The 72,089-nt window shown below is 38.6% G+C and overlaps 1 protein-coding gene and 2 non-coding genes across 3 annotated transcripts; 1 reads left to right on the top strand and 2 right to left on the bottom strand.

Annotated features, from left to right (window-relative positions):
• Positions 1-40,114: 40,114 nt before the first annotated feature.
• Positions 40,115-43,100, top strand: LOC140831441 (uncharacterized). The gene is made up of 3 exons (XM_073195191.1): positions 40,115-40,135; positions 41,485-42,609; positions 42,726-43,100. The coding sequence occupies exons 1-3, from the start codon at positions 40,115-40,117 to the stop codon at positions 43,098-43,100; spliced, it is 1,521 nt and encodes a 506-aa protein (XP_073051292.1).
• LOC140833222 (small nucleolar RNA R71) lies at positions 41,992-42,098 on the bottom strand. The gene has a single exon (XR_012118354.1). It is a non-coding gene; the product is annotated as a small nucleolar RNA R71 (small nucleolar RNA).
• An 11,400-nt stretch (positions 43,101-54,500) lies between the features above and the next one.
• On the bottom strand, positions 54,501-54,607 carry LOC140833212 (small nucleolar RNA R71). Its single transcript, XR_012118345.1, has one exon. It is a non-coding gene; the product is annotated as a small nucleolar RNA R71 (small nucleolar RNA).
• Positions 54,608-72,089: the final 17,482 nt, after the last annotated feature.

Consider the following 72,089-nt stretch of genomic DNA (forward strand, 5'->3'; position numbering starts at 1 on the left):
GACCCAACCTGACCCTAACCAACCCTGGACCACGACCAGCCCCTACCCAGACAAGCCCAATGCCTAGAACCCAGCAGCAAAGCCTCTGAATCCAAGGAAACAACCTGCGCGTCTTCATGAATCCCTCACGTTTTCTGGTTTTTCTCGTGCCCTCCCTGAACCAAACCATACCAGCACCTTCTCAGACCCTTTTACACCCTCCTAGGACTCTAAGGACTGAGCCCAAACCATCCCCAAAGCCCCTGGCCGAGCCACAAAGTCTGCACAAATTTGCTGCCCACCTGCGCAGCTCTCTCTTTGAAGCTCACGGGTGGATAAGACTCCTCCCCAGCCCTCTTGACTCGATTCCTAGCGTGGCCACGACTCTAGCCCAGCCTTAGATGCAACCGAGCCAAGCTATGCACCATACATCATGAAATCCTATCACCTATGACTCAATCGTTCGAATTCGGTTCCAGCGTAATCGGTTCGTGTTTGCAGCGTGTGTGTGTGTTCTTAGGACTCTTGAAATCGTGTAAAAAAAATCCTTGATCCTACCCTAATCATGGAAGCCCCTTTTTACATGAAAATAACAACTTTTGGATCACAAATCATGCCTTAAAATTTCATGTTCATGCAAAAACGAAAATAGTTAAAAACGTCACTTGTTTTCATACAAAACGTGATTAAATAAATAATATGATGCGATAGATGATTGAAGAAAACAATATGACGTGTCTTTGCGTTTTATACGCACGAATTAATATAGGCAACGAAGAACGGGCAAGAGACTTGGCTTTGAATCCCCTTGTGAAACGTCTGCTCTTTTTATTGCTTTAAAAGTATTAGTATTTTTTTAAAACACTCGATTTTCGGCCATGCACATTTACTATATGAAAATATTTTTATAAAATATTTTACCCTATAAAATACCAACTATCTAACATTTTAAAATCAAGTGCAATAGTCATTAAAATAAGTCGTCGCTTGTTTTACCAAACCTAAAAAGCAGTAAGTTTGAAATGTATAGCCCATACTAAACCTCTCAAAAATCTCTCAAAAACATAAATAAATAGTCTTAAAATTTTTAACATAAATCATGAGTCATAAATCGTAAATGCGGAAAAAGTAGAAGCGCTGGTCCTCAGGTTGTGTGCGCCTTCAGTCCAGTCAAATCATTTGTCAAGACCTCCCTCAACCTCACCTGCATCTATCACACCTAGTGAGTCTAATGACTCAAAACACCATAATCTTGGTAACAAGTAATACGTAATACAGTCAACATATAACATTGAAAAATACTTGTACTTAAAATATCGTTTTCATGGGGATGCATAAACTTCAAACATGAACATTTTCGTAAACCTTTTTATGATGCATGAACTTTAAACATAACATTTTCATGACATGCATAACATTAATCTTAACATTTTTCATTTTTCCTCAACATGACATGACATAAAACATTTTCATGATCATAAACATTTTTCCTTTTTCCTTTTTCCTTTTGTTGAATTCAGATCGTTAATTGTGACTTTCCTGATCATGACATAAACCTCAAGAGTCGATGGATCCATCTACATGTAACCACAGTACTGGGCGGCGGGGGACACCAGCAACACTCTCACCGGTCAACTGGGCCCTGACCTATCATTTTTCGAATAGAAATACGATCGTCAAGGTTCCCTCCGGGCCTTTTCCCATAAATGAGCTCCCTCTGGGGCCTTTTCCCCTGAAGATATTCTCATTCTTACCGTTACCTCAAAACCGTTACCACATAACCGTTACCACATATTCGCAATGATGGAAACAAGATCGTCGGGCTCCCACTGGGACCATCACCCTCACGATATCCCCATCATTAACGAATTAGTCACAATTACTTCACTTCCTTCAAAGTTTTACATTCACATCACTTTATAAAATCATGAATAACATAACAATTTTGTTTTTGAAACTAAGCATGCAACGTGTCTTTTAAATGTCTTCCTTAAATCATAAAAATCCCTTAGACATTTAAAAATCATAATTTAATCACGAACATTTCAAAAAAAAAACATTTAAAAATAGTCATGCTATCATAAAAATAGCATTTAGGGTACTGTCATAATGTTTACTAATTTTATGTGTAAAAAGACCGTTTTACCTTAGACGTAAAACTCCTCGATTTTGAATTTTTCTTGAATTCATTGACTCTAACATGTCCTAAATAATTTTAAGCTTACATGAATTTTTTCATATTTTTATCTGGCTTAAATCGAGAACTTCTAAATTAATCTTTAAATGTGACGTATTAATGCGTTTTAATCTCGAATTAAACCAAACCTTAATATAAAATTCCCAAATTAAAAACTTAGACTTTTAATAATTATTTAAGCTTAAATATAATTTTTCATAATTTTATTAATCATAAAATTATGCGTTTCAATTAACTCGTTAATTAGCGTTTCGTGCGGCGATTAAATCACGAATAAATACAAAACTCATTATTTTGATCCCAAATTTTTAACATAACATTTTTAAGATTTATTATACCCTTCCAAGTAATGAGCCACACCCGTGGACCCATGGCTCAATTTTTCCTTCTTTAATTTTCGTTTTTGACACAGTAACGAACCTACCGAGCTATCTCCCAATTTACTCGAGCCACGCCCAAGCCACCTTGAACCAAAACCTAGCCAACTCACCTAGGGACCAACTGACCAAGCCTAGCCCGAAAAACAAGCCCCTAGCTCGCTCAAACTCCCTGGAACTGATACCCAAAATTCTGCATGCTGTGTGTGTGTTCCTTGATGCAATAGGACTCCTAACCCAACTAGGACTCTCCCAGCCGAGCCACCACTGAGCCCACACGACCCTAACCTTCCCTGGACCAAGCCCAAACCCTGCCCAGACCAGCCCTGCCACTTGAACTCACGCACAACCCACCTGAAGTACACAGAAGCTAAAGGCACTCATGTTATCACTCACGCTACAAGACTCCCAGCCCCCTTAGGACTCCTCTAGCCCCTGAACCAGTGATCACCTTGGACCCTCACCGACCCTGGACCATGCCCAGACCCAGCCCAACCCTAGCCCAGCCCCTTAACTCAAGCAGTGAACTCCTTGATTCAGGAACAAGATTCGCTCCCCTTCCTCGTATGCGGCTGCTGTCAAACATCGCGTGGAGGCTTCTACCCAGGCAACCACTAAGCCCAGCCATTCCTAATCCTCACTGGACCATCCTTGGCCACCGTCCAGACCACTTAGCCCAGCCCCTACCAAGCCGCAGCCCCATGCAAACAATCAAGCCCCCTCAAGCACCACATGCACACAAGACTCCACAAACTCACGGCTCTTGTTCTAGCTTTTCTCCTTCGGTTCCAGCTTGATATCTCCTTTTTATTTATCATGTTTTTTGGCTATAAACCATTCTATATTAATACCCTATCCATGGCAGCCTCTTAAACAAAATAAAAACATGAATTTGGAACAAAACCCAAGCTTCAAAAAATCCATGATCATGAAAAAACGAAAATAAATAACATGTCACTTGTTTTTCATGCAAAACACATTTAAATAAATACTATGGTGAGATGGATGAGTAAAAGGAGAATATGGCATGCCTGTGCGTTTTAAACGCACGAAAAACCGTTGACGACGAAGAACGGCGACGAAGAGACGAGGGCTAGAAATCCTTGAACCTTCGAAAATTTCCTCTACGATTATTGAATGTGTGTGCCGTGGGGTCTTAGGATTGAGGGGGAGAGTTTTTCAGAAATAAAGAGTGTGGCCGATTACTTGGATGCAAAAAAAAAATGTGAAGGGTTTTGTTTATTAACACTTTAAATACTAATTAATTAACATCAAGGCTTTTAGCCTATTAGGCCTCTAAATTAATCCCATTAGTTTTAATTAGGATTTAATAAAATATTAACAAAGTTTTTGTTTAAATAAATTTGTGAATTTATTAGCCGGATTGCCAAAAAGCTCGTATTTTAGTTGAAAAACCAACACCGATAAAATTTACGTCCCGACGTATAAAATCACCTCAAAACCTCTTATTTTCAAAAATATGAAAACCATCAACCATATTTTAAATAATTAAAAACAATTATTTACTAAAAACATTTTCTATTTTTCAGCCCCCGTTCTCCATTCCTCAATCGCAACTCGAATAACCTTTTAAAAATATATTTTAATGCAATCATGTAGAAGAAAACATATCAATATGCACCACGTAATTAATTAATACAATTAAAACATTTAATTAAAATACAGGATAATTTAATAATTGCGTGCATGTGGTTTGCGTAGACCTTTAAATTTTCGGGGCGTTACACCTTGAACCTCACGCAAATCCTTCAAGTTTGTGGTGTGTATGTGTGTATCGTGTAAGGGGTGGTGGAGAGAGTTTGATATTGTATGGAGTGTGTGGCCGTGAGTTTAAGTTGCAAAGTGTAGGGTTTTAACATATTAAATACTAATTAACTTACTAACTAGGCTTAGGTCTATTAAGCCAACAAATTAGACTCATTAGTCTTAATTAGAATTTAATTAAATCATTAAAATGGTTTTGATAAAATAAGTTTGTGAATTTATTAGCTGGGTTACTAAAAAAGTTCGTATTTTTGTTGAAAAACCAACACCGATAAAATTTACGTCCTGGCGTATAAAATCACTCAAAACCCCTTATTTTCAAAAATAAGAAAAAACATCACCCTTAATTTAAATAATTAAAAACAATTATTTAATAAAAATATTTTCTATTTTTCAGCCATCGGTCTCCGTTCCTCGATCGCAACTCGAATAACATTTTAAAAAAAATACATTTAAATCAACCATGTAGAAAAATATATTTTAAACATGTCAATATGCACCACATAATTAATTTATGTAATTAAAATAATTAATTGAAATATAAAAGGAATTTAATAAATTGTATGCATGTGGTTCGCGTGGATCCTTAAATTTTCGGGACGTATAGTTTATTTGATTTAGTAAATATAGTTTATTTTTCTACCATTAGATTTTCAAATTTAAATCATATATACAAGGGAGATTTTGTTATTATGTGTTTAAATTTAAATATTATTTTTGTTTTGAATTTTATTTAATTTTCTTTAAAAAAAAAGTTTAAAAAAATTCAAAATTGGGTTATACTAGCTGATCGGTTTGATTCGGGTTCGGGTTGGCTCGGGTTTGGGTTGGGTTCGGGTTGAGCAATTTTTGAATAGTACTATTGCTCAGCCCAACCCGACCCACCCGATTTGACACCCACATCCTTGCACAAGGGCTTGTGCTCTCAACTAACTGATTTCTTCATGCTAAATGCTCAGGTTTTGAATCTTCTTCAAAAGCTCTTCTTTGATCTTGTTGCGTATTTTCACTACCGCAAGTATACGGTGTCAAGTTTTAGTAGTGGTTTGAGTACAGATATCGATCCTACGAAGAGTAAATATTTAAAACTTTATATTAAGTACCATAACTGACATAGCTCGACTTTATTTAGACAAGTCAAATAGTTGGTTCAAAATCACTTCAAATAAAATAACAATTCCTGTAATTCTAGCACGCAGTAGAAAATTCACTGAGGAGATAAATCTAGAGATATGATTTCGTCTGGCTTCCCCTATGCTAAATAAAAATTAACTAACAAGTTATTAAAGTGCATCGTATCTACTAACCAAGAACTCGCAATTTGTTTTCTATTCTCTCTGTCGAGTGATAAATAGAACTGTATTACCTATTACCGATTTTAATATGTCTATTCAAAATCAAGCAACACGTAATAAATGCAACCAAGGTCCTCTTTTGGATTCGTCAGAGTTATACGTATAAAGTGTAGGGTTTTAACATATTAAATACTAATTAAATTACTAACTAGGCTTAGGTCTATTAAGCCAACAAATTAGACTCATTAGTCTTAATTAGAATTTAATTAAATCATTAAAATGGTTTTGATAAAATAAGTTTGTGAATTTAGTAGCTAGGTTACTAAAAGGTTCGTATTTTTGTTGAAAAACCAACACCGATAAAATTTACGTCCTGGCGTATAATATCACTCAAAACCCCTTATTTTCAAAAATAAGAAAAAGCATCACCCTTAATTTAAATAATTAAAAACAATTATTTAATAAAAATATTTTCTATTTTTCAGCCATCGGTTTCCGTTCCTCGATCGCAACTCGAATAACATTTAAAAAAAAATACATTTAAAGCAACCATGTAGAAAAATATATTTTAAACATGTCAATATGCACCACATAATTAATTTATGTAATTAAAATAATTAATTGAAATATAAAAGGAATTTAATAACTTGTATGCATGTGGTTCGCGTGGATCCTTAAATTTTCGTGACGTATAGTTTATTTGATTTAGTAAATATAGTTTATTTTTCTACCATTAGATTTTCAAATTTAAATCATATATACAAGGGAGATTTTGTTATTATGTGTTTAAATTTAAATATTATTTTTGTTTTGAATTTTATTTAATTTTCTTTAAAAAAAGTTTAAAAAAATTCAAAATTGGGTTATACTTAGCTGATCGGGTTGATTCGGGTTCGGGTTGGCTCGGGTTTGGGTTGGGTTCGGGTTGAGCAATTTTTGAATAGTACTATTGCTCAGCCCGACCCGACCCACCCGATTTGACACCCATATCCTTGCACAAGGGCTTGTGCTCTCAACTAACTGATTTCTTCATGCTAAATGCTCAGGTTTTGAATCTTCTTCAAAAGCTCTTCTTTGATCTTGTTGCGTATTTTTATTACCGCAAGTATACGGTGTCAAGTTTTAGTACTGGTTTGAGTACAGATATCGATCCCACGAAAAGTAAATATTTAAAACTGTATATTAAGTACCATAACTGACATAGCTCGACTTTATTTAGACAAGTCAAATAGTTGGTTCAAAATCACTTCAAATAAAATAACAATTCCTGTAATTCTAGCACGCAGTATAAAATTCACTGAGGAAATAAATCTAGAGATATGATTTCGTCTGGCTTCCCCTATGCTAAATCAAATTAACTAACAAGTTATTAAAGTGCATCGTATCTACTAACCAAGAACTCGCAATTTGTTTTCTATTCTCTCTGTCGAGTGATAAATAGAACTGTATTACCTATTATCGATTTTAATATGTCTATTCAAAATCAAGCAACACGTAATAAATGCAACCAAGGTCCTCTTTTGGATTCGTCAGAGTTATATGTCTAAAGTGTAGGGTTTTAACATATTAAATACTAATTAAATTACTAACTAGGCTTATGTCTGTTAAGCCAACAAATTAGACTCATTAGTCTTAATTAGAATTTAATTAAATCATTAAAATGGTTTTGATAAAATAAGTTTTTGAATTTAGTAGCTGGGTTACTAAAAAAGTTCGTATTTTTGTTGAAAAACCAACACCGATAAAATTTACGTCCTGGCGTATAAAATCACTCAAAACCCCTTATTTTCAAAAATAAGAAAAAACATCACCCTTATTTAAATAATTAAAAACAATTATTTAATAAAAATATTTTCTATTTTTCAGTCATCAGTCTCCGTTCCTCGATCGCAACTCGAATAACATTTTAAAAAAAAAAATACATTTAAAGCAACCATGTAGAAAAATATATTTTAAACATGTCAATATGCACCACATAATTAATTTATGTAATTAAAATAATTAATTGAAATATAAAAGGAATTTAATAACTTGTATGCATGTGGTTCGCGTGGATCCTTAAATTTTCGGGACATATAGTTTATTTGATTTAGTAAATATAGTTTATTTTTCTACCATTAGATTTTCAAATTTAAATCATATATACAAGGGATATTTTGTTATTATGTGTTTAAATTTAAATATTATTTTTGTTTTGAATTTTATTTAATTTTCTTTAAAAAAAAGTTCAAAAAAATTCAAAATTGGGTTATACTAGCTGATCGGCTTGATTCGGGTTCGGGTTGGCTCGGGTTTGGGTTGGGTTCGGGTTGAGCAATTTTTGAATAGTACTATTGCTCAGCCAGACCCGACCCACCCGATTTGACACCCATATCCTTGCACAAGGGCTTGTGCTCTCAACTAACTGATTTCTTCATGCTAAATGCTCAGGTTTTGAATCTTCTTCAAAAGCTCTTCTTTGATCTTGTTGCGTATTTTCACTACCGCAAGTATACGGTGTCAAGTTTTAGTACTGGTTTGAGTACAGATATCGATCCCACGAAGAGTAAATATTTAAAACTGTATATTAAGTACCATAATTGACATAGCTCGACTTTATTTAGACAAGTCAAATAGTTGGTTCAAAATCACTTTAAATAAAATAACAATTCCTGTAATTCTAGCACGCAGTAGAAAATTCACTGAGGAGATAAATATAGAGATATGATTTCGTCTGGCTTCCCCTATGCTAAATCAAAATTAACTAACAAGTTATTAAAGTGCATCGTATCTACTAACCAAGAACTGACAATTTGTTTTCTATTCTCTCTGTCGAGCGATAAATAGAACTGTATTACCTATTAACGATTTTAATATGTCTATTCAAAATCAAGCAACACGTAATAAATGCAACCAAGGTCCTCTTTTGGATTCGTCAGAGTTATACGTCTTTTGCACGTTATAAATATCAAACGATGTGATTTCCTCTGTCCTAATTTCGATCACCTCTCTCGAGTGTTAGATCTCAATTATTAAATCAGTCGAATTATGGCCAGTAATCCAAAAGCATTATTCACGAGAAATCACAAATAAACACGACGAATTAATTCATGAAAATTCAAAATGTCACTAACATAGGTTCAACCAAGACTACATCAATCTCTAGAATATAAAATTAGTTCATGCTTGAATTTAAATCAATACAAAACCTATTTGTAATCATTAAAAACGTAAAAGTAAGAAACCGAATTAAGAACGTGTTGGCGAGAGATGAAAGTGCGTCCGTGTCCGGATTCAACGTCTTCTATCTCCGTTCTTCACGTCTAGTGCTCCGTGGTCTGACTTTTTTATCTCCATTTTTTCGAGTGGTATGGCGGCTGCGTGTAAAAAATGCGGAACCCCTAAAAAGAACACGCCGAAGCCTTTTTATTTCTGAAAGCTCGCGCCGCGCGCATATGCGCGCCATGAGCGGCGCATATGCCGCTGCTCTCTGGATGTCGCCTGTTGTCTCTCGCGCATATGCGCGGCTTGAGTGGCTCATATGCGCGAGACTTAATGTATGGGTCACGCATGTGCGCGGCTTTGGGGGCGCATGTGCGCCGATATTTCTGCTAGTCGCGTGCATGTGCGCGGGAATAAGTCGCGCATATGCGCGGGGCTGCATTCCACCCTTCGGGGCATTGCTCACACTTCTTCTCCTAGGCCCCATTTTAGCTCGTTTTCACGCACGTGATGTATCCGCGCCTAGATTCCTGCAATTACACCAAAAAACAACAAAAGCGCGTAATTCCGCCCAAAAAGACTAACAATCTATATGAAGTATAAGAATAATTTAAGTGCATAAAATGCACTTATCAAATCTCCCCAAACTTAAACTTTTTCTAGTCCCGAGCAAAATAAAAATAACTAAAACATTAACTAGACTCGACTAAAAATATCCTAAAAAATAAATAACTAAACGAACAAGAATTGTGGAATAAAAGGATAACCACTAGCCTCAGAGATTACAGTTTCCATGATATTTTATCGAACACATGCCAAATTACTCACAGTTCACGTGCGTGTGAGTTCTGCTATTCTCGTTAACCCACTCCAAATGCCAGGATGAGTTCATAGCTGTTCATCTCATAAAACTTTGGACTCCTCGACACACATGCAATTAGCAAATTCATTGAGGCACACATTTGCCTTCACAAATCAACAGGACTTATAGGGTAACATTTGGCTAAACAAAGTGGTATTATGAAGACAACAATTAACCAAATAAAATCCAATATCATGAGATGGGCACATGTACACAATCAAATTCTGTGTCTATCGACGGCATTTTTCAAGTGTCCATAGGCTTAACTTTGACAACTCTTCTCCACTAGTATATTGGGTACGTGTGACTCGGTTAATAGGTCTTTTAAGCTTATAACGTTAGGCTATGGCTAATGGCTTCAAATGAAGGTAGGGAGTCAAAAGTGAGAGAAAACAAACCAATTTATTTTTCAACACGCGTCTCCTTCCTTTTGTTTCACTTCCACTTGCCTTGTCACAACATTTTCACCATTTTGTCCTCCTTTTCACATCACATGTCATACTCTTTCCCTCTTTATTCAACTTTTTCTTTCTGTTTTTTTTATATATATATAGACATTTCTTTCTTTATTTTCACCTTTTCATGATATTCTTATATGCACACAAGGGAGAAGAACTTTTGTAGAGATACACATGTTCGTTTTCTCTCAGTTTTCGGTAGGTACTAGTGTATATGCTCAAAAGTTGGAGTTGACGTAGGAGTTTAGAATTGATACGAATGGGGGCTTTTGTGTGCCTTGGCACACTCCATTCGATTTTCATTAAGCTCAAACATGGGACACTAGGGTGTATATGATGTTATGGGTAGGCTTGAAAGGCTCAAACGTTCCAAAAATCGCCTAAATCATCCCTAAGTCACACAATACCTGTATCTCGCCTCGAAGAGTGCCAAACTAAGTTCTAGACTACTTTCAATTTACCAATCAACAAACACTGACAGATCATGTTTTCGGGTATTCAAACAGAACAAATCACATCTCATTCTCATTTAGGCTCAAAGGGCTAACAATTGACACTTTATTCAAGGAAAAACAGGCCCAACATAAATCAAAGACTACCTGAATCATTTTTGTGTTAGTGAACATGTAACTCAACAACAAGTAATCAACATGCAGGTTTTGGAGTCCATTCATTCATTTCAACTCACAAACCACATGAACACTCTCTCGACATCGGGTGTATCAACAATCATAGCAATCGTGAATTAATGTGTAAACGGTTAAGTAAGGATGGCATGCATTCAGATCCGTAATCAAGGAACAACATGAATTTCGGGTCAACTCTCATCATTGTTTGGTTATTACCTTAATTCCATAATTCTAAAAAAAACAATTAACGACTACGAAAATAAAAATAAAGACTGAATTAAATATTTTTTTTTCTTTTTTGTCCTTTTTTTTTAAATAAACATAAAAAAAATAACGTCAAAGCAAATAACATCAAAGGAACAAATCAACTCAGATCAAATTCAGCTCAGATCAAATAATCAAATCACCCCCCCCCCCCCCCCCCCCCAAAACTTGAAATATGCATTGTCCTCAATGTATAAACAAGAAAGAAATGGGATATGCATACCTCACACGACGAGCGTCAGTGCTCGCCGTCATCATCATCGACATCCTCATCCATGTGCTGGGGTGGGGCTTGCGGAGGTGGTCCTGGATACTGTGGTGGTGGTCCTGGAGACTGCGGTGGCCATGCAGGCGGCTGGGGAAACATGGGATCTTCTGGACCTATAGGCGGGAACTTCTGAGCAAGCACGGAGGTGAAATCCATCATGAATCCCATAAAATGGTCCGTGCGGTATTGAAGTGAATCTAGCACCTGGCGCTGCTCGACTAGTAACTGCCTCTGATCCTGCATCTCATTCTCTAGTCGTCTCAATCTGTCTCCCCTGCGCTGTCGGGCTCCCTCAGGTGGTGGTGGTGGTGGAAGCTGTGCCTGTGGCAGGTCCTCGTCATATGAATCCACGGGAGGCATATAGGGAGCAACGATGGGAGCCTTCGGCTTAAGCACTTGCTCATCAGGCGACCAGGAGACGCCGGCCTGTCTGCAGAGTTCGGTAACAATGTGAGGGCATGGAGGGCGAGCAGGGGCTAATCCTATGCCGGCTCTCATGATCGATCCATATATTATTCTTCCCAAGTTAACAGATTTGCCCATCAAAATAGCAAAGACAAGCTCAACTTTGTCTTTGGTTACATCGTGGTAATGAGAGGATGGGAGAACCCGAGCCAACACGAATGACGTCCACGCACTTGCATTAGGATTCATCTCGGATTTCTTCAGTGAGATTGGACCAAACGCGCTCATTTTCCATACGGCGCCTTCCTGACACATAGTCCGAATGACCTCTGAATAATCAACCCCATCGTCTAAGAATGCACTGTACTCGTCTTCTTCGAGGCTTGGCAAATGATATATCATAGTTATCGTCTGAGAGTCAAAAGATACCAATTTACCTCACACCAGTACATTTGACTCATCATGCCGTATCCGCAGATTGGCATAGAAATCTCGCACGACAGAAATCACAGCGTCTAGAGGCGGTTGAGCAAATTTAACCCATTGTCTTCTTTCCAGTTCATGCTTAATAAAACCACGTAATGTTGATAAATTAAATCCCCTCTCTGGGATAATCGACCGAGTCATCGAGTTCTCATACACCTGTTGGGCTTTTTCATTCCAAAATCGGTGCGAATCAAAGCTCGAAGAGGAAGAGGCACCCTTCTTTGACTTCTTCTTTGGTGCCATCAACTCAATAAACAAATATCACAATGGATGAGAAACCAAAAATCGAAGCTAATCGGACCCCCAAATTTAAACACGATAATCGCACCACACCAATAATCCAATAAGCAATTCAACGTACATCCAATTACAGAAGATTTATACCAAACGACGTACTCACTTCACAATATCGCAAATCCCTTACTAGATTGACACCAACTTCAACTAATCTCAAGATTTGAGAAAAATTTCGAAATAAAACCTTTGACTTCACGAGAGAGTTACCAGAAATCGGAGTGTTGGTGGAAAAATTGTTGTTGTGTAGGCGGTGGTCGGCTTTCGGTAGAGCGGCGACGGCGTCGTGGGTAGCTGAGGAAGAGCGGCGGCACCGTGGTGGAGTGTGGAAGGAGGGAGGTTTCTGAATTCTGTAGTCGCGATCTCTATTTTTTTTCTTATACTGAGTCGCGCGCATATGCGCGCCTTGAAGTGGCGCATATGCACCGAGGCTACTGGCCGGATTGGCGCATATGCGCCGACCTCTCTGTAAATATCGCGCATGTGCGCACTCGGAGTGGCGCAGATGCGCTGAGCCCTCGGCCAATGTTGCGCATGTGCACGGAAATTCGTTGCGCATGTGCGCCGAGCATACTGTCGATCTCTTCTTCTTTTTTTTAAATACCTGCAAAAATAACAAAATGCAAATTAATACTTGAATCGAGAAAATTAAAATTAATAAACTAAGGAATCAAAATGAAATAAAATAACTAAAATGAATGCAAAAATAAATAAATGTGGGTTGCCTCCCACACAGCGCTTGGTTTAACGTCATCAGCCTGACTTTCTTCAGTCTACTTTGGTTCTCCCGAGTGGGATGTTGTCCATGTGTCGCACTTCATTTCCAAATTAATGCTTGACCCTCTGACCATTGACTTTAAATGTCTGACCATTGTTGCACTTTAACTCAATTGCACCGTGTGGGTACACTGTTTCCACTGTGAATGGTCCAGACCATCGTGATTTTAACTTACCAGGGAACAACCTTAGTCGAGAATTGAATAATAACACATGTTGCCCTGGTTCGAAGTCTCGTCGAAGAATATGCTTGTCGTGCCATTTCTTGGTCTTTTCCTTGTATATCTTGGCATTCTCGTATGCATCATTCCTGAATTCTTCCATCTCATTCAACTGCAACAGTCGTTGCTCTCCCGATGCTCCCATATTAAAATTGAGCTTTTTCACAGCCCAATATGCTTTGTGCTCCAGTTCCACAGGGAGATGACAAGCTTTTCCAAAGACCAACCTATAAGGAGACATCCCGATAGGTGTCTTGTATGCAGTCTTGTACGCCCATAACGCGTCATCTAGCTTGATCGCCCAATCCTTCCGGTTTGTCTTCACTGTCTTTTCTAATATTTGTTTGATCTCCCGGTTGGATATCTCTGCTTTCCCATTAGCTTGCGGGTGGTATGCCAGTGTCACCCTGTGCTTCACATCATACTTAACCAACAGTGAGTTAAAAATCTTGTTACAAAACTGCGTACCTTCATCACTGATAAATGCTCTAGGCGTTCCAAATCTTGTGAAGATGTTCCTTTGGACAAACTTAACAACAACTCGAGCATCATTAGTATTGGTGGCAATTTCTTCCACCCATTTTGACACATAATCAAGAGCAAGTAGAATGTAAGATTGACCAAAAGAAGATGGGAAGGGACCCATAAAATCAATACCCCCGACATCAAAGAGTTCCACCTCCAAAATATTTGTTAGTGGTAATTCATGTCGTCTAGAAATATTTCCAACTCTTTGGCATTTATCACATGACTTGACTAAAGTATAACTGTCTTTAAATAAATTAGGTCAATAGAAACCTGACTGTAATACCTTAGCTGTTGTTCTAGATGCTCCAAAGTGTCCACCGTAGGGTGAGGAATGACACTGCTCTAGAATCGTACCCGCTTCTTCCTCTGCTACACATCGTCTGATTATCTGATCAGCGCATCTCTTGAACAATGAAAGGATCGTCCCATAGATAAAACTTGGCATCATGAAGAAATTTCGTCTTTTGATGGTAAGTTAAATCTAGTGGTAATTCTCCTGCAGCAAGAAAATTAGCTATATCTGCGAACCAAGGATGTGTAACATTTACCTTGAAGAGTTGTTCGCCTGGGAACGACTCATTAATCATTCCACCTTCAGTTCTTTCTTCCAACTCTAGGGGTGACAAGTGATCTGCCACCTGGTTCTCACAACCTTTCTTGTCTTTGACTTCAAAGTCAAATTCTTGAAGTAGAAGGATCCATCGTATCAACCTGGGCTTTGCATCCTTTTTGGCAAACAAGTAACGAAGAGCTGCATGGTCAGTGAAAACAATTACCTTGGTGCCAATGAGATATGTTCTGAACTTGTCGAATGCAAACACCACTGCTAGCATCTCTTTCTCAGTGGTTGTGTAATTTTGTTGGGCTACATCGAGTGTACGACTTGCATAGTAGATGGATTTGAACATCTTGTCTCGTCTTTGTCCTAATGCTGCTCCCACAGCATAGTCGCTAGCATCGCACATGAGCTCAAAAGGATCCTTCCAATCAGGCACTATCATGATGGGTGCAGAAATCAGTGCTGCCTTGATCCTGTTAAACGCCTGCAGACAATCGTCGTCAAAAATAAATGTTGAATCCTTTTCTAAAAAATTACATAAAGGTCTAGTAATTTTAGAGAAATCTTTAATATAACGACGATAGAACCCAGCATGTCCCAAGAAGCTTCTGATTCCCTTCACATTTTTCGGCGGTGGGAGATTTTCAATTGCGACAACTTTGGCTCTGTCCACTTCTATCCCTCTAGCCGAAATTTTATGCCCAAGCACAATACCTTCTGAGACCATGAAGTGACATTTTTCCCAATTCAGCACTAGATTCTTTGCTTGACATCTCTGCAAAACAAGCGTTAGATTCTGCAAACAATGATCAAAAGATGAACCAAACACAGAGATATCATCCATAAAAACTTCCATTATTTCCTCGACCATGTCAGAAAATATGGACATCATACACCTCTGAAAAGTAGCAGGTGCATTGCAAAGATCAAATGGCATTCTACTGAAAGCAAATGTACCGTAGGGACAAGTGAAGGTAGTCTTCTCTTGATCCTCCGGTGCTATGACAATCTGGTTGTAACCTGAATAACCATCTAGAAAGCAATAATAAGGATAACCACCTACTCTATCAAGCATCTGGTCAATAAAGGAAGGGGGAAGTGATCTTTCCTAGTCGCATCATTCAATTTCCTATAGTCTATACACACTCGCCAACCAGTCACTGGACGAGTTGAAATCAATTCGTTATTCTCATTTCTTACTACAGTTATACCCCCTTTCTTAGGCACTACTTGTACTGGTGAAACCCAAGAACTGTCAGATATAGCATAAATAACACCAGCATTTAACAATTTTAATACCTCAGCCCTCACAACCTCTTTCATGGCTGGATTAAGCCTCCTCTGATGATCAACATAAGGGGTATAGGACTCCTGCATCAATATTTTATTCATACAAACAGTAGGGCTAATCCCCTTTATATCATCAATTGTCCATCCCAACGCAGATTTAAATTCTCTCAACACCCTCAACAACCTATCTTTCTCATCACTAGTAAGAGCAGAAGATATAATTACCGGATGTGACGAACTCTCGTCTAGGAATGCATAGCACAAGTGACTCGGTAAATCCTTCAATACAGGGGATGCTTTTGGTACCTCTTTACTTGCATCCTCAAGTAACTCTTCAAGTTGGGCATTATCCTTTTCTTTAGGTAGCGTATTGAGAGCAAATAACTCCTCTCGCATATCCCAGTCCTCTTCATCAACTGTGGTAACTGACTCCAACAAGCATCTCTCTAAAGAGTCTTTTGTCAACTTACCTGCACCAACATGAGATACACATGAATCAATTATATCAATACTCTTACAAGTACTTACCTCATTTGGTTCTTTGATGGTGTTGTAGATGTTGAACACGACTTCATCTCCACCTACTCTCAATGTGAGTTCGCCCTTGTTCACATCAATCAATGCTTTCCCGGTAGCTAGGAATGGTCTTCCAAAGATAAGCGGAGTCTCCTGGTCTTCCTCCATATCTAAAATGACAAAATCAGCCATTAATATAAATTTGTCTACCTCTTCCAACACATCCTCTACTATCCCTCGTGGATAGGTAAGTGATCTGTTCGCCAGCTGCAAAGTGATAGTGCTAGGTTTCACCTCGCCAAGCTCCAAAGTCCTGTAAATAGAAAAAGGCATTAAATTTATACTAGCACCTAAATCACATAAAGCTCTATTTACTCTAGAACCACCAATAACACAAGGAATAGTAAAACTCCCTGGATCTTTGAGTTTCTGTGGTAGTTTCCTCTAGAGTATGGCACTGCATTCTTCGGTCAGCTTTATGGTCTCAAATTCTTGAAGTTTCCTCTTCTTGGACATCACATCCTTGATGAACTTAGCATAATTGGGCATTTGCTCCAATGCATCTGCAAATGGGATGTTGATGTGTATTTTCTTGAAAATTTCCAGAAACTTCGCAAACTGATCATCTAGTCCTTTCTTCTTGAACCTCTTGGGATATGGGAGGTTCACCTTTGGTAAGGGCTACTGTTCAATCACTCTCTTGGGTTCCTCTACTTTCTCTCTTTCCCCACTTACACCCTTTCCATCATCTTCCTCAACAAGATTCTCTAAACTCTCTTCCGCAGGCTCTGGGATACCAATTTCTTTGTCACTCCTCAGTGTGACGGCCTTGCACTGTTCCCTAGGATTCACCTCGGTATTGCTGGGAAACTGTCCCCGATTCTGATCTTTTAAAGCATTGGCTAGTTGCCCAATCTGTGTTTCCAAGGATTTCATCGTGGCACCCATATTACCCATGTGTGTCTCCATGTTATCAAGACGAGACTCAGTTCTCGCCATTCTCTTCCCAGACTCAGTCACAAATGTACCAACTAGATCTTCAAAAGATGGCTTTCCTTCCCATTTTTGTGTATTGAAACCCGGTGGAGGATTCAACACGTTCTTGTTGTTCGCATAAGAGAAATTCTCGTGATTTCTCAAACCTGAATGATAAGTATTAGGGGGAGGATTACCTCGATAACCTCCAAAGCTACGGTTGTTGATGTACTGAACTTCTTCCAAACTGGCTCTTCCGCAGCAGTCACCACTGCTACCTCAGACGTAGATTGGCCCGGCTTGTTCATCGCTGCAATCTGTGCGGTCAATGCCGAAACCTGTGCAGTAAGTGATGTGATCGGGTCTACAGCATACACTCCAGCAGGTTTCCTTGATCCAGATCTTTCACTTGGCCACTGATAACTGTTAATGGTCATCTGTTCAAGCAATTCATCGGCCTCATCAGGTGTTTTAGAAAAATAGTACCTCCGGCGACTGCATCCAGATTTCCTCTGGTTGGCCCATCCAAACCATTGTAAAATAACTCGATTTGTACCCAATCTGCATATCCATGATTCGGACACTTCCCGAGTAATTCTTTGTATCGCTCCCAAGCCTCATATAACACTTCGAGCTCTCTTTGCCTGAAATTGGTGATCTCTATTTTCAACTGAGCAGATTTAGTAGGAGGAAAATACTTTGACATAAACTTCGTAACCAAATCTGCCCAAGTAGTAACACTTCCCAGCGGTAGAGATTGGAGCCAACTCCTTGTGTGATCCCTAAAAGAAAACGGAAACAGGCGCAATCGAATAATTTCGTCAGAAACACCGTTAATTTTTACCGTATCCGTGATCTCCAGAAAAGTTCTGAGGTGAAGATGGGGATCTGCGGTGGCTGCTCCTCCAAATTGGTTCTGTTGAACCATGTTGATGAGTGCGGGCTTTAGCTCGAAATTATTAGCAGCAATAGTTCCACGAGCTATTCCAGAGTAGTGAGCATTGATAACTGGGCGGAAATGTTCCCGGATTGGCACCTCTCTAGGGAGTTCATTCTGATGATCTCTGTTTTCAGCCATTGCTTTAATTTCGTCTCTCCTTGCTTTCCTTAATCTCCTGGCAGTTCTTTTGATTTCCGGATAAAAAATTAGCAAGTCAGGATTTTGAAATCTTCGCATGCACTGCAAAACAAAAAGATTATAGATTAACAAAGTAAATAAAATAAAATAAAATAAAGTCTAAATTAAAGTAAAGACTAATTAGTAATTATATCAATATTCAATTAAATAGTTTACTCCCCGGCAACGGCGCCAAAAAATTGTTGCGTATTTTCATTACCGCAAGTATACGGTGTCAACTTTTAGTACTGGTTTGAGTACAGATATCGATCCCACGAAGATTAAATATTTAAAACTGTATATTAAGTACCATAATTGACATAGCTCGACTTTATTTAGACAAGTTAAATAGTTGGTTCAAAATCACTTCAAATAAAATAACAATTCCTGTAATTCTAGCACGCAGTAGAAATTCACTGAGGAGATAAATCTAGAGATATGATTTCGTCTGGCTTCCCCTATGCTAAATAAAAATTAACTAACAAGTTTTTAAAGTGCATCGTATCTACTAACCAAGAACTCGCAATTTGTTTTCTATTCCCACTGTCGAGTGATAAATAGAACTGTATTACCTATTACCGATTTTAATATGTCTATTCAAAATCAAGCAACACGTAATAAATGCAACCAAGGTCCTCTTTTGGATTCGTCAGAGTTATACGTCTTTTGCACGTTATAAATATCTAACGATGTGATTTCCCCTGTCCTAATTTCGATCACCTCTCTCGAGTGTTAGATCTCAATTATTAAATCAGTCGAATTATGGCCAGTAATCCAAAAGCATTAATCACGAGAAATCACAAATAAACACGACCAATTAATTCATGAAAATTCAAAATGGCACTAACATAGGTTCAACAAAGACTACATCAATCTCTAGAATATAAAATTAGTTCATACTCGAATCTAAATCAATACAAAACCTGTTTGTAATCATTAAAAACGTAAAAGTAAGAAACCGAATTAAGAACGTGTTGGCGAGAGATGAAAGTGCGTCCGTGTCCGGATTCAACGCCTTCTATCTCCGTTCTTCGCGTCCAGTGCTCTGACTTTTTGATCTCCTTTTTTCGAGTGGTATGACGGCTGCGTGTAAAAAATGCGGAACCCCTAAAAAGAACACGCCGAAGCCTTTATATTTCTGAAAGCTCGCGCCGCGCGCATATGCGCGCCATGAGCGGCACATATGCGCGCTGCTCTCTGGATGTCTCCTGTTGTCTCTCGTGCATATGCGTGGCTTGAGTGGCGCAAATGCGCGAGACTCACTGTATGGGTCGCGCATGTGCGCCGATCTTTCTGCCAGTTGCGCGCATATGCGAGAGAATAAGTCGCGCAAATGCGCGGGGCTGCATTCCACCCTTCGGGGCATTGCTCACACTTCTTCTCCTATGCGCCATTTTAGCTCGTTTTCACGCACGTGTTGTATCCGCGCCTAGATTCTTGCAATTACACCAAAAAAACAACAAAATCACGTAATTCCGCCCCAAAATACTAATAATCTATATGAAGTATAAGAATAATTTAAGTGCATAAAATGCACTTATCAGATCTTCAAAATGTTTTATTTATAGGCCGCAACAATGATATAAACATTTGACAAAAAATATGACCGTTTGGAAAGTTTCTGTACTGTTTTTGAAATTGTAACGCTAAAATTCGCCTTGCTGGACATTTTTCCGAGCTTAAACTGGTCATTCAATGGTTGGTCAATGGTTCAAACTGGTCAAAGGTTGAACTGGAAAACGGTTGAAAATAGTTCAGCGGTTGAAACTGGTCAGCGGTTCAAAGTGGTCAGCAGTTCAATCTGGTCAGCATCTCAACCGCAGCTCAACTGATGTGTTGTGCAGAACCAATAGTTTTATCGCCATTTATCAGCATCTTAAGCTTTGATTCAGGCTTTAACTTCTCAAGATGATTTGTAGATCATCGTCTTATCCCTCGAACGCATACTAGATCATTACATTCCAATAACAGCTGAGAGATATGAACAAAATACCACAATTGCTCATATCAAACTGATTGTTGTTTTCGTGCAATCCTTTTGGCCATTCAGTGAACGGTTTGACCTAAATAACATCTTTTTTTGCCCCACGAACATGAAATACGACTTGTTCCAATTGAGTTTTCTAATTCGTTAATTTGGCGGATTGTCATTTGAATCATTAGTTGAGAGAGATCATCAAAATACGAAAGATTTCCAGAAATTCAGTTTGTGCAGAATTCAGTTTCAGTTTGTTTCTTGTGTTAATAACTTCACACTTGAGTAAATTTGTTAGAAACACAATAACAAATTTTATTAACATCAAAATAAAGATTGCGAACATGAAATGTTCCAACAATCTCTCTCTTTTTAATGATCACAAAACTTGGAAAAACAATCGATTCAACTAACATATTTTATCCACCTTTTTTGTGAATCAAAAAATCATATTTTCAAAACATTTTTAGCACAAAATTTTCTCCCCCTCAAAATTTAAAAATAATCTCTCTATTAAATTTATAATGAGTTCTCCCTCTGTATTTTTGAGAGTTTGAATTTATAAAACTAGAGGAATGACTAACCAATTTTCTCCATGACTCACATATGCTTTCCATTCAACGAATAAACAGCTTTTTTGCATAAATAGGTTGCAAATTTTATGTCGCTGTAATCCTCTACGAGTCTAGTTTGCAACGCAAAAAGCAGTTCATCATTTGGACAATCGAGCAAGGTAATAGGTCATTTTTCCCACAGTCGCTGCAAGTTGTGGAAAATCTAAAATTTTCGAATTTAAACATCAAATTCAGTTTCAATATTCTTTCAAAAACAACCCATTATGAGACCACTTGTTAGGATCGATTTGCAGGAAAATCGTTAAGCTACAATACCTCGGTTATTGAAATAATGAACATCGATTAATTAAATCGAGTTTTGTGTTCAAACCAAGCGGAAGACACTCGAAATAATCATTCGTAGAAAGCGGTTAATATTTTGTAAAGTATTTAAAATATATGCAAGTTGAATGAGTAAAAATATTTTAGTTGAAGCATTTTATCAAACACTTTGTATGCAATATTTTGGTATTTTAAGAAAACATAAAATGCTTCAACAATGCATCTTTAAAAGCAATGAAAATGATGAGTAAATGCAATAAATAAATAGACATGAATTTTTTATGGATGTTCAGAGATTTCAAATGCTTCTACATCATCCTTTCTCCACCTTGGGAAGGATCCACTAGAAGATTTCGATTTATACAAAATCTTGTACAAACTCATTTCAACTTAGGACTTAACTCTTGCCTAATTGAAACTCCTAGCACTAGGCAGCACCTCACAATCAACATATTGTTTAATGTCTCATATGCAAATACTACAAACACATTGTTTTACGTCTTTCTGTGAAGACTCACTCAACTAATATTTGAATTTCAACTCTCTTGTATATGTGTGAGTGATTGTGTGTGTAATTTATCCTTTACAGTGTACTCAAATGTATCCTCACACATGGGCTTGTACTCTCAACTAGCTGATTTTTCATGCTAACTGTCCATGCTTTGAATCCTCTTCAAAAGCTCTTATTTGATCTTCAAGACGTTGTATTTCTTGGCCTCAGCAATGATATATACGTTAGACACAAGAATATAATCATTTGAAAAGTTTCTGTACTATTTCTGAAATTGTAACGGTCAAATTGGCCTTGCTGGACATTTTCCCGAGCTTAAACTGGTCATTCAGCGGTTGGTCAATGGTTGAAAACTGGTCAGCGGTTAAAAACAATTCAGCGGTTGAAACTGGTCAGCGGTTGAACTGGTCCGCGGTTGAACTGGTCCGCGCTTGATACTTGTCATCAGTTCAATCTGGTCAGCATCTCAACCGCAGCTCAACTGGTGTGATGTGCAGAACTAGTAGCTTCATCGCCATTTATCAGCATCTTAATCTTCGATTTAGACTTTGACTTCTAAAGATGATTTGTAGATCTTTGTCTTATCTTTCCAACTCATACTGAATCTCTATATTCCAATAACCGAGTTGAGGGATATGAACAAAATACCACAACTGCTCATACCAAACTGATTGTTGTTTTCGTGCAATCAGTTTGTCCATTCAGTGAAAGGTTTGACCTAGATAACATCCGATTTTGCCCAACTGACGTGAAATACGACTTGTTCCAAATTGTGATTTCTGATCACCCAAGTTAGTATATTGTCATTTGAATCATCCGGTTGAGATATATCATAAAAATACCAAAGCTTGCTAGAAAATCAGTTTGTGCAGAATTTCAATTTCAATTTGCTTCTTATGTTAATAACTTCACACTTGAGAAATATGTTAGAAACACAATAACAAGGTTTGTTAACATCAAAATAAAGATTGAACATGGAATGTTCCAACATTGAGAAATTCTATTTAGACGGAAATATTAAGACAACCAAATCAATTGATAATTGCCGTAATTAAACTCTTTTGAACAATTTGTAGATTAAGTGCTTCCATTTTACCAAATATTATAATCGGTTATGCAAATAAAATCTTTTGATTTGTATAACATGTCAAGTGCTATATTTTGATCGCTATAGTAATAGAGACATGTGTTACTCTCAACACAATCATAGATATTTCTAAATAACTCGGTACACAGTCTTTCATTTTAGTAATAATTGAGTCGATTATTATTTAAAAATATATGGAAGTATCGAATAGATCATATATCTGTTTTAATACAAAGAATCTTAGTTTAAGAGAAAGCATTGCCCTAGAACTTGTGTTGTATAGGTGGTGGTGAAACGTCTACTGCTTAAAAATACTACTAAATTTTTTTTACAAGCTCATTTCTCGAAAATTTGTAAATCATGCATGCATGCAACATTGCTGAAAATTTCACCTTTCAAAAATAATAGTAGTCATCTACCAGATGAAAATACTGCAGCTTAAATTAAAACAAATATGAACGAGTAAAAATTCTGATAACCAATAACATAATAAAATGAATGAATAAAAAAAATATTCATGCCCACTCCTATCTCAAATCATGATGTGAAGAAAATATAAGGTCTCGGGTTCACGTACGCACATCCAGCCCTGCCTACTAAGACTTCGGCACCTCCAGCCTCCTCATCAACATGCTCACCTACATCATTCACACCTATTGAGTCTAAAGACTCAACACACCTGTAACGTTATAACGAATGCATATACATAACATGCAACAGTGAAAAGTTCTGTAATCAATATACATTTCATTATCTTAAAAGCATAAACGTAAACATGTCATAATATAGCAGAACATGTCAAAACATCTCATCATATCATCATATACTTGTTCATTTTTTTTAATCGAATTCAGTTCGTTAGTTGTGAATTTCGTATTAGCTCTATCGTATCAGCTCTATCGTATCAGATATATTCGATGGACACATCTACATATAACCGTTGTACCCGACGGTAGGGACATCAGCGACAGTATTACCCATCCACTGATCATTGGCCTTACAGCTCATCATATACATATATCGTCAGTTACAACAAACTCTCATCCTTCAAAAATATCATCATTTTCATCACTTATAAAACATGCACATACGTAATTTTCCTTAAAACCAAGCATGCAACGTAGTTTTCATAATTACCAAAAAGGTCATATACATGATACGTAAACATTTAAAAAATGTTAAATTTGTGATCAGGGCGCTGCCAGGACTAAAAACTCGACCCGCGTGCAAAATGACCATTTTGCCCTTGGAAACCCCAAATGATCATTTTCCCCTGAACCTAAAACACCCTAAAACATATTTCTAAACATTCCTTAGACGTAAACTCGAGCGCGTTTCCAAACTTATATGATTCATTTTAAAACTTGGACCGAGGTCGTGATTTTAACCCGAATCAACCCGAAACTTAACCAAAATTTTCCTAACTTAAACCGTGACCTAATAATACATAACCATACCCCTTACCACCCATTTCACACCATTTGGAACCCCTAAAATCCCCCTGACCCTCGCTGATAATTTCTACACCAAGGAGAACGAAACCCTAGTGCACCTTGGACTCTAAATGATCGACCCTAGCTTAAGACCAAGCAGACCAGCACCTAACCAACTATACTGAGACCAAGTCTGAACCAAAGAGGCCCTCCTTGACCAACCCTAGCCAAACCTACTGCCCAAGTAACCAGCCCCACACGTTACACATGAAGCCACACCGATCAAGCCAAACGAGCCACCCCTCAACCTAGCTCCTTTGATCGGCTTCTAGACAACGACCAGCTGTTCACAGCCCTCTCCCAGCCCTGTCATGCACCCACGAGGGTCAGCTTCCTGACTGGAAACGAGCCATGCACAGCTTCACACCCAAACCCCTCGATCTAGCCATACTCGAGCCACCTCCAATGAAGCTAGCATTCGGCCTTCACCAAAAACTCGACTACCTAGCGACTCCAGCCTCTTGGCACCATGACCTCCATGATATACAGCCCTTACACACGCATCCGTGGCAGCCCCTTACATCAAGCCATAAAAAAAACGTGAGTTCAACAAGGAGTAGAAAATTTTCATGAAAGCTTGCAAACCAATGCACCAAAACCTTAAGGCTTCTGTTTATTCACATAAATACACACAAATAAATATAAAATAATGTTAATTATGAGGGAAAAATTTTTTTTATGGCTTTTCTTAAAGTTTATATGCTTGAAAACTCGAAGAAATATGCACAAGATGTGAAATGGATAGGCGGGGAAGAAGCTTTCTTGAAAAAAAAACTATGGGGCCGAAGCTCGCTGCTGAAAGGAGGAGGAAATATTGCTGTTTACCCAGACGGTCGGACTAGAACAGATCTCCGCTGGAAGTCAATCAAAACTCGGTTCCTCAATAGCCAGTCCATCCCCAGAATGACATCAAATTCTGGAATCGGCAGAACGATAAGATCCGCATACACAAGATTACCATGAAGTTCAAGGTCTATATCTCGGATCACATTAGTAGCAGTCATCACCTCTCCAGAAGGCAATGCTACTTAATACGCTATGTCTATCCCAATTGTCTTGACCTTGAGAGAATTTGCAAAAGTTTCTGAAATGAATGAATGAGTAGCCCCTGAATCTATCAAGGCTTTCGTAGCTGAACCGGCTATAAATATTCTCCCTGAAAGATCAGAATATTATGCTAAACCCAATAGTTTTACAAGAACTATACTTGTAGACATGCTAAGGTCAAAGTTCTTTTAACCTAAATGCCCGTATCTAACACTGATTAGAACATGCAATCCTATCGTAAATTCTAAGTTCAAAATCTTAACCCAAAACTTTAAACTTCAAATACAACTTAAAGATTTAGGATACCTGTCATGAGCATCGTCTCCGGGTTAGTCTCTGCAGCGTGGAGAGCAAAAACTCTGCCTTGGGTAGGCAGATTCTTCTGAGGGCAATTCTTCAATATGTGGTCAGTACTACCACATTTGTAACACTTTCCCGAACCATACATACAAGTCCCAGCATGAAGACGTGAGCACTTGGCACAGACTGGGTACTCCACTGTCCTCGGGACTGCTCGTCCCTGCTGTTGCTGCTACTGCCCTCTGATACTGGGTGGACCATGGAAAGGTCTTTTATTCTGATGATGATGCTGAGGAGGACGGTGTGGTGCTTGAAATGGTCGTTTACCCTGGTGATCGCGCTCAATATCATTCTAGTCTTGTTCTGCCGCTAGAGCTCTGGAAACAGCAACATCATAGGTAGTAGGGCCAGCCACCCTAACATCACGACGTAAGATCGGCCGCAGACCAGTGAGAAAATGCCTCAATTTGGCTCCGGCATCATTAGCAATTAGGTGTACAAAATGACATCCTCTCTCAAACTTATGGATGAACTCCGTAACAATCAAGTCTCCCTGCCTCAGGGTCATGAACTCCGTGGTCAACCTAGAACGCCCCTCTTCAGCAAAATATTTAGAGTAGATTACCTCTGTGAAACGCGTCCAGCTCAAAGTAGCCAAATCCAAAGCTACAGATGCTCCTTCCCACCACAGACGAGCGTCTCCTCCAAACAGATAAGTCGCACAACGAACCCTATCTCCATCCTCGAGCCCCATGAACTCGAAAATAACCTCAAGGGACTTAATCCAGCCCTCGGCAACCATAGGATCTGACGTCCCTAAGAACTCCTTCGGTCGCATCTTCATGAACCGCTCATAGATAGCCTTCGGCCCCGTCTGTCTGACTCCCACTGCATTGTTCCCCGCAAACTGTGCGAAGAACTGAGTCATCCCAGCTAGCATCTGGGCATTAATGTCTGGTGGAGGGGGTGGTGGTAAATCTCTCTCCTCGTTCTCATGACCATGATCATCACCTCCCGTACGATCAATAATGCGTCTAGGAGGCATTCTGTTCCATAATTATAACCCATACGTAACCAACATGCATAATTCCAGTATTTCTTTAAATTTAAATAAATAATGCATAATCGTAATCTTGACATTAAATCTTTCATGCAACCATGATGTAAAAATATTTCAGGCTTTAAAATAAATGCGTAATCGTAAAACTTACAGACCGAAACGTGACTTCATGAGCTTCTCGAGAGCAGTAGTAATATAACCCTTTACAAGATCATAGGCTCTAATACCAACTGTAAAGGCCCGTATTTCGTATTCATATTTTAGCGAAATTATTAAAAATTTCATAATAAATAATTATCTTGCCTCATTTATAAAATGAACATGTAAATAATTTTAACTTTAAAATAACAGCGGAAGTAAACATTGTTTCAAGAAAAAATTGCAAAATAATCCAACGTAAACAATAATTTAAAAATAATCCAACGTATTAAAACTGAGTTTGAATAATAAGAGGTGCATAAACTAAAACATGAGGTCCTCGAGTTTACTACTGCTGCCACAAGATAGCTCACTGGTCTCCGCCCGCAGTCTCGACCTCATCAATACCTACAACAATCAAGTCTAGTGAGTCTAAAGACTCAACATGTATATATCGTGAATAACAAGTAAATATATCATAAAAATCGCCTGCAACGTAAAAATATGGTATCGTAAAGCGCATGGTAAAAATCGTATCATGAATATTATAACTACGTGCATATCTGAAAATCATACGTAAAAGCATTGCTCAATAGAGCCATGTCATATCATATCTTAATTTTCTGGTAGAGATAATGTTTCTAAGCAAATGGCCCATAACATAACGTGAGCGCCTGATCAGACTAAACCACAGTATACTGGGCGGTAGAGATCACCACAGCCCTTGGACTGGATATCCTTACCCATACATAATCGTAAACCGGTCGTAAGTCACTGGGTGGAGAGGTCCTCGGTTGGGCCTACCGACTCCCAAACCCATACATATAGCATATATCTCAAAAATAAACATTTTATATTTTTATGCACGTAATATAATTATAACCTTATTTTTTTTACCGGATGAGTTGGATCACTCCCAGACTTGCAGCGACTTAACTCTAATATGTGACACATGCAAATAATATTATCTTGACTTAAACTTGACAATAGAACCAAAACTCAACAATAAAACCAAAAATGAGACTATTAGGACCAACCACTTGATTTTTAATCATGGTATCGTACCAACCCGAACCAACATTAAACCGACGTTTAACCATGATTAAAAATACCCCAAACATACTGAAAAACATGCATAATAACTGTAAAACACGAAAATGGGTGAAAGGAATCCAAAAACATAAAACACCCTTTCGAGAGTCATTTTGGCACCTTTCACCGTAAATTCTCGTACGACCTCTAAACTCGACCAAATCACAAACGGACAAAAACATGACTTTCCTAACTCGTTGAGGTACTGTCCAGTCCAAGACCATGGGCTAAAAGCCAACCACGAACTCAAACAAGCACCAAAACCAAAGATGAAAGTTGTTGTCAAATTACAGTAGTAGCAGCTTGTGTGTTTGTGGTGTAAACTCTGAAAATTAATGACCATTGGCTTGAACCCCGCCCAAGGACTCTTACCAACATCCTAATGCATGGCTTAGACCATGGCTAAAGGCTAAAAGCCAACCACAAACAAAGCTAACACGTATGACACTGAAACATACTAGCCGAGACCCCAAATTCTGTGCAATGGGATGTGTTGCATTGTTTTGTCATTTTAGATCGTTCTATGTGATCAACCCTGGCTCGATCTAGACCTGATGAAGTGTTGTATGAACCATGGCTACGGGCTAATATCCAACCATCATCCATACAAACACTAGAAACCCGAAACTCACTCACACAAAAACATGAAGAACCGAAATGCACTTGAGTTGTTGTTGTGAAATTCTGATGGATCCATGAACCAAGCTTGGAAAGGGCACCTTGGTCACGTCCTAGACATGCTAAGGGAGGATTCTCACAATAGCTACAGTCCTTAAAACAGCCATGATCCGAATACTCCCTTAACCCATTCCAGGAACCAAAACCGTGACTCATTTTACTGCTAAAGAAAAAGTTGCTGTCATTTCTTTGTTTGTGTTTGTATGGACTTAAACCATTGAACCAAAAACACCCTAACACATTCTAAATTATGCCTAGAATCAGCCTTGGGAGCCTGGAACCGAAGCAACTCCTGAAACCAACCAAAAATACAGCAGCTGTGAAGCAACATCAAAAAGCCGAGAAGCATGTTCCAGTTTTTTTTGTAAAAACTTGCTGTAAATTTCGTGATGTCTCATGATTCTTGATTATATACCGATTTAAAATATCTATTATGACTTGATTGAAGAGCAAAGAAGTAATATATACATGCCTGGAATTTGTTTTGACAAAAACAAATCAATACGACGAATACGAGCGGCGGAGTCGGAGTTGGATTTTCTTTCTTGTTCTTGTGCTGTTCTTACACGATTTAAGCTTCTGTTTTCTGATGTTTTTCGAAGTTAATAGTGTGGATTTGCTAGACACTGAATATGAGTGTTATAGGAGGTGTTAAAGGTGCCATAATATACATTAAGTTGGGAGGTTACAAGTCAAGAATTTGAATGGATTTGAATGGCTTCTCATTCCTTGCTGCCATGGGTTTCTTTCCTTTGTTTTGCTACATATTTTCGATGGTTTTCTTAGTAGTTAGTTGGGGAGAAATGAGGTGTAATATTGTGTTTGAATTACTACTAATTAGTGAATTAAAAATAGGAATGAATACTCCATTAAGTGCAATTAGGAGTGGTTTGAATGGAGAGTTATCAACCCTTGAATTATTTTAAATGTTGGACCCAAAATTATTATTACTAATTTGCATGGTATTTTATTATTTAAATCTTGTATTTTAATTGCTTAAAGTTTAGCACCCTCATTATATATTTTAGTGAATTTACACATTAAATTTAGGATAGATTATTGCATGGCATTCATGACCTCAAATTTAAATATTCCAATGCTATGATTAATTTCTTGAATATATTATACCTAAATTAATTCATCCCCATATGTGTACATATTTTAATTTAAGCTTTAATTAAATATTAACCTAAAGAACTTATTTACCAACTTAGCTCTAATTAATTTATTAAATCCCAAAGACATTTTTTTTCTTTAAATTAAATTATTCTTTGACTAAAATTAAATTTAGAAATATATTTCTTATTATTAATCTTATCTCAAATCTCCAATCTCCGGTCCGGCCTCACGTATTTATCCTGAAAAGATAAAAATAAACATCTACTTTTATAATAAATAAAACACTTCATATAATCAGAAAAATTTATTTTTTTACTTTACATAATAGCAATTATGCATGGCTTATACGTAATTTGATTTTCGGGTTCTACATTACGGTAAGGTTTCTCGAGCCAAAATTCCTTTGATATCCGTATTATATATGACTCGATTGTAACAGAAAAGAGCGGAGGGATTCCTTGTTTATTCAGTTGATGTACTGAAATCAAGTCCACCATTGGCTGATTTGCCAGTGGTATGTGAGTTCGCTGATGTCTTCCCAGATGAGATTCCTGGTTTGCGTCTGATTCAAGAGATAGACTTCAGTATTGAATTGATGCTAGGTACAGTTATGATTTCTATAGCTCCGTACAGAATGGCACCAATTGAGTTGAAAGAATTGAAAGATCAGTTGGAAGATTTACTGGCCAAGGGTTACATCAGACCGAGTGTTTCGCCTTGGGGTCCTCCAGTACTGTTTGTGAGAAAGAAAAACGGTTTGATGAGACTCTGTATCGATTACCGGCAACTGAACAAGGCAACGGTAAAGAAAAAATATCCCTTGCCTCGTATTGATGATTTATTTGATCAGTTGCAGGGTTCTTCTGTATATTCCAAGATCGCTTTGAGATCTGGATATCATCAGCTTAGAGTCAGGGATTCTGATATCCTGAAGACCGCGTTCAGAACAAGGTATGGACATTATGAGTTTATTGTCATGCCGTTTGGTTTGACGAATGCTCCAGATGTATTTCTAGGTCTGATGAACCGTATATTCCAAAGATATCTTGATGATTTCGTGATTATATTTATTGATGATATTTTTATTTATTCGAAAAATATAATGGAGCAAGCTGAACATTTGAGAACTGTGTTGAGAATTTTGAGGACTGAGAAGCTGTATGCGAAACTGTCGAAATGTGAATATTGGTTGAGACAGGTGGTATTTTTGGGTCACATTATATCGGAGACGGTATTTCTGTTGATCCCAATAAGGTTTAAGCCGTGATCAGTTGGCCTAGACCGAAATCTGTACCAGAAATACGCAATTTTATGGGTTTGGCAGGATATTACCGACGATTTATTAAAGATTTCTCAAGTATTGCTAAACCGATTACGCAGTTGACTCAGAAGAATGCACCATTTGTTTGGTCAGAAGACTGTGAGTCCAGTTTTCTGGAGTTGAAGAAGAGATTGACCAGTGCTCCGATACTGACTATCCCCTCAGGTACTGGTGACTTTGTTGTTTATTGTGACGCTTCTCACAGGGTATTGAGATGTGTATTGATACAACGAGGCCATGTTATCGCTTATGCTTCACTACAGTTGAAGCCACACGAGACTCGCTACCCAATTCATGATCTTGAATTGGATGCCATCGTCTTTGCATTAAAGATATGGCGACACTACCTGTACGGTGAGAAGTTTGAGATTTATTCTAATCATAAAAGCCTGAAATATCTATTTTCACATTCAAAATTGAATATGAGACAACGAAGTTGGTTTGATTTGCTTAAAGATTTCGATTGCGAGATCAAGTACCATCCAGGAAAGACGAATGCAGCAGTTGATGCACTGAGTCTAAAGGTATGTTCTTTATCCTTATCGACGATTGGTGTTTCGAAATTGATTGAATATTGTTGTTTGTCTAGATTGGTATTTGAGAGAGATTATAGACCGATGATATTATATGTTGTTCAAGCCGAACCAGAGCTGATTTTGAGAATTAAAGCGGCTCAGAAAGTTGAACAGAATGTTCAGAATTCGATTTCGATGGTCAGAGCAGGGCATCGATCTGAGTATCAGGTACGGGATAGCGTACTGTATGTGAATAATCATCTTGTTGTGCCGAATGTTTCCGATTTGAAAAGACAGATATTGTCAGAAGCACACAACAGTCGATTCAGTATTCATCCTGGTGGCAGAAAAATGTATAACGATTTAAAAAGACAGTTTTGATGGAAACAGATGAAAGCTGATATTGCAAAATATGTTTCCAGATGTCTGAATTGCCAACAGGTGAAAGCGGAAAGAAAGAAATCAGGAGGATTGTTACAGAGCTTATCAATTCCTAAATGGAAATGGGATCACATTTCCATGGACTTCGTAACAAAGCTACCGAGATCCTCCCGAGGTTGTGATGCGATTTGGGTCATGATTGATAGATTGACCAAATCCCATGCTTTATTACGTACAAGATGACGTACCGACATGACCAGATGGCAGAGATTTATGTCAGAGAGGTAGCCAGATTGTACGGAGTGCCGAAGTCGATTGTTTCAGACCGTGATCCTCGGTTTACTTCACACTTCTGGCAGAGTTTACAGCAGGCCTTAGGTAGGAAGTTTCATCTGAGTACCGCATATCATCCACAGACTGACGGACAGTCAGAGCGGATTATACAGTCATTGGAGGATATGCTGAGAGCTGTAGTGCTTGATTTTAGCACTAATTGGCAAGATGTATTACCACTTTGTGAGTTCTAGTACAACAACAGCTATCAAACGAGTATTGAGATGGCTTCTTTTGAGGCGTTGTACGGTAAGAAATTCAGATCCCCTCTGTATTGGGATGATATCTCTGAGGTTCCTGAGATTTGACCTGACATGATCAGATATTACTGAAAAAGTGAAGCTAATTCAGAAAAGAATGAAGGCAGCTCAAGACAGACAAGCCAAATATGCCAATGTTCGACGTAGACCATTGGTATTTGAGACAGGGGACCGAGTATTCTTAAAGATCTCACCTTTCCGAGGAGTTGTCAGTTTTGGCAAGAAAGGAAAATTGTCTCCACGTTACATTGGGCCATATGAGATTTCAAGAAGATAGGAGATCGTGCTTATCGACTCGTTTTACCGCCTTCATTATCTGGGATACATGATGTCTTTCATGTATCATTATTGAGGAAATATCTTCCTGATGCTTCACATATTATTCAGCCTGAAGAGGCAGAGCTGGACGAGACACTGAGTTACTTTGAGAAACCGATCCAGATTCTCGATCGAAAAGAAAAGCAACTCAGAACGAAGACAATTCCACTTGTGAAAGTCCAGTGGAGTTGTCATGGCATTGAAGAAGCTACCTGGGAGACTGAGTCAGATATGAGACAGAGGTTCCCAGAGTTATTCCACTGATGTGAGTTTTCTATTTAGCTTCTGTTATACATTTCTTTCTATTATGATTGATTGCCTGTGATTTCGGGGACGAAATCAGATCTTAGGGGGGGAGAAATGTAATGCCCGAAATTTTTATTACTGTAATCTGATATGATTTTTTGGATAATTGTGATGTGATTATAGACAGAACGGATCAGACCGAAGCGAAAAGAAGACTGAATTATGTGCGAGGACTGGACCCCTTGCGCATATGCGCGAGGCAGGCAGAGAACCTCGCTCATATGCGCGACATGGACTCACGCATGTACGCGAGGGTACCCGAGAGTTGTGAAGAATTGTGAATGACCTCGCGCATATGCGCGAGCTACCGTGAAGGCACGCGCCAAGACAGATTGTCTCGCGCATATGCGCCGAGGTAGGTCGTGCATATGCGCGAGACGTGTTGCACTTAGGATGAGCCATTTGCCCTTCACATGCATTATATATATATATATATATATATATATATATATATATATATATATATATATATATATATCAAAAACGAAATTGGCTTTTAGAATTTCACAAAGAAGCAACCTGAGAAGCTCCCGGGGAAAGAATTGAGTTCTTGATATTGAAGTTGATTGTACGAGAAATACTTTCGTCAGAATTTCAATCCAACTTCAGTGTTGTGATCCTCGTGTTAACGGCTTCACACGGACGTAAGTTTTATTATGTTTTGATCTATCTTGAAATCATGGTATTTCCAGAATCGGATAAGATTCATATATGGTGTTTCTGACATGTTAAACATCGTATAATCAAAACCGGATTGAAGAACGGATACAGTATAAAATTGTTATGATTTTCTGAATGGAATTGATTGAGATGTTATATCAGAATTGTATCATATTGATTATGAGTTGTGAGAATCGATATCTGTTGATTTGTATTGCTGGGTATATGAGATTGTACAGTTATGCTGTTGAAACAGGATTTGATTCAGTTCTGATTATATCCAGTATTGATTGAGGGAGGTATTGATATTGTATTCCTCGTTATTGTCATTGCCAGATTGAGTATTGACAGGCATTGAATACGAGACTTCGACAGAGTCAGATTGATATAAAGAAAGGTATAAATCAATGTTGATTCGGGATTGAATAACTCGAGTTTGATTTGACTTGAGTTTCCCTAAATCACATACTTTATTTTATTGCATTGATATCTGCAATTAAGAAATTGATATGTGTGGTCTATTGATTTATAGACAGAGTATGTATTGAGTTATAGGCTGATTTGCCTAGTCATTGGCTGATGTGCCAAGTCTCTGGCTGATTCGCCAAGACACTGGATGTTTGGTTTATATCGATGTCGCTTAGGAGTTGATTCATTCCTATCGCTGAGATTCGATATATGTGACAATGTCCAGAAACCGGGATCCCTAGATTAGAGATGGGTCGAGTCTGAGATGACGAGTCACGAGTGATTTACAGTGTTATATCATTTCATGTTTTACGATTTTGATACATGTTATTGATATGTGTTTCATGCTCTTATATATGATTTTATATGACTGCATGTTTACATTATTTATACTTGGATTATATTCTCACTGGAGTTATCCGGCTGTTGTCTTGTTTGTATGTGTGCATGACAACATGTGGGACAGGATCGGGATCAGGAAGAGGATGAGGGATTCAGAATTAGCGTGGAGATCCGGACTTAGAGTAGATTGATTTCAGTACTTTATGTAGTGACTGAATTCTAGTTGAGATGGACATATGTTGTACAAGATTTGTACCTTTGCATGGTTATGTATATCGGATCGAGTACATTACGTTTCCGCAGTTGTTATTTAAAAAAAATTTATGTCCCACATTTTCTTAATTGTTATATTGTTCCTTAATAATGATTAAGAAAACGAACTAGGTTTGGGTCCCCACAACCTTCTCAACTACTTCTTTAACCTTTTGAGTGTCCATGTACACTGCTCATCGTTGTCCATGCATTAAATGAAAAAAAATCATTAAGCACAAATTTTAAATAAAACCCTAGATTGCATGAAGTCGAGTTATGTATTTCGAACTTTCTAGATCTTACAAGTGGCCAAAAAAGAGTTCTCGCTTATTTAATTTTTAAAAAATATATCTAATTCATAAGTTTATCTCAAATTTTAGTTTAATTCATATAATAGTGTTTCACACGAAATGTTGGGGCGTGTCATGCACATGATCGTGCCAAAGTTGTGAAATAATCTGACTTCTTTAATCAAACGTTGAGGATCTCGATTTGGTCGTACATTCTAACTCCTTCAAAATGACTCCAAAAATGAAAATATAAAATGAGAAATATGATGAAATTACAGGAGGAATCCATGAACAACATCAAATTTAATTATGTTGTTATGAACATGAACTATATTTTTACAAGAAAAATTGGAGAAATATGCCAAAATCTAGAAATCAAGAAATATGCAGATAAAATATTGAGTGAATTGAATAAGCTTTAGTGCTGCTTTATTGGATTTTTTTGTGTCATTCTTATTTCTCTTTCTGTTTTTTGTTGCACTCCGCAGAGCAGTTCCAGCCATATTCCACGATCGTCCATGATGCGTCGTGGATCACCTCATCTATCGTAGTCTTCAATTGACACCTTTTTGGGATCGTCCATTGGGCCTCTCCACATTCTACAGGTTTCTTATTGTTAATGAGCTTACAAGATTTGGGCTAAACAATTGCCCCCTAGCCAATTTGGGCCAATGGTCAATTTGGCCCATTTTACCAATTCGGCTTAGTTGGCTATGTCTTTGCTTCATTCAGTGTTCTAGCTATTCAGAGCTCAGCGTATAATCATATGGTTGAAAGGAATGGTTTTAAGGACTTGAATAAGAATTGACAGCTGAAACGCATGTTCTTCCTCCAACAGGTTAAATCCGAGTGTGCATTCCCTAAACCCCATTTGTATCTCTTACTTCCTCATTTCATTCGCCCAAATCTCCATCGGCGCCCACCGATCTTCCAGAAGAAACCGTCGATTACATCGACTTTGTGATGCCATTGAAGTTTCTGAAAATTGCCATCATCATTCTCTTTTACATCAAGCCACAGCTTCTCAAGGTAGGTATATTTAACCATTTTTCCAATCCTCCATCACTAAAACATTGTAGAATATATCACATTTCATGTTGCACTCAAGGTGTTTGTGAATATGTCTGAATGACCTTTTGATAAGTAATACCATGCAACACCCACTGCTTGCATCTCAACAGAGCGGCTCCCTTGGTGTGCATATTCAGAGCTTGGCCTATAGCTGGTGCAACTTCTGTAATCTTCATACTGAGAACACAACCACACGAGTTGCTCTTCCTTTATCCAAATCATTATCTAGAACTATATAAATTAGCTCCGATTGAGATGGAAGAGTCTGGTGGATTTCAGAATATGGAAATGGAGTATGTATAAATTACAACTTTCATTCTCTTGGCCATCTTCCATCATGCTTAGTAGATGCTCTTCTTCCACTTTGCTATGTTGCTTTATTATTTGAGTATTCATAGTTTTGTTCATCAACACTCCATTATTTATCATTTGATCCCATTTATTTCGCAGAAACATAGTTGGGAAATCGAGGATTTATCTCAAAGGTCAATGCAAGCAGTACCTTAAATACCAATGGAGATAGAAAATTTTGCCTCTTGGGAGTGCCACCGGCCAATCCAAAATACATTTCCAAGCTTGGATGAATATCTTTGCAACTGACTGAGCATATATGTATGGAGTGTCATACATATTGAGAGAAAATAAAATCAGTAGGCTAGGGAGAGTAGGTATACTTTTTTTCACTTGTTTGACATGGTTTGGCAAGTGTCTTTTCTGATGTGTAGACTTGAAAAGTTGCCTGAAAGCTAAACTTTGCTATTGGAAACATGTTGTTTACCTTATGTATGCCGCTTGGGATTTGTTTACATGCTTTTAAATTTTTGGCATATCACATTTAAAAGGAAAACTTTGCCAAAATTTTCTAAAAACTAAACAAACGGCAAAAATCTTGTTTCTTACACATTGATGCAAACATGGAAGGTCAACACTGCTTGTTATCAACCAACTGTTAAACAACATTTTTCAACCAATACTACACAAGGTTTCAATATAAGCAATAAACAAACTTCACTTTTTCATCAATTTGACCAACCAACACAACAAATAATCCTCTCAAAATACATCAACTACATCGGATTCCATGAGCAATTTTTTTATTTATTCACAAATGCTTCATCATTATTTACAAACAGCTTTAGCAAGGAATGGCTTAAAATTCTATTCCTCACATATTTACAGAAACTTCTTGTGATTCAAAATGACAAAATTAACCAAAGTGATCATCCAGCCTACTTTGTACAATACTTCTCATCTATCCACCTTTATGAACCATCTTTCTACGATTGTCGATCTTTTATCTGAGCCGGAGCTAAGATTAAATCCTCAATTTGTAAGTCTTCTTCCTCGCTACTTTCACATTCCTCAAATATACTTCAGCTCAATCAATATCCCACAACTCCTGAGGCTAGACTTCGTTCACCAGCTGCTGCTTTTTTGCTTTCCACTCGTAAATTGCAGCGACTTTCATCTCTTCTTTAGTGAACTTAGTCATCGACCTACTCGATAATAGGTTAGACCATAGGTCTAGGAGAAACCATGGCAGTAGGTTTGAGAACCTTCTCAGCTGCTTCTTTAACCTTTTGAGTGTCCATACACTGCTCCTGGTTGTCCATGCACCTTGTAGTTACGAAACTTAATTGGACCAAAAGCTCCATCATAATATCTAGCTTCCATGGCATTGGAATTTTATTGAGACGGCTGTGAATCAGCCTGTATCATTTCAACCTAATCCCTTTCCACATTAGCAATAATTGGTGCATGGAGAATGTCACACAATGATTGGTATGAATCCAATCCCTCCCTAACAAATTATGGAAGCTAGCACTGGAAGTGATCACGAAAAAAGCTGACAGCGAGGATCGATGTGACACCTCTGACCCATTTTATAAAATAACAGCGGAATTTAAAATTTTTCTTGAAGGGAGGAAGGATTAAAATTTCATGACATAAAAACATTTACAAACAAATGTATATACATGATCAATGAAATGATACAACCAAAATACAAAATATCATTTATATGATCATGTCCAAAATGCTCTCAAAATGGCCTTCTTCCTTCCTTCTCTATATGCATATGACTCCGGCCCACATTCAACGTCCTGGCCCGTCGCTCTGATCTGCATCACATGAATAACTGAAATGAGTATAAAACTCAGGAAGTGGAACTCTTACATAGCAATGTACATAGCATACTCTGTAAAACATGGCTTTAAAAACATTAAATACCATCAACTCTAAATCATGAATAACATAGCAATAATATAACAATAAGATGGTATTTCTCTTTTCTCTGTTGGATTGATATCTATATAGTATCTCTGTCTCTGTACCTATATCCCATCGATATAAATCGATAACTCTGAGGGATATAAGCCTATGGTCGTTGATCAACTAATTGCATGCAATCTCTAACTATGTATCTATCAATCCAAAAAAAATCATTTGAATTCTGTCTTTGGCATTTCATCAAACACTTTGAAGACTTTAATCTCTTGTATTCCTTTTTTCAATAATTGAGACATAAAAATGCCTCCAATATATATAACAAGTGTATCAATACATAATCATGAATCAAATGAAGGGAATAGCACATTAAAACCATTGAAATACAATACATATATTATCATGTGAGCACAAGGAATGAAATTCCACTTACGTACAACCACTTGGAACCTTGTATCTAATCTCTTGATAGCAATCCTACAACAATAAACCATGTATTGCACCATCAACATCTCAATAATCAATAACCCATATTAATTAATCCATAAAAACAACACCACATCAAACCCAATATCATCTCTCATGCCAAAACCAAGAATAAACTAACCCAAAAGCTTACCTTAGCTTCCTTGAATCCAAGAAAAACTTGCTCTCACAACAATAAACCAACTAGGAGCTTGAATCAAAGATAGGAAATGAGAAGAATGGAACCCTAGCTCTCCCTTTGCTGAAGAAATCGAGAATGGTGGAGAAAAAAATGAGGAAAAGTGAACAAATCTATGCCTTATATCATTAAAATCTCGAAAACACGCTTTTGGTACTGTGCCTGGCGCTCGGGCGGTCGAAAATTACCGCTCGGGCGCCAATGATTCTGCCCGAAACCCAAATTTCCAGAAGTAGTGGCGCTCGGGCGGTCATATATTACCGCTCGGGCGCCACTCTGCGCACTGCCACGTTAAAGATCGCTTCAGATATGCCTCTTCCCTTCTGAATTAGAAAACGTGATAAACTACAAAGTTGTAGCCCTATGTCTTTCCTTGAACCTCTCCAAATTACAGATCATTTGAAGGTCTGCGTAAAACGTTATGCTAAATCTCCCAACATGTGTCACTGGATGAACGACGAAACGCACGACACACTTCGGGGCTCTTTTGGCTTACCTTCCACAATGATTTGAACAAAACTCAAAATAAGAAAGTTACACCTCTATGTCTTATCTAATCATCCAATTGGCCTCATACCTATTGGCTCAACATACGAATTATCATGAATTTAATCGTAACGCCGCTACAATAGCACTACACATCATCTATAACCAACCATACTATAAATCCTAAATCGAAACTGATAAGTGCATTTTATGCACTTAAATTATTCCTATATTTCATATAGATTGTTAGTCTTTTTGGGCGGAATTACGCGCTTTTGTTGTTTTTGGTGTAATTGCAAGGAATCTAGGTGCGGATACAACACGTGCTGAAAATGAGCTAAAATGGCGCCTACGAGAAGAAGTGTGAGCAATACCCCGAAGGGTGGAATGCACTAAGCCTCGCGCACATGCGCGACGTATTCCCACGCACATGCGCGCAGCTGGCAGTAAGAATGTCACATATGCGCCCCCAAAGCCGCGCACATGCGCGGCCCATACAGTGAGACTCGCGCATATGCGCGAGTAAAAGCGCGCATATGAGCGAGAAATGCCGCAAGAAAGAAACACCGAGAGCAGCGCGCATATGCGCCGCTCATGGCGCGCATATGCGCGCGACGCGAGTTCCAGATTTAAATAGGTTTCGGCATTGTAAAAGGGGGGGTTCGGAAATATTGTTACGACAGCCGTCACACCACTCTAGTGCAAGGAGAAAAGTGAGAGCGCACGGAGCACGGGACGCGAAGAACGGAGATAGAAGACGTTGAATCCGGACACGGAGAAGCCCTTCCATCTCTCGCCAACACGTTCTTAATTCGGTTTCTTACTTTTATGTTTTTTATGATTACAAACAGGTTTTGTAGTGATTTAAATTCGAGCATGAACTAATTTTATTTTCTAGAGATTGACGTAGTTGTGGTCGAACCTATGTGTATGACGATTTGAATTTTCATTGAATTATTTCATCGTGTTTATTTGCGATTTCTTGTTTTTAATGCTTTTGAATTACTAGCCATAATTCGATTGATTACATAATTGAAATCTAACACTCGACAGAGGGGATTGAAATTAGGACAGAAGAAATCACATCGTTAGATATTTATAACGTGCAAAAGACGTATAACTCTGACGAATCCATAAAAGAACCTTGTTTACTTTTATTACGTGTTACGTGATTTTGAATAGACATATTAAAATCAGTAATAGGTAGTACATTTCTATTTATCACTCGACAGAGGGAATAGAAAATATTGTGAGTTCTTGGTTAATAAACATGGTGCAAATTTAATTAAATGTTAGTCAATGTTAATTTAGCATAGGGGAGACTCGACGAAATCATATCTCTAGATTTATTTTCTCAGTGAAATTTCTGCTGTGTGCTAGAATTACAGGAATTATTATTTTATTTGAATTGAATTTTAAACCAACTATTTGAATTGTTTAAATAAAGTTGAGCTATGTCAATTATGGTAATTAATATACAGTTTTAAATATTTACTCTTCGTGGGATCGATATCTGTACTCTAACCAGTACTAAAACTTGACACCGTATACTTGCAGTAGTGAAAACACGCAACAAGTTTTTGGCGCCTATTGCCGGGGTGTAAACTATTTAATTGCATATTGATATCATTTCTAATTAGTCTTTACTTTAATTTAGACTTTATTTATTTATTTTATTTGTTTTGTTAATCTATAATCTTTTTGTTTTGCAGTGCATGCGAAGATTTCAAAATCCCGACTTGCTGATTTTTGATCCGGAAATCGAAAGAACTGCCAGGAGATTAAGGAAAGCAAGGAGAGATGAAATTAAAGCAATGGCTGAAAATAGAGATAATCAGAATGAGCTCCCTAGAGAGGTGCCAATCAGGGAACATTTCCGTCCAGTCATAAACGCTCACTACTCTGGAATAGCTCGTGGAACTATTGCTGCTAATAACTTCGAGTTAAAGCCCGCACTCATCAACATGGTTCAACAGAACCAATTTGGAGGAGCAGCCACCGCAGATCCCCATCTTCACCTCAGAACTTTTCTGGAGATCACGGATACGGTAAAAATTAACGGTGTTTCTGACGAAATTATTCGATTACGCCTGTTTCCATTTTCTCTTAGGGATCACGCAAGAAGTTGGCTCCAATCTCTACCGCTGGGCAGTGTTACTACTTGGGCAGATTTGGTTACGAAGTTTCTGTCAAAGTACTTCCCTCCTGCTAAATCTGCTCAGCTGAAAATAGATATCACCAACTTCAGGCAGAGAGAATTTGAAGTGTTATATGAGGCGTGGGAGCGATACGAGGAATTACTCAGGAAGTGCCCGAATCATGGCTATGCAGATTGGGTGCAGATTGAGTTGTTTTACAATGGTTTAGATAGGCCAACTAGAGGAAATGTGGATGCAGCCGCCGGAGGTACTATTTTTTCTAAAACACCTGATGAGGCCTATGATTTGCTTGAACAGATGACCATCAACAGTTATCAGTGGCCGAGTAAAAGATCTGGATCAAGGAAACCTGCTGGAGTGTATGCTGTAGACCCAATCACATCACTTACTGCACAGGTTTCGGCATTGACCGCACAGATTGCAGCGATTAACAAGCCAGGCCAATCTACGTCTGAGGTAGCATTGGTAACTGCTGAGGAAGAGCCAGTTATGGAGGAAGCTCAGTACATCAACAACCGTGGCTTTGGAGGCTATAGAGGTAATCCTACCCCTAATACTTATCATCCAAGTTTAAGGAATCACGAGAATTTCTCCTATGCAAACAACAAGAACGTGTTAAATCCCCCACCGGGGTTCAATACACAAAAAGGGGAAGGAAAGCCATCTTTTGAAGATCTGGTTTGCACATTTGTGACTGAGTCTGGGAAGAGAATGGCGAAACTGAGTCTCGTCTTGATAACATGGAGACACACATGGGTAATATGGGTGCCACGATGAAATCCTTGGAAACACAGATTGGGCAACTAGCCAATGCTTTAAAAGATCAGAATCGAGGACAGTTTCCCAGCAATACCGAGGTGAATCCTAGGGAACAGTGCAAGGCTGTCACACTGAGGAGTGGCAAAGAAATTGGTGTCCAAGAGCCTACTGAAGAAAGTGTAGAGGTTACAGTTGAGGAAGATGAAGGAAAGAGCGAAAGTGTTGGAGAAGAGGAAGTAGAGGAACTTGAGAAAGTACTTAAACCACAGCCCTTACCGAAGGTGAATCTTCCATATCCACAGAGGTTCAAGAAGAAAGGACTAGATGATCAGTATGCGAAGTTCCTGGAAATTTTCAAGAAAATACACATCAACATCCCATTTGCCGATGCATTGGAGCAAATGCCCTAATTATGCTAAGTTCATCAAGGATGTGCTGTCCAAAAAGAGGAAGCTTCAAGAATTTGAAACTGTAAAGCTGACCGAAGAGTGTAGTGCAATACTCCAAAGGAAATTGTCCCAGAAACTCAAAGATCCAGGGAGTTTTACTATACCTTGTGTTATTTGTGGTTCTAGAGAAAATAGAGCTTTATGTGATTTAGGTGCTAGTATAAATTTAATGCATTTTTTCTATTTACAGAACTTTGGAGCTTGGCGAGGTGAAACCTAGCACTATTACTTTGCAGTTGGCGGACAGATCACTTACCTATCCACGAGGGATAGTAGAGGATGTGCTGGTAAAGGTAGACAAATTCATATTTCCTGCTGATTTTGTCATATTAGATATGGAAGAAGACCAGGAAACTCCGCTTATCTTTGGAAGGCCATTCCTAGCAACCGGGAAGGCATTGATTGATGTGCACAAAGGCGAGCTCACATTGAGAGTAGGTGGAGAAGAAGTCGTTTTCAACATCTACAACACCATCAAGGGAACAAATGAGGTAAGTACTTGTAAGAGTATTGATATAATTGATTCATGTGTATCTCATGTTGGTGCAGGTAAGTTGACAAAAGACTCTTTGGAGATATGCTTGTTGGAATCAGCTTCTACACTGGATGAAGATGATTGGGATGTGCAAGAGGAGTTACTTGCTCTCAATACACTACCTAAGGAAAAGAATGATGCCCAACTTGAAGAGTATACTTGAGGATGCAAGTAAAGAGGTACCAAAAGCATCCCCAATATTGAAGGATTTACCGAGTCACTTGTGCTATGCTTTCATAGATGAGGGCTCGTCACATCCGGTAATCATATCTTCTGCTCTTACTAGTGATGAAAGGATAAATTGTTGAGGGTGTTGCGAGAATTTAAATCTGCGTTCGGATGGACAATTGCTGATATAAAGGGGATTAGCCCCACTGTTTGCATGCATAAAATATTGATGCAGGAGTCATATTCACCCTATGTTGATCATCAGAGGAGGCTTAATCCAGCCATGAAGGAGGTTGTGAGATCTGAGGTATTAAAATTGTTAAATGCTGGTGTTATTTATGCTATATCTGATAGTTCATGGGTTTCGCCAGTACAAGTAGTGCCCAAGAAAGGGGGAATAACTGTAGTCAGAAATGAGAATAACGAATTGATTTCAACTCGTCCAGTGACTGGTTGGTGAGTGTGTATAGACTACAGGAAATTGAATGATGCGACTAGGAAAGATCACTTCCCTCTTCCCTTTATTGACCAGATGCTTGATAGAGTAGGTGGTTATCATTATTATTGCTTTCTAGATGGTTATTCAGGTTACAATCAGATTTTCATTGCACCGGAGGATCAAGAGAAGACTACCTTCACTTGCCCCTACGGTACATTTGCTTTCAGTAGAATGTCATTTGGTCTCTGCAATGCACCTGCTACTTTTCAGAGGTGTATGATGGCCATATTTTCTGACATGGTCGAGGAAATAATGGAAGTTTTTATGGATGATATATCTATATTTGGTTCATCTTTCGATCATTGTTTGCAGAATCTAACGCTTGTTTTGCAGAGATGTCAAGCAAAGAATCTAGTGTTGAATTGGGAGAAATGCCATTTCATGGTCTCCGAAGGTATTGTGCTTGGGCATAAAATTTCGGCTAGAGGGATAGAAGTGGACAGAGCCAAAGTTGTGGCAATCGAAAAGCTCCCACCGCCGAAAAATGTGAAAGGAATCAGAAGCTTCTTGGGACATGCCGGGTTCTATCAGTCGTTATATTAAAGATTTCTCTAAAATTACTAGACCTTTATGTAATTTGTTAGAAAAGGATTCAACGTTTATTTTTGACGATGATTGTTTGCAGGCGTTTAACAGGATCAAGGCAGCACTGATCTCTGCACCCATCATGATAGTGCCTGATTGGAAGGAGCCCTTTGAGCTCATGTGTGATGCTAGCGACTATGCTGTGGGAGCAGCATTGGGACAAAGGCGAGACAAGATGTTTAAAGCCATCTACTATGCAAGTCGTACACTCGATGCAGCCCAACAGAATTACACCACTACTGAGAAAGAGATGCTAGCAGTGGTGTTTGCATTCGACAAATTTAGAACATATCTCATTGGCACAAAGGTAACGGTTTTTACTGACCATGCAGCTCTTCGTTACTTGTTTGCCAGAAAGGATGCAAAGCCCAGGTTGATACGATGGATACTCCTACTTCAAGAATTTGACTTTGAGGTCAAAGACAAGAAAGGTTGTGAGAACCAGGTGGCTGATCACCTGTCACGACTAGAGCTGGAAGAAAGAACTGAAGGTGGAGCTATCAACGAGTCGTTCCCAGACGAACAACTCTTCAAGGTAAATGTTACACATCCTTGGTTCGCAGATATAGCTAATTTTCTTGCTGCAGGAGAATTACCACTAGATTTAACTTACCATCAGAAGAAGAAATTTCTTCATGATGCCAAGTTTTATCTATGGGACGATCCTTTCTTGTTCAAGAGATGCGCTGATCAGATAATCAGACGATGTGTATCAGAGGAAGAAGCGGGTACGATTCTAGAGCAATGTCATTCCTCACCCTACGGTGGACACTTTGGAGCATCTAGAACAGCAGCTAAGGTATTACAGTCAGGTTTCTATTGGCCTAATTTATTTAAAGACAGTTATACTTTAGTCAAGTCATGTGATAAATGCCAAAGAGTTGGCAACATTTCTAGACGACATGAATTACCACTAACAAATATTTTGGAGGTGGAACTCTTTGATGTCTGGGGTATTGATTTTATGGGTCCATTCCCATCTGGTCAATCTTACATTTTACTTGCTGTTGATTATGTGTCAAAGTGGGTGGAAGCAATCGCCACCAGTACTAATGATGCTCGAGTTGTTGTTAAGTTTGTCCACAGGAACATCTTCACAAGATTCGGAACGCCTAGAGTCATTATCAGTGATGAAGGTACGCATTTCTGCAACAAAATTTTTAACTCACTATTGGCCAAATATGATGTGAAGCACAGGGTGACACTGGCATACCATCCGCAAGCCAATGGGCAAGCAGAGATATCCAACCGGGAGATCAAACAAATATTAGAAAAGACAGTGAAGACAAACCGGAAGGATTGGGCGATCAAGCTAGATGACGCGTTATGGGCATACAGGACTGCATACAAGACACCTATCGGGATGTCTCCTTATAGTTTCGTCTTTGGAAAAGCTTGTCATCTCCCTGTGGAACTGGCGCACAAAGCATATTGGCCTGTGAAAAAGATAAATTTTGATAAGGGAGCATTGGGCGAACAACGACTGCTGCAGCTGAATGAGATGGAGGAGTTTAGGAATGATGCATACGAAAATGCCAAGATATACAAGGAAAAGACCAAGAGATGGCATGACAAGCAGATTCTTCGACGACTTTTCGAACCGGGGCAACATGTGTACTATTCAATTCTCGACTGAGGCTGTTTCCTGGTAAGTTCAAATTACGATGGTCTGGACCATTCACAGTGGAAGCAGTGTACCCACATAGGGCAATTGACCTAAAATGCAAAAATGGTGAGACATTCAAAGTCAATGGTCAGAGGGTCAAGCATTACTTTGGAAATGAAGTGCGACACATGGACAACTTCCCACTGCGAGAACCAAAGTAGACTGAAGGAAGTCAGGCTGATGACGTTAAACCAAGCGCTGTGTGGGAGGCAACCCACATTTATTTATTTTTGCATTCAATTAATTTAATTTTTATTTCGATTCCTTCGCTTATTAATTTTAAATTTCTCGATTCAAGTATTAATTTTCATTTTGTTATTCTTTTGCAGGTATTTTATTTTTAAAAAAAAATGCGAAGGACAGTTTGCCACGCGCACATGCGCAACGAATTTCCGCGCACATGCGCAACATTGGCCGAGGGCTCAGCGCATATGCGCCATTCCGAGCGCGCACATGCGCGAAATTTCCAGTAGCTTTGGCGCATATGCGCCACTCAAGGCGCGCATATGCGCCAAATTTCCAGAAAGTTCGGCGCATAGGCGCCAATCCGAGCGTGTATGCGCCGACTTCCAGCATTCCGGCCAGTAGCTTGCACGCATATGCGCCGCTTCAAGGCGCGAATATGCACGCATTTTAGTATAAGGAAAAAAAACCAGATCGCGGTTTCAGATTTCAGTACTCTCTCAACAACCCTCGCCGCAGCTCCTCACGCCGCTGCACCTCCTTCCAACGCCGCGCCACCGCCACCCTTCAGCCGACCGCCGCCTTTCAACAGCAAGTTTTCCACCACAATCCTAATCCCGGTCATCCTCTCGTCCAAGTAAGGGGTTTCTTCAGATTTTGTGAAAATTTTCAGATTTGATAGAAATTGGTTCAAGTAATTTGGGGGAACTCTTCATATCGTGAGCTTGGTGTGTCGATTTGGTATAAATCTTCTGTGATCGGGTTATATGTTGCATTGCTTATTGGAATAGTTGGTGTAGTGCCATTATATTGTTCATGTTTGGGAAGTCCGATTGTCTTCGATTTTGGCCTATTGTGGGTTGAGTTTGGTGTTGATTGTGATATTTTGATTATTGAATTGAAATGGCACCGAAGAAAAAATCAAAGAAGGGCGCTTCCTCTTCCGCAAGTTATGATTCGCACCGTTTTTGGAGTGAGGAAGCCCAACAGGTATATGAGAGCTCGATGACTCGGTCGATTATCCCAGAGAGGGGATTTAATTTATCGACATTACGTGGTTTTATTGAGCGTGAATTGGAAAGAAGACAGTGGGTTGAATTTGCTCAACCACCTCCAGACGCTGTGATTTCTGTCGTCAGAGAGTTCTATGCCAATCTGCGGATACGGCATGATGACTCAAAGGTACTTGTGCGAGGAAAATTGGTATCGTTTGATTCTCAGACGATAAATACGATATATCAGATGCCGAGCCTCGAAGAGGACGAGTACAGTGCATTCTTAGACGATGGGGTCGATTATGCAGAGGTTATTCGGACTGTGTGTCAGGCAGGCGCCGTATGGAAAATGAGCGCGAATGGTCCAATCTCACTGAAGAAATCCGAGATGACTCATAATACAAGTGCGTGGACGTCATTCGTGTTGGCTCGGGTTCTCCCATCCTCACATTACCACGACGTAACCAAAGACAAAGTTGCGCTTGTCTTTGCGATTTTGATGGGCAAATCTGTGAACTTGGGAAAAATAATATATGGATCGATCATGAGAGCCGGCATTGGATTAACTCCGGTCGCCCTGCCATGCCCCCACATTGTTACCGAACTCTGCAGACAGGCCGGCGTCTCTTGGTCACCTGATGAGCAAGTACTTAAGCTGAAGGCTCCCATCGTTGTGCCCTATATGCCTCCCGTTGATTCAGATGATGAGGACCTGCCACAGGCACCGCTTCAACCACTACCACCACCGGCAGCAGCCAGAGAGCGCAGGGGAGACAGATTGAGGCGATTAGAGATTGAGATGCAGAAGCAGAGGAGATTACTAGTTGAGCAGCGCCAGGTGCTGGATTCGCTTCAGTACCGCACGGACTATGCCATGGGGTATATGATGGACTTCACGTCCGTTCTTGCTCAGCGGTTCCCGCCTTTAGGTCCAGATGATCCCATGTTTCCCCAGACACCTGTTTGGCCACCACAGTATCCACCACCACCACCACAGTATCCAAGCCCACCACCGCAGGCCCCACCCCAGCACATGGATGAGGACGTTGATGATGATGACGGCGAGCACTGACGCTCGTCGTGTGAGGTATGCTTGTCTCTTTTATTCTTGTTTATACATTGAGGACAATGCATATTTTAAGTTTGGGGGGTTGATTTTATCTGATGATCTGAGTAGATTATTTGCTTTAGTTTTTAATTTTGATGTTCATTTATTTATTTTATTTAAAAAAAAATCGTTTATTTATTTTCATTGCATGTTAGAATTGTTAGGACTAGTCATTGATAAGCTATTGTGAGGCCGATGATGAAAATAAAATCGTGAGTCTGAAACATGAATGTATTCGTGATTACTTGGGAGTCACATTGTCACACCCTTACTCTACACTTAGCATGATTACCATAATCAAAATAGGATTTGAATGATATAACTATATTATGAAGAAAATCAAACAAGAGGCGTCACTTTGATGGTTTATAAATTTTTTGGCATGATGTCCCTACATTTGTTTAAACCAAAACCTCAAGCAATACCATATATACAACAATACGATACCAACTAAAATGTCATTCAACTCAAGCAACAACCTCAAGCATATTTTGTATCATCATAACCATCGTAAAAACTTGTTCAAACCCTGACATATTTTAGTACAATACATATGCGGAAGCTATACAATACTAAGTCCCGGTTCTTGTCGAGGTGAGGCACGTCACAGGCATCCATTGGCAAACCGGCATCCTATGCATCTTCGCTACCTGATCCTGTAATACATGAGCTACGTGAGTTTATAAAACTCAATAAGTTGGCACTTGTACGTATCAATATGCGTCGAAAGAATGTACATATCAAGTCGTGACAACAATGAAACTTTAAACCATGTCATATCATAGCATATATTCATGTTCATTTTTGTACTTGAGCCTCATTAGTTTACCTGTACTACTGTGCTTGCTTTATTATATAGCTACTACTGTGTTGGACGTCAGGGAGGAACCTTTGGCAACCCCACGCCCCATGAACATATATTGGCCAATAGCTTTGGTGGACTTAAAACCACCCATGATGTCAACAAGCTCTATATCATGTAAAAATCCGTCCTTTTCCTTTCATGTTCATGTTCATAACATAGCACACATCATCAATATTCATGAGTTTCTTACATATTTAATACATAAAAATGGAATATGGTGCTATGTTTTCATCAATAAACATACTAACAATATACATATATCAATAGACAATGAGAAGCATTTGAAATTTATAATATTACTCATGTATTACTTCAAGAACATGCCAACTTACAGTCCAAACTTAAGAACACTGATTTGAGACTGTGTTTCTCGCTCCTATACTGTCAAATACATCAATAAACTCATCACTATGTGTATACTAGGTGAAAATCACTCCTATACATGTGCAACAACTAAAAGAGAAGAAAACTTACACATATATGATGTTCTTGTGATGGGGAACAAAGTTCTAACTTCGAAACTTTGAAAGGAATGAAGAAGAGAGCTTTGAAGGAAGATTTCTGTAGGTTTCTCTCGAGCTTTTGCTGTTAAGGAATGAAAAATACTGAAGAAATGGTTTAGAACTCGAAACTTATCTTCTTATATATAAGTCGGCGCTCGGGCGGTCATTTTCTACCGCCCGAGCGCGGAATGTTCTGTCCGAAACCAAAAATGCAGAACCATTGGCGCTCGGGCGGTAATTTCTTACCGCTCGGGCGCCACTCTGCGCACAACCCTCTCAAAGATCGCTTCAGAAGTGGCTCGTCCTTTCATAATCTGAAAAAATGGTAAACTACAAAGTTGTAGCCCTATGTCTTGGCCTGAATCTCCCACTGGTTGTAGGTCATTTGGAGGTCTGAGTAAAAAGTTATGACCATTCTCCCAACATGTGTCATTGTAGGAGTGACGATACACACGACCCACTTCGGGTCGCTTTTGGCTTATCTTCCACAATGATTTGGACAAAACCCAAAACGTGAAAGTTGTAACCTTATATCTTAGCTTTCTAACGGTTAAGGCCTCACACAATTTGGATCAATATTCAAATAATTATGCTAAAACCCATACGAACTACCATATTTACATCTCATTTCCCACGACTTCCATTACACTATCATCACCTACACATCTTACTCTAACTATTTAGGCATATATTCATTCTCAATACACCATGAACAATATAAAAGTCATGTTCAATCTCAATATTGATACTTCAATCATCACGTGAAATCTAATGAGCTAAATAATTACATAATAAATGACGTAAACGCATTATTATCATTTGTACGAGTAACCGGGCATTACACACATTTTATTGCACTGTCATGTTTGTTGATATTGTTGGTGCTCAGAGACTATTTGCGTGCCTGTGATTCCAATTAAACAAGAGAAGTATGATTTTAGTAACCCTTACATGACATTAACTGACACTTTTGCGAACACAGAAATGATCTAGGCATTCTTTCGCGATATCTTTGGGCCTATCTTCTTTGTCCATTATCAATTGTTAGCCCATCGAGCTTCGAATAGATTGAGATGTTTAACTTTCCTTTGTGCACCTATATCATAAATCATTTTGATTGAAAATTGCATGTGACTGGTTTGTATGAGTTGACTAATGGATTGACGAAATCTAGAACTTGTTTGGACACTTTTCGAGGCGAAATACGGATAATATGTGACATAGGAATGATTTAGGCAATCTTTGGAACCGTTCAAGCCTTCGAGCCTACCTAACGAACATGAAATATCCCTAGTGTCCCATTTTGAGCTTACTAAAAATCAAGTGGTGTATGTCAATGACACACAATTAGCCCTCACTTGTATTTATTCTGCATCCCAAAACAACTACCTAATGAAGCTTATACACTTATTATCCTACCTCAATTTTGAGAGAAATAAGTTCATTGGTGTTGGAATGATTCAAACACTCCTTGAAAAGAAAAAAAGAAAAATTGAATGTACAGAAAGGAGTTCAAAAAAAAAAATAGAAGAAGAAAAACGATGAAAATAATGAATCAAAAAGTGGTGAGAAAGAAAACATTTGGTATATGATGGATATGAGTGAAAAGAAAACGAAAATGAGTGAAATTGATGAAGTTCAAATATTTCTCTCAAATTTTGATCTCCATGCCTTTATTGTAGCCATGAGCCGTAGCCTAACGTTACAAGCCTACAAGACGTATTAACCTTGTCACATTTATCCAATATACTAGTGGAGAAAAGTTGTTCAAATCAAGCCTATGGATACCTGATAAACATGGTTAATGAGTATAGACTTTAATCATTTGCATGTAAGCATCTCCTTGTGTGACTTCAGCTTTGGTATACTTGTGATGAATATCTTTTGAGCCAAACAATCACCAATAAAGTCCTTTGTGATCTGTGTAAGTAAATGTGTGTTTTAATGAAGTATAAGTTGCACCGAACTGAGAACTTCTTAAGTTTATGAGGCGATTTGGCACTGTGAATCTATTTGCGCATTCGATGAGGTAGATAAACATTGACATACCACACACGCACGTGACTCTCAAGTAAATACGAATCACATAAAAATAAATGAATCTGAGGCCACTGTCACTTTTTGCATATCTATGACTATAGTTGGTAGTGTTTATTTCTTGCTTGAGTCTGCATTCTTATTTTTAGTTTTATTTTTACTCGGGACTAGCGAAAGTTTAAGTTTGGGGGGATTTGATAAGTGCATTTTATGCACTTAAATTATTCCTATATTTCATATAGATTATTAGTCTTTTTGGGCGGAATTATGCGCTTTTGTTGTTTTTGGTGTAATTGCAAGAATCTAGGTGCGGATACAACACGTGCTGAAAATGAGCTAAAATGGCGCCTAGGAGAAGAAGTGTGAGCAATACCCCGAAGGCTGGAATGCAGTAAGCCTCGCGCACATGCGCGACGTATTCCCGCGGACATGCGTGCAGCTGGCAGTAAGAATGGCGCATATGCTCCCTCAAAGCCGCGCACATGCGCGGCCCATACAGTGAGACTCGCGCATATGCGCGAGTAAGAGCGCGCATATGCGCGAGAAATGCCGCAAGAAAGAAACACCGAGAGCAGCGCGCATATGCGCCGCTCATGGCGTGCATATGCGCGCGACGCGAGTTCCAGATTTAAATAGGTTTCGGCGTTGTAAAAGGGGGGGTTCGGAAATATTCTTACGACAGCCGTCACACCACTCGAGTGCAAGGAGAAAAGTGAGAGCGCACGGAGCACGGGACGCGAAGAACGGAGATAGAAGACGTTGAATCCGGACACGGAGAAGCCCTTCCATCTCTCGCCAACACGTTCTTAATTCGGTTTCTTACTTTTATGTTTTTAATGATTACAAACAGGTTTTGTAGTGATTTAAATTCGAGCATGAACTAATTTTATTTTCTAGAGATTGACGTAGTTGTGGTCGAACCTATGTGAATGACGATTTGAATTTTCATTGAATTATTTCATCGTGTTTATTTGCGATTTCTTGTTTTTAATGCTTTTGAATTACTGGCCATAATTCGATTGATTACATAATTGAAATCTAACACTCGACAGAGGGATTGAAATTAAGACAGAAGAAATCACATCGTTAGATATTTATAACGTGCAAAAGACGTATAACTCTGACGAATCCATAAAAGAACCTTGTTTACTTTTATTACGTGTTACGTGATTTTGAATAGACATATTAAAATCAGTAATAGGTAGTACATTTCTATTTATCACTCGACAGAGGGAATATAAAATATTGTGAGTTCTTGGTTAATAAACATGGTGCAAATTTAATTAAATGTTAGTCAATGTTAATTTAGCATAGGGGAGACTCGACGAAATCATATTTCTAGATTTATTTTCTCAGTGAAATTTCTGTTGTGTGCTAGAATTACAGGAATTATTATTTTATTTGAATTGAATTTTAAACCAACTATTTGAATTGTTTAAATAAAGTTGAGCTATGTCAATTATGGTAATTAATATACAGTTTTAAATATTTACTCTTCGTGGGATCCATATCTGTACTCTAACCAGTACTAAAACTTGACACCGTATACTTGCGGTAGTGAAAACACGCAACAAGTTTTTGGCGCCGTTGCCGGGGAGTAAACTATTTAATTGCATATTGATATCATTTCTAATTAGTCTTTACTTTAATTTAGACTTTATTTTATTTTATTTATTTGTTTTCTTAATCTATAATATTTTTGTTTTGCAGTGCATGCGAAGATTTCAAAATCCCGACTTGCTGATTTTTGATCTGGAAATCGAAAGAACTGCCAGGAGATTAAGGAAAGCAAGGAGAGATGAAATTAAAGCAATGGCTGAAAACAGAGATAATCAGAATGAGCTCCCTAGAGAGGTGCCAATCATATAACATTTCCGTCCAGTCATAAACGCTCACTACTCTGGAATAGCTCGTGGAACTATTGCTGCTAATAACTTCGAGCTAAAGCCCGCACTCATCAACATGGTTCAACAGAACCAATTTGGAGGAGCAGCCACCGCAGATCCCCATCTTCACCTCAGAAATTTTCTGGAGATCACGGATACGGTAAAAATTAACGGTGTTTCTGACGAAATTATTCGATTGCGCCTGTTTCCGTTTTCTCTTAGGGATCACGCAAGAAGTTGGCTCCAATCTCTACCGCTGGGCAGTGTTACTACTTGGGCAGATTTGGTTACGAAGTTTCTGTCAAAGTACTTCCCTCCTGCTAAATCTGCTCAGCTGAAAATAGATATCACCAACTTCAGGCAGAGAGAATTTGAAGTGTTATATGAGGCGTGGGAGCGATACAAGGAATTACTCAGGAAGTGCCCGAATCATGGCTATGCAGATTGGGTGCAGATTGAGTTGTTTTACAATGGTTTAGATGGGCCAACTAGAGGAAATGTGGATGCAGCCGCCGGAGGTACTATTTTTCTAAAACACCTGATGAGGCCTATGATTTGCTTGAACAGATGACCATCAACAGTTATCAGTGGCCGAGTGAAAGATCTGGATCAAGGAAACATGCTGGAGTGTATGCTGTAGACCCAATCACATCACTTACTGCACAGGTTTCGGCATTGACCGCACAGATTGCAGCGATGAACAAGCCAGGCAAATCTACGTCTGAGGTAGCATTGGTAACTGCTGAGGAAGAGCCAGTTATGGAGGAAGCTCAGTTCATCAACAACCGTGGCTTTGGAGGCTATAGAGGTAATCCTCCCCCTAATACTTATCATCCAAGTTTAAGGAATCACGAGAATTTCTCCTATGCAAACAACAAGAACGTGTTGAATCCCCCACCGGGGTTCAATACACAAAAAGGGGAAGGAAAGCCATCTTTTGAAGATCTGGTTGGCACATTTGTGACTGAGTCTGGGAAGAGAATGGCGAAACTGAGTCTCGTCTTGATAACATGGAGACACACATGGGTATTATGGGTGCCACGATGAAATCCTTGGAAACACAGATTGGGCAACTAGCCAATGCTTTAAAAGATCAGAATCGAGGACAGTTTCCCAGCAATACCGAGGTGAATCCTAGGGAACAGTGCAAGGCTGTCACACTGAGGAGTGGCAAAGAAATTGGTGTCCAAGAGCCTACTGAAGAAAGTGTAGAGGTTACAGTTGAGGAAGATGAAGGAAAGAGCGAAAGTGTTGGAGAAGAGGAAGTAGAGGAACTTGAGAAAGTACTTAAACCACAGCCCTTACCGAAGGTTAATCTTCCATATCCACAGAGGTTCAAGAAGAAAGGACTAGATGATCAGTTTGCGAAGTTCCTGGAAATTTTCAAGAAAATACACATCAACATCCCATTTGCCGATGCATTGGAGCAAATGCCCAATTATGCTAAGTTCATCAAGGATATGTCCAAAAAGAGGAAGCTTCAAGAATTTGAAACTGTAAAGCTGACCGAAGAGTGTAGTGCAATACTCCAAAGGAAATTATCCCAGAAACTCAAAGATCCAGGGAGTTTTACTATTCCTTGTGTTATTGGTGGTTCTAGCGTAAATAGAGCTTTATGTGATTTAGGTGCTAGTATAAATTTAATGCCTTTTTCTATTTACAGGACTTTGGAGCTTGGCGAGGTGAAACCTAGCACTATTACTTTGCAGTTGGCGGACAGATCACTTACCTATCCACGAGGGATAGTAGAGGATGTGCTGGTAAAGGTAGACAAATTCATATTTCCTGCTGATTTTGTCATATTAGATATGGAAGAAGACCAGGAAACTCCGCTTATCTTTGGAAGGCCATTCCTAGCAACCGGGAAGGCATTGATTGATGTGCATAAAGGCGAGCTCACATTGAGAGTAGGTGGAGAAGAAGTCGTTTTCAACATCTACAACACCATCAAGGGACCAAATGAGGTAAGTACTTGTAAGAATATTGATATAATTGATTCATGTGTATCTCATGTTGGTGCAGGTAAGTTGACAAAAGACTCTTTGGAGAGATGCTTGTTGGAATCAGCTTCTACACTGGATGAAGATGATTGGGATGTGCAAGAGGAGTTACTTGCTCTCAATACACTACCTAAGGAAAAGAATGATGCCCAACTTGAAGAGTTACTTGAGGATGCAAGTAAAGAGGTACCGAAAGCATCCCCAGTATTGAAGGATTTACCGAGTCACTTGTGCTATGCTTTCCTAGACGAGGGGTCGTCACATCCGGTAATCATATCTTCTGCTCTTACTAGTGATGAAAAGGATAAGTTGTTGAGGGTGTTGCGAGAATCTAAATCTGCATTGGGATGGACAATTGCTGATATAAAGGGGATTAGCCCCACTGTTTGCATGCATAAAATATTGATGCAGGAGTCCTATTCACCCTATGTTGATCATCAGAGGAGGCTTAATCCAGCCATGAAGGAGGTTGTGAGATCTGAGGTATTAAAATTGCTAAATGCTGGTGTTATTTATGCTATATCTGATAGTTCATGGGTTTCGCCAGTACAAGTAGTGCCCAAGAAAGGGGGAATAACTGTAGTCAGAAATGAGAATAACGAATTGATTTCAACTCGTCCAGTGACTGGTTGGCGAGTGTGTATAGACTACAGGAAATTGAATGATGCGACTAGGAAAGATCACTTCCCTCTTCCCTTTATTGACCAGATGCTTGATAGAGTAGGTGGTTATCATTATTATTGCTTTCTAGATGGTTATTCAGGTTACAATCAGATTTTCATTGCACCGGAGGATCAAGAGAAGACTACCTTCACTTGCCCCTACGGTACATTTGCTTTCAGGAGAATGCCATTTGGTCTCTGCAATGCACCTGCTACTTTTCAGAGGTGTATGATGGCCATATTTTCTGACATGGTCGAGGAAATAATGGAAGTTTTTATGGATGATATCTCTGTATTTGGTTCATCTTTCGATCATTGTTTGCAGAATCTAACGCTTGTTTTGCAGAGATGTCAAGCAAAGAATCTAGTGTTGAATTGGGAGAAATGCCATTTCATGGTCTCCGAAGGTATTGTGCTTGGGCATAAAATTTCGGCTAGAGGGATAGAAGTGGACAGAGCCAAAGTTGTGGCAATCGAAAAGCTCCCACCGCCGAAAAATGGGAAAGGAATCAGAAGCTTCTTGGGACATGCCGGGTTCTATCGTCGTTATATTAAAGATTTCTCTAAAATTACTAGACCTTTATGTAATTTGTTAGAAAAGGATTCAACGTTTATTTTTGACGATGATTGTTTGCAGGCGTTTAACAGGATCAAGGCAGCACTGATCTCTGCACCCATCATGATAGTGCCTGATTGGAAGGAGCCCTTTGAGCTCATGTGTGATGCTAGCGACTATGCTGTGGGAGCAGCATTGGGACAAAGGCGAGACAAGATGTTTAAAGCCATCTACTATGCAAGTCGTACACTCGATGCAGCCCAACAGAATTACACCACTACTGAGAAAGAGATGCTAGCAGTGGTGTTTGCATTCGACAAATTTAGAAAATATCTCATTGGCACAAAGGTAACAGTTTTTACTGGCCATGCAGCTCTTCGTTACTTGTTTGCCAAAAAGGATGCAAAGCCCAGGTTGATACGATGGATACTCCTACTTCAAGAATTTGACTTTGAGGTCAAAGACAAGAAAGGTTGTGAGAACCAGGTGGCTGATCACCTGTCACGACTAGAGCTGGAAGAAAGAACTGAAGGTGGAGCTATCAACGAGTCGTTCCCAGACGAACAACTCTTCAAGGTAAATGTTACACATCCTTGGTTCGCAGATATAGCTAATTTTCTTGCTGCAGGAGAATTACCACTAGATTTAACTTACCATCAAAAGAAGAAATTTCTTCATAATGCCAAGTTTTATCTATGGGACGATCCTTTCTTGTTCAAGAGATGCGCTGATCAGATAATCAGACGATGTGTATCAGAGGAAGAAGCGGGTACGATTCTAGAGTAGTGTCATGACAATCTCTTTGTTTCTCAATACTTTAACTTTGCGATCCAGAATCTGAACTGGAATCTCTTGATACGTCAAATTCGGCGTCAAATCCAATGGCTCGTGGCGAAGAACATGGGAAGGATTCGCAATATACTTCCTAAGCATCGAAACATGAAAAACATTGTGAACTCTGTCAAGATCTGGCGGTAGGGCTAACATGTAAGCTCGATCACCAACACTGTCCAAAATCTCAAATGGACCAATAAATCTCGTACTCAACTTTCCCTTCTTGCCAAACCACATCACACCCTTGAGAGGTGCTATCTTCAAGAACACATGGTCGCCAACCTCAAACTGCAACGGCCTACGATGCACGTCAGCATAGCTCTTCTGTCTCGACTGTGCTGTCTTCATCCTCTCTCGAATGACAGAAACAACATCATCTGTCTGTTGGACCAACTCTGGACCCAACATCTTTCTCTCACCAATCTCATCCCAATACAAGGGCGATCTACACTTCCTGCCATAAAGTGCTTCATACGGTGCCATGCCAATCGTCGCTTGGTAACTGTTATTGTACATGAACTCAACAAGAGGCAATTTGGAATCCCAGCTACCAGGATAATCAATAGTACAAGCTCTGAGCATATCCTCTAAAATCTGAATAACTCTCTCTGATTGACCGTCGCTCTGGGGGTGATATGCTGTACTAAAAGCTAACCGTGAACCCATAGCTCTTTGCAAACTCTTCCAAAACTCTGAAGTAAATCTAGGGTCACGATCGAGACAGGAACACCATGAAGTCTAACAATCTCTGCTATGTACTCTTCGGCATACTGGTTCATGGAGTACGTCGTCTTGACTGGGAGAAAATGCGCTGACTTGGTCAATCGGTCAACAATAACCCAAATAGAGTTAAAACCTTTCTGCGTTCTAGGAAGACCAATCACGAAGTCTATCGTAATATGCTCTCATTTCCATTGAGGAATCGGCAATGACAACAATGTCCCAGCAGGTCTCTGGTGCTCGATCTTCACCTGCTGACAAGTTAGGCACTGAGAAATAAACATGGCAATATCTTTCTTCATACCTGGCCACCAATAGAGTCTACGAAGATCCTGATACATCTTGGTACCACCTGGATGTATCGAATATGGCGCGGTATGTGCCTCTGTCAAGACGTCTCGCCGAATATCATCACCAACAGGAATACAAATACGGCCTCTAAAAGTCACCAAACCATCTCCATTCAATACAAATAGGGATAGGCCATTTCTGAATCGCCTCAATCTTTGTTGGATCAACAGCTATACCATCCTTCGAAACAACATGGCATAAGAAAGAAATCTGCTCCAACCAGAACTCACATTTCTTCAACTTGGCATAAAACCTCTTCTCTCTCAACAACTGAAGAACAACTCTGAGGTGCTCTGCATGAAGCTCTCTGGTCTTGGAATAGATCAATATGTCATCGATGAAAACAATGACAAAGAGGCGCATTAGTCAGACCAAAAGACATCACAAGGAACTCATAATGACCGTACCTGGTTCGGAACGCCGTCTTAGGGATATCAGACTCCCTAACCTTCAACTGATAATAGCCAGATCGCAAATCAATCTGCGAAAACACGGTAGCCCCTTGCAGCTGATCAAACAAGTCATCTATCCGTGGCAACGGATACTTATTCTTGATAGTCACTTTGTTGAGCTCTCTGTAATCAATACACAGCCGCAAAGACCCATATTTCTTCTTGACGAAAAGAACCGGAGCTCCCCAAGGCGAAGAACTCGGTCGAATGAAACCTTTATCCAAAAGATCCTGCAACTGCGTCTTTAACTCTTTCATCTCTGTAGGGGCCATTCTGTACGGTGCCTTGGAAATAGGAACCGTACCTGGAACTAGGTCAATCACAAACTCCACATCTCTGTCCGGCGGTAAACCCGGCACATCATCCTCAAAAACATCAGAGAACTCTCTCACAACATCAATATCATCAATATTCAACTTCACAATTTTATCCACATCAACAATCGAAGCCAGAAACCCATCACAACCTCTAAACAACAACTTCTTAGCCTCAAGACACGAAATAAAAGGAAGGACCGGCGAAGTACCTGCACTAGCGAGCATACCTTCCCTATTGCCATCATCTGCAAATTTCACCGTCTTAGCAACGCAATCAATCACTGTACGATAGGTTGATAGCCAATCCATGCCAAGTATAATATCAAATGCAACCATCGGGATAACAATCAAATCGGCAAAAACCACTCGCTCATCAATTTGAACAGAGCACGCATACACAATAGATGTCGGGCACAACACATCTCCCGAAGGCAATACAACATTAAACTGAAGGGGAAGAATAGAAGGAACAAAACCCAAAGATCTCAAAAATAGTTCAGACATAAAAGAATGAGTAGCACCTGTATCAATCAATGTCGTAGCTACTCTGCTTGAAATTAAAATAGTGCTAGAGATCACAGAAGAATCATGGTTTATACCTTCCTTTGTCATGGTAAAGATGCGACCCTGAACCTTCTCTTTACTTGTTCCTCTAGGACAATCCTTGGCAATATGGCCTGCAGTGCCACATCGATAACAAGTGTGAGTACCAAATCTGCACCCTCCCTGATGATGCCTACCGCACTTGGGACACAACGGCTTTTCGGGATCAGATGGAACTGTCGGTGGTTTAGGACTTGGCTCTAACTTGCCTTTCCCCTTGAAACGATCCCTTCCTCTTTGATTCGAACCCTGGCCTCTCTGAGCAATGGCCTGATGTCTCGCTTGTCTCTCTCTTGCAATGTCCTTCTCATCATGTTCGGCCAACAAAGCCTTAGCCACAATCTCCTTGAATGTCACAGCCTTCGACATGTTGATCTCCCTTCTGATTTCTGCTCTAAGGCCTCGAATGAAATGAGCACCCTTGTCTTTGTCGTTAGAAGCAATATATGGGGCAAACAGACAGCCCTCCTCGAACTTCAGAATATACTCATCGACATTCATACCTCCTTGACGAAGTTCTAGAAACTCAGTCACCTTCCGCGCTCGAAGTGCATCTGGGAAGAACTTGTCATAAAAGAGATCGGTGAACTCTGGCCACTTCAATGTCGAAACATCCACACTAACTTTGGTAGCATTACACCAAATGCGTGCAGCCTTGACCAACATGAACACTGCACAACTGATTCTGTCTTTGTCTTCGTAGTTGAGATGATCAAAAATCGCCTCAAGTGCCTTGATCCACTCTACGGCCACTAACGGATCAGTGCTTCCTGCGAATTTAGGCGGATCCATCCTCTTGAAAGAAGTAAAGATCCCATCGGTTCCCACTGCCTGAGCCACTTGGCCTCTACCCTGTCCTCTACCTTGGCCTGTACTTTGCATACGTAGCAATTGTTGGATCTGCTCACTATGGACCTTGGCTTGCTCTGTCAACAACTTGCCGAACTCATCGACAACTCTAGAGGAAGAACTATCCTCACCCTCTACGGCTTTCCTCTTAGGAGGCATACTCTACAATGTGCTCACACAAAACAAATCAATAGATAACAATGAATAGATGTAGAAGAAGACATACCCAGACAGTTGAAAGCAGACGAAGTCATATGCATTGGTCCGAAGAACGGTGCTCTGATACCACTAAATGTGACACCTCTGACCCATTTTATAAAATAACAGCGGAATTTAAAATTTTTCTTGAAGGGAGGAAGGATTAAAATTTCATGACATAAAAACATTTACAAACAAATGTATATACATGATCAATGAAATGATACAACCAAAATACAAAATATCATTTATATGATCATGTCCAAAATGCTCTCAAAATGGCCTTCTTCCTTCCTTCTCTATATGCATATGACTCCGGCCCACATTCAACGTCTTGGCCCGTCGCTCTGATCTGCATAACATGAATAACTGAAATGAGTATAAAACTCAGCAAGTGGAACTCTTACATAGCAATGTACATAGCATACTCTGTAAAACATGGCTTTAAAAACATTAAATACCATCAACTCTGAATCATGAATAACATAGCAATAATATAACAATAAGATGGTATTTCTCTTTTCTCTGTTGGATTGATATCTATATAGTATCTCTGTCTCTGTACCTATATCCCATCGATATAAATCGATAACTCTGAGGGATATAAGCCTATGGTCGTTGATCAACTAATTGCATGCAATCTCTAACTATGTATATATCAATCCAAAAAAAATCATTTGAATTCTCTCTTTGGCATTTCATCAAACACTTTGAAGACTTTAATCTCTTGTATTCCCTTTTTCAATAATTGAGACATAAAAATGCCTCCAATATATATAACAAGTGTATCAATACATAATCATGAATCAAATGAAGGGAATAGCACATTAAAACCATTGAAATATAATACATATATTATCATGTGAGCACAAGGAATGAAATTCCACTTACAACCACTTGGAACCTTGTATCTAATCTCTTGATAGGAATCCTACAACAATAAACCATGTATTGCACCATCAACATCTCAATAATCAATAACCCATATTAATTAATCCATAAAAACAACACCACATCAAACCCAATATCATCTCTCATGCCAAAACCAAGAATAAACTAACCCAAAAGCTTACCTTAGCTTCCTTGAATCCAAGAAAACCTTGCTCTCACAACAATAAACCAACTAGGAGCTTGAATCAAAGATAGGAAATGAGAAGAATGGAACCCTAGCTCTCCCTTTGCTGAAGAAATCTAGAATGGTGGAGAAAAGAATGAGGAAAAGTGAACAAATCTATGCCTTATATCATTAAAATCTCGAAAACACGCTTTTGGTACTGTGCCCGGCGCTCGGGCGGTCGAAAATTACCGCTCGGGAGCCAATGATTCTGCCCGAAACCCAAATTTCCAGAAGTAGTGGCGCTCGGGCGGTCATATATTACCGCTCGGGCGCCACTCTGCGCACTGCCACGTTAACGATTGCTTCAGAAATACCTCTTCCCTTCTGAATTAGAAAACGTGATAAACTACAAAGTTGTAGCCCTATGTCTTTCCTTGAACCTCTCCAAATTTCAGATCATTTGGAGGTCTGCGTAAAAAGTTATGCTAAATCTCCCAACATGTGTCACTGGAGGAACGACGAAACGCACGACACACTTCGGGGCTCTTTTGGCTTACCTTCCACAATGATTTGAACAAAACTCAAAATAAGAAAGTTACACCTCTATGTCTTATCTAATCACACCAATTGGCCTCATACCAATTGGCTCAACATACGAATTATCATGAATTTAATCGTAACGCCGCTACAATAGCACTACACATCATCTATAACCAACCATACTATAAATCCTAAATCGAAACTCTTAACATCCAAACTATACTTAAACTTGACCAAGTAGTCAATAAACTTATGAAAACTTAAACTGTACCGTACACCAGGCTTGGCTATTACAATCGAGACCCTACTGTAACATTTGTTGGCAACATTCCCAAAGTTTATGTAGATTCCCCAGTAAAATCCGCCACAGAGACTTTGGTAGGAATCAAGTATTCCACATTCTTCCCACTGAAGGATTTTGTAAGGTAATATATTGATAGCAGACCCATGATCTATCAGTACCCTAGACACCGGGTTTCCATTAACATGAGATGTGATATAGAGTGGTTTGACATATTTTGTCATCTCATTGGTAGGTCTCTTCATCAACACTCTTTTCTCTTCATCAACAAGAACATCAACACAATCCTTCAAAATATTGGTCTGAATGGATTCCGTAACACCTTGGTTTCTAGTGGAGACATCGGATTCAAACATCCTTTTACGTTTAAACTCCTCTGGCAACATTAACAAGCCAATGGCACATTCAAGTGAAACGAGAATCTGTCCCACCTTGAAAGTAGCCTTCTTGAATAGTTCAATGTCTTCCTCTGATAACAAGTCGTCATCGTCTTTCTCATTATCTTCAGTAGCCTTTCTCAAATTTCTTCTTCTCTTTGAACGACTCCTCCATCTTAGATCTGCGCTAAGCAGCCATCTCCCTCAGCAAACGTCATTTTTGGGTCCGAGAAAGAGGTTTTGGGAAATTTGAATGTTCTACCCGTTTACATACATGGTCGGGGGTTGCTCTAGGAGGAACAACAAAACAGGGTTTCCTTTCATATTTTTTATCAGTGTCTAGAGGTGGTGGCCTCTGTACTATTTTCTGAAATGACTGTGGGTCAATTTTTCTCTCGTCATTCACCAACCCAGGAAACGAGCTCCTTCTCTGGTTCTCCAGCCTTTTGGCCATGGATTCCCTATCATACCTCATATTCATCCCACTATAATGCATACCACCCCCACTGTAATAGCGATCTTTTTCATGAAAAGTTTCTGTTTTCTTCTTCTTAACCTCGAATATCATTTTCTGAGGCACCCATCACTTATTTATAGTAAATCTTGGCCTAATGGACTTGTCCTCATCTCCATTCCTTCTCCTCTCATTGATTAAGAACGCAAGTCAGTATTTCTCACATTTACGTTGGCTACCGGGGGGAAAGGATCTTCATCCACTATCATTGTTTCTTTTTTCTCGATACATTTCAGGATTCCCTTGTTGATTCTTTCTTGCAAGACATTTTTGAAAGCCCGACAAGCATTAATATTAAGGTTGAAGGAGTTGTGATACTTACAGTAATATCTTCATTTCATCTCCTCCTTGGTGGGTAGCTTATGATCTGGGGGGCACGTTATAAATTTTTTTTTCACCAAGTGATCAAAGATTTCTTCCGTCTTTGATGCATCGAAATTATATGGTGTTTTCACTAAAGGAATGTTTTTCTTAGAAAGTTCTTCACTCTTGCGTTTCAAGAAAGGGATGGTGCGTGATCCGGAATTTGCCACTTCTGCTAAGGCGACTTCCTCAACTTCTTGGAAGTAAGAGCCTACTGTAGATTTTTTTTATGACTCTCCTCTCGCAATAATTCTTCATATTCTGATACTTTTGCAGCAAGCTCATAAAAATCGTAAAATTCCATCTCTTGGAACTTCTTTTTAAGTTCAAATCAAGCCCTCGCTGTTCCATCATCACATACTCTGACTCAGGAAGGAACTCAACATCAACTTTTCACTTTCTTGAATTTACAAATGAAATCATTAGCGGATTCCCCCGGTTTTTGGACCACCCTTGACAATTCTGCTATACTAATCTCAGGTACTGTTCAGAAGAATTGTGTATGGAATTGACATTTCATATCAAGCCAAGTCATAATAGAATTTCGATCAATGCTAGTCAAAGAATTGGGGAAAATCGTAACTTGTATTTAGAAAAATTCTCCAAATTTGCTAACTCTCCACATTGGATTGTAAACATTGCTACATGTTCCACACTAGATTGACCATCTTTCTCAGAATATAAAGAAGTCTGTAATGTGATATCCTCGTGGATAAGGGTTGTCATGATCAACAATGTCAGGATACGGTTTGTGAAACTCTAATCGGTTGATTGGCCTCACTCCTAGGCCTTACAACTCTTGAATATCATCACGTACCGTGTCAAAATCCGACACTGGAGTTTGTCGTAACTAGTGTGGGGGATATATTGCCCCCAAGGTGTTATTACCTGAATTCGGTACTGCATACCAACCTATTCCCCCATCACCATACATCCTCGGATACAAGTTAGGAGACGTCACAGAGAATATATTACGAGCCACTTGTTTATTGCTACTGCAATTTTGGTATTTCAACCCCAACTCCTCGTCCTTTTTGTGTGGAGAAGTATATCTTCCTTCCATAACAGACCCCAGAGTCGGTAATTCCTCCAAGAGGCCATTTTCGTGTGCTTGAGAACTCCCCGAACCCCGGCATTGGTCTTCAAACAGCTTAGTTCCAGTTTCCTTAGGTTTATCATCTTCTAGTGACTTATTCTCTTCCTTCGAAGACTTCTTCCATTCCCTTATTTCTCTCATAAATTCCATTTTAACATTAGTAAAGGCTTTGGTCATTTCGTTGAGATCATCATTCATATTTTTCTCCATGGACAACATAATATTTGCTGGAAGTACCTCGCCACCAGAAAATGAAATTTCTTCCTTCACAACCTCTTCTTCAAACCTATGTACCAGTCGTTCCACTGATATTCCATCAGCATCACTATCTTCTTCTTGTGAATAATGGCCTTTTTCCTGTGATGGAGGAATTCCTTCATGTTTCTCAGTATGCTTTGGAAGCATCGTGTCCCACCGAGCGTGCCAATTTGTTTCACACGAAAATTGTGGGGCATGACAGGCACGTGATCATGTCAAAGTGTTGAAATAATCTGAATTCTTTAATCAAACGTTGAGGATTTCGATTTGGTCGTACGTTCTAACTCTTTCAAAATGACTCCAAAAACGAAAACATAAAATGGGGAATATTATGAAATTATATGAGGAATCCATGAACAATATAAACTTTAATTATGTTGTTATGAACATGAACTATATTTTTACAAGAAATTTGGAGAAATATGCCAAAATCTAAAGAAACTAGGACGCTAGAAATTGAGAAATATGCAGATAAAGAATATTGAAGAAGCTTTTGCTACTGCTTTGTTGGATGTTTTTGTTGTGTCATTCTGATTCATTTTTTTGTTTTTTGTTGCACTCCGCAGATCAGTTCCAGCCATATTCCACGATCGTCCATGATGAATCGTGGATCACCTCCTCTATCGTGGCCTTCAACTGACACTTTTTTGGGCTCGTCCATTGAGCCTCTCCACATTCTACAGGCTTCTTATAGTTAATGGGCTTCCAAGATTTGGGATAAACAATTAGATACGGCCTTTTTACAATCATTGGATAAAAAACAACAAACACACCACGGTTAAACGACCCATAAGGAAAAAAAATGTGGGTTGCTCTAGGGGCATATGCGAGTTAGTAAGTTATGGGGTGACGTGGGAATATCTCTCCAGGTCATGTAGGATCGATTCTCGTGCGCATATGTCTCACTGAAATATCATGGAGGTATGCTCAGGGAGTCGGTATTTGCAGTTCTCTCCCTCGGGTCCCTGTCTACTCGTTCACATACCTCGATTTATAATCTCGACTAGGTCAAAGGACCTCTAACTCATATAAGATGGTTTCACGTAATGGGTATACCTTTTTTTAAAAAAGAAAAATAAATTTGTTTTCATTTAGGTTAGTTGGGTCGTTGACAACAAAATTTATTTGAGTTAGGAATAGAGGAAGAGGGAAAAACCAAATATTTCACATAGTACTTTTGATTGAAAAAGAAATCTGATTGATTTCGTACCCTTAGTTCAATAGTCAAATTCTACATGATCAAACCTATGGGACTTAAGGAATGATATAAAAAAAGATAGAGAAAAATAAATTCATATTAAAAATTTATCAAGATAATATAAATAATTTAAAATATTGAATCTTTCGATTGTAAATGCAGATGACCATATGCTCACGAAACAAGTAGGGCTAGGGTTAAAAAAGAAAAATAAATTTGTTTTCATTTAGGCTAGTTGGGTCGTTGACAACAAAATTTATTTGAGTTAGGAATAGAGGAAGAGGGAAAAACCAAAGATTTCATATAATACTTTTGATTGAAAAAGAAATCTGATTGATTTCGTACCCTTCGTTCAATAGTCAAATTCTACATGATCAATCCTATGGGACTTAAGGAATGATATAAAAAGAGATAGAGAAAAATAAATTCATATTAAAAAATTATCAAGATAATATAAATAATTTAAAATATTGAATCTTTCGATTGTAAATGCAGATGACCATATGCTCACGAAACAAGTAGGGATAGGGATGGTATACCGTATCGTATCGTATCGAAAATTATATATCGTATACCGTACCGAGAGTTATGGTATAAGAAAATTCATACCGATACCATACCGAATTTTTGGTATATTCGGTATATTTAACTAGCATACCGATTATACCGAAATTATACGGTATACCGAAAATTTCAGTACGCTATCGGTATATATCGTTTTATACCAAAAAAAAACCTTATATTTTTAAAATTTATAAATTTATTGTTTTAAAATATTATATATTTTAAAAAATTATATATTTTTTCGGTATTCCGATATATAACGAAATTTTTAAATTTCATACCTTTAATGTACCGAAATATTCGATATTATTACCGTACCGTATCGAAATCTTCGGTATTTTTTCGGTACGGTAATTGTAGGACCGCGCTTTACCAAAAGCTATAGCTAGTAGTAATTGTGTAACTCAAATCTTTACACCGCACCACGGTTCGATCGCTCTACCAAGCAGGGACAATTATTGTACCCAACAATCTCCCTCACAATAATTGTACTCTTTGCAATCAATGAGAATCGAACCCGTGACCTTGACTCTGATACCAATTGTAAGACCGAGCGCTTGCCGCTTTACCAAAATCTATAGATAGTAGTAATGGTGCAACTCAAATCTTTTATACTGCACAGCAGCTCAAGTACCACTGGTTCGTTCGCTCTACCATGTAGGGATAATTATTACACCCAATAGTAATCTCGTAATATCGAAAATTTGGTATATTTTCTCACCCCTAAGTAGGGCATGCGAAACTTTTGGTGAATCAAGACGCAGAACAAGTAATTTAAGTTAGTGTAGGCTGAACTAAGATGAGCCAAATTTTATTTATGAAAAAAAATTCTTGAGCCAAATATACCGTGAGATTATTAAAGTAATTAAATGAGATTTGGAATAATGATAGATAAATAATAATATGTTTATTTTTTATTGATCGTGATTAGGATTGTTATTAAAATTAAATGGTGATTCCTAATTTACCTCTTTGATCATTATACTTTGTATCATAAAGTTAAATGATAATTATAGTTTTAAAATGTAGTTTCATATTTTACATTATATATTTTTATTTTATTTGTTATAAATATCTTATGATTAAAATATTTTATAATGTTCTTTGGATAAAAATAATATTTTAATTCAAAATAAATACATACGTAATTTCTTTTTCAGAGTGCTTAATGATTTTTATAATATAATATTGAATTATCTCAAATACAAACCGTACATTTTTAGTTAGTAATAATTATTAAAACTTTATATTTAATTTTTTTATTATTCTATTTCTTCTAATTTTTATAAAAGTTATTGTAAATATTTCTTTTCACACTTCGAGAAGTATACATATAACTATTTTAATTTGGCTAGATATAAATGTAAATTGTAAGGTCCAAAATTAAGACGACGTAATCTAACTGCATGCAAATCTAAGAAATATGAAAATGAGTAATTAATTGATTTTAATTGCTAATTGATTATGTGACATACTTGTTTATATGCTAAATGGGATATTATTGTTATCATGAATGAAATTGTATTTTTAAGGAATATTCAAGTGACGATCGAGGAACGGAGACCGATGGCTGGAAATGTAAAATGTTTTTATTAAATAATTACTTTTAATTATTTAAAATATGGTTGATGCTTTTTAGTATTTTTTTTGGAAATAAGAGGTTTTGAAATGATTTTATACGCCAGAACGTAAATTTTATTGGTGTTGGCTTTTCAACTAAAATACGGACTTTTTGGCAACCCAGGCTAATAAATTCACTAATTTATTTAACCAAAGTTATGGTAATATTTTATTTAAATCTAAAGCACTAATGGGCCTAAACTTGGCTTAATAGGCCTAAGATTGAGTTGATGACTTTATTTACTATATAATATACAAAATTGCCACCACAAACCCTACTCATTCTCGCCCCACTTTTCTGAAAATCGACCAAGCTATTTAAAATTCTGAAAACACTCTTCCAAGCCTCACAACTCCACGGCACACACAACACAACACCTTGAAGGGCTTTCTCGAAAGGGGTAGAGGAAAAGCTAGCCAAAAGGTCTTCCCCGTTCTTCGTCGTCAACGGATTTTCGAGTGTATAAAACGCAAAGGCACGCCTATTCTTTCCTTCAAACCATCATCACATCATATTATATTTTTATGCATGAAAAGTTTTGAAATATGTAACACTTTGAATTATTTTCGTATGGATGGCTTATGCCTATATTTTTGCATGAAATTTCCTTCGAATCCATGTATTTGTATTGCTTAAGGGCTGTCATGACTTAAGGTATCATCACACACGGTTTTACATGAGATTGGAAGCCTTAGAAACCAACAAAAACACCACACGCATTAGAACAAAAGCTGTGCAGCAACTTGCTGTCATGGAGCAAAGGGATTCGGTTTTATTTTTGCAGGGGCTAGGGCTTGGTTGGCTGGTTCCAGGGGCTAGCCAAGGTCGTGGGTGAGTCAGGGAGAGAGTCCTAGCCATGCTAGGACTCGCGCTCAAGGGCTGGGAAATCGCGTGCAAGGTCTGTGCTTGTTGCAGGCTCATGGGCGCTGTCCAGGGGGGCCTGGGCTGGGTCAGTCGAGTCCTAAGGGTCCTAGGCGAGTGCTGGAGAGGTTAGTTAGAGAGCCCAGTCATGGGTTAGATTCCTAGACACCAAAAACGTAAGGGTCATGCACATGCAATTCTCGGCCAGCTTAGGGTAGGTGTGTGAGGGCTTCGTTTTTCTTTTTGTGCTGTTTTCTGTGGGTTCTTATGGGTCAGTAAAGTACCTAAGTGTGTTGGTAAGGGTCTGGTTTGTTATGGTTTGAGGGTGGCTCGATAAAATCGAAAGATGGCTCGGGTTGAACCTTCAAGGGTCAATTAAGGGTTTTAATTACTAAATTAATTGAAACACGACTCACGAGGGCCGAATCATGGTTCATAAGGACTGAAATAATATAAAAAGACTAAATTTATAATTAAGGAATTTATATTAAAGTTTGGAATTTTTCGGAATTAAAACGCCTTCAAAAACTGTCCAATTACGAATTAATTAAAAAGCCTTGTTTTTATGCTAAATAAAATTATGGGAATTCTAATTTAGGCTTAAATAATTATTTGGTACATGTTAGAGTCAAAAAAATCAAGAAAACGTCAAAAACGTAAAACGCCTTGTCCAAGGGTAAAACGGTCTTTTTACACCGAAAATTAGTAAACGTCATGGCAGTGTCCTGAATGCTGTTTTATATGCTAATATGATTATTTTCAAGGATTATGGATGTTTATATGTTAATATGTCAATTTTAAATTTTTATAGATTTTTAAGATGTTAATATGTTTAATGATTTATGATTTAATATGCTAAAACGTTATTTTAAATGTCTATGATTTTTATGATTTAATTATGGGCATTTAAAATACATGTTGCATGCTTGGTTTTAAAATAAAAATGATATTATATGCATGTTTTTATTAAGTGATGATAACATGTTGAAGGACGTGAAGGGATTGTGACTAACACGATGATATGTTGGAGATATCGTGAGAGTTATGGTTCCAGTGGGAGCCCGACGATCGTATTTCCTTGGATACAGATATGTATATGTATATGATGATATGTTAATACGTAAGGACCAGGGCCCAGTTGATCGGTGAGAGTGTTGCTGGTGTCTCCCGTCGCCCAGTACTGTGGTTACGTATAGATTGATCCATCGCCCAACACGTATATGAAAGTCACAATCAACGATCTGAATTCAACAATCATGAACACGAACATGAATATGATCATGAATATGGATACGAATATGGATATGAATATGATTATGTTATGTGATATGTTTATGTTTTGAAAATGTTTAAGTTTAAAGTTTATGCTTTATTAAGAAAATGATATTTTAAGCACAAGTATTTTTCACTGTTATATGTTAACTGTATTACGTACTACTCGTTATCAAAGATAGGACGTGTTGAGTCTTTAGACTCACTAGGTGTGTTGATGCAGGTGATATAAATAACTATGATATTAGAGGTCTTGATGAGTAACTTGCTAGACTGTCGGTGCATATAACCCGAGGACCAGTGCTTCTATTTCCGCATTTAAAGTTTATGATTTTAAGTTAAAGATTTTTACGACA

The sequence above is a fragment of the Primulina eburnea genome, chromosome 5 (genome assembly GCF_022965805.1).
Source record: "Primulina eburnea isolate SZY01 chromosome 5, ASM2296580v1, whole genome shotgun sequence".
In the NCBI taxonomy this organism is placed as follows: domain Eukaryota; kingdom Viridiplantae; phylum Streptophyta; class Magnoliopsida; order Lamiales; family Gesneriaceae; genus Primulina; species Primulina eburnea.

What these genes read in the sequence shown, in the direction of transcription:
- LOC140831441 (XM_073195191.1), top strand. Translation starts at nt 40,115, where the DNA reads ATGGCGCCTACGAGAAGAAGT. An exon ending in TGGCGCCTACGAGAAGAAGT is followed by an intron (nt 40,136 to 41,484) that starts GTGAGCAATACC and finishes TTTGTTTTGCAG; the next exon opens with TGCATGCGAAGATTTCAAAA. An exon ending in AGCCATCTTTTGAAGATCTG is followed by an intron (nt 42,610 to 42,725) that starts GTTTGCACATTT and finishes TTGGAAACACAG; the next exon opens with ATTGGGCAACTAGCCAATGC.